Source organism: Ctenocephalides felis, unplaced genomic scaffold (genome assembly GCF_003426905.1).
Source record: "Ctenocephalides felis isolate EL2017-DRISC unplaced genomic scaffold, ASM342690v1 CF-g0.4_SCAFFOLD_03571, whole genome shotgun sequence".
Lineage (NCBI taxonomy): Eukaryota > Metazoa > Arthropoda > Insecta > Siphonaptera > Pulicidae > Ctenocephalides > Ctenocephalides felis.
Window position 1 is genome coordinate 45,578,913 of NW_020539725.1, and position 72,089 is coordinate 45,651,001.

The window sequence follows — 72,089 nt, forward strand, 5'->3', positions numbered from 1 at the left end:
TACATTTAAGATCCATATGGGTGGATGTATATACATTTCGGTATATACTGTAGTGTAAAAAAACATAATAATTTTTAACTAATTGATAAATATCAGTACAGGTTATTAAAAAAAATTGAAACTTTTGAATTGTAAACGTAAAGCCGGCCACAGACGTAACTGTATACTTGCGCAACTGAATGAACGCGCAACCAGGCGTATTTTCACAGCGCCCACAGACGGTTCAAGTTTATGTTCAAGTACTTGCGCAAGCATATCACAAATGTCAAATAATAAATGTCAAAACATAACCTAAAAATATATTTTTTTTATTAATTTATGCATTTACAGGATCAGAAGAGAATTCAAAGTGTTCAGAGGGCTAATTTAATAACTTTTAATTATCGATAACTTCATAAACTTGTATTATGAATTCGCTACAAAGTAAAATTTAAAACGGGACATGTGCTGCCACACGCGGCCAACGAATGAACTTGCCGACTTGAATGATTGCGCAATTAAAATAATGAAAAAGTGCTCATGCCTACTCGCTTGCACCAGTCTGTCAAGTTGCGCAAAAAACACTCCACAGACGCTACAGAATACATGCGCAAGTCGCAGGTTGCGCAAGTATACAGTTACGTCTGTGGCCGGCTTAAGTACAGGACAAAATCTGTTGGGTCATCTAGTAGGATATAAAAATAAAATAGATTGTCTAGTGAGACTAATATAAAATATTAATGAGTTAAGTTCGATATAAAATTATATTTTATAATCCATGCCTGTTATTATTATTATTATTGATGCTGTATGAAAAACCTTAATAGTTTTTTATCCCTTGAGAATATACCATTCATATAGTTCAGTTCAAAAATTGATTTTCAAAATAATTAAATGATACAGGTTATATTTACATAACTATTGTACATGTATCATTAATTATTCATTTAAATAGAATATTGATGTTGCTAACATGATATAAAGTATGAAATTCAAATTAAATTCTGTTTATATATTTATATTAATTAATATCAGTTCTATTTACATAATTATAATTACCGATCATGTTTATATACTTGTTCGAACTGTAATATTTGTAAATTGTTTTTTCATTATAGAGTCTATTTAATTTCTTAAGAATAGTCAAATTGTAGATGAAGTAAACTATTAGCTTTCCGTAGGGTATATCATAGTAATAGGACCAAAAATCGAAAATATTTTTTTGCATATTTTCATGTTTCAGAGATTTCTGAACATTTTGGCATACCTCGAATATTTTATTACAGTACGGGCAGTTCCAGCAATTTGCTTTAAGGCAAGATGCCATACGCTTAATGCTTAATGTTTGCAATATGTTTTGAGATGACTCCAAGATTCAATGTTCCAACTAAAAAAATATTTAAATTTATTGAAATGTAATCCTATTGAATTGTCTCATTTACTATTTCTATTTCTTGTGTCCCAGAGTTATTTTCGTTTGGAAATATATTTTTTACATATGGTAGATGAATTGCCATAATTATGGTAAGCAATAGGTAACTACTGTAGGCCAAGTAAGTAGTGTAGATTATTTGTGTTTAATACGTTAGTACTATAATAAAAAAAATTGATCATCTACCAAATAAATTATTCTACTAATAGCAATATTTCAGTTATTTATAAAATTGAAATTGTCGCACGTTGACAAATATATAACAGTGTACCCAGAGGTACGTAAACGCATTTATCTTTCCAAGATTCAGATCTATATTTATATAGAAGACTATATGACGTCAAACTGTGTGAGGGATTCTTAAATTATTACCAACTTATATATAAACGACCATCTCTATGTTTACTCTGTTTTATCAGTCCGTTGTCCTAGTAGGAGAGCTGGCAATGTCACAAATTAAATAATTTATTGACTAACTTAAAATAAGAATCAACCTTCCATATAAAGGACATAGTAAAGTAGATTCTAACCGGAGAATGCTATTAAAATATAATTGTATTCTTCATAATATTTTACGAAATATCTGATATTCTGGAAAAGCAGACTAAACCAGGCAATATTTGCCTGTTGACAAATTTTTTTTTATTACCAATAATACTGGCTCTTTTGGAAAAAAATTATATTTGCTATTGTTATAAGCATTCTCTATTATTGTTTTTATTAGAGGCCGTCCATTAATCACGTGATCGACTTTTTAAGAATTTTAGGACCCTCTCCCTTGGTGATACGTGGAATTTAAAAAATTTCCCCCTCCCCTACCAAATATCAATTGTATTTTTAGTTACGTGAAGAAATTGCATAATTTTTGAATTTTTTTAAAAAATGTTTCGATTTTTAAAAAAATTCAAGTAAAAATAAAATACACGTGATATCTTACCCCTCCCTCCCCACATGATATTCTGTCAAATCCCCCTTCCCCTAAAACGTGATTAATGGACGCCCGCTTAACTTGAATAACAATATTCTACCATTCATAGCAAGATGTTTTAATTTTTTAATAAATATTAGTATTTTGTTATTGTTTTAGAATTTATTTGTTAGTTTACTATAAAATATAATAAATATTTTAGAGTCAAGTAGGATATAAAAATAATTCCCCAAACTCTAAAATATATATAATATATAGAGTTAAGTATTTACCCAATTTATCATAATAATAGTGCAGAACTATTTACTTTTCTCTTGGCGTAGATACCAAAATTCTCTAGCTTAATTTTGCGGATAGAACAATATAATATATTCTATTAAAACTTATATGATCTTAATATCTCAAATAAAAAATTAATCTGTTTACCCATCGGTTTACCAATCTGAGAAGAAAACAATATGCAGAACAGTTTGTTAAAAAATCAAAGTCTCAATATGAATTACATTAGTCGTTTTACTATTCGTGCGTAATTATAAATATAGAAAACATGACATAGAGATTATTTAATTAAATAAAAAAGCTAGTTATGAAGCTTATATTGATTTAGTCGCGTGCTGACTGATAATAGAGACAAAAAGAATCAGATAAATATATGCTGAATTGTTGGGTAAATAGTTGTTATTTATTCAACTTAAATGATTTTTATTATTTATAATAAATAAGCACATACATAATTATTTCAATTTATATTTGTTTAATTGATCTATAAATAAATATAGATAATATTTGCGATCGAAATATATATAATATTAGTACAAAAAAGTATTAATTTTTTTTCTATCACAGAAAAGTTCTTATATTACCAAGAATGAAGAATATTTGATTAAACTTTAGTACTAATGCTTTCTCATCGAAGACAGACAACTTTTCCATGAACTTTTTGCAATGAATCAATTCTAATTATTTTGTAAACGAGTTAAGACTTCATGAGCCTTTTTGTTTGTCTGGCGTCTACTAATTTCTAACTGAAATTATTAGAATTATAACAGAAAGGCGAAATTAGAAAAAGGCTAATTTTAGCGAAAATCTCTAGTGAATTTAATTTAAGTTTAAAACATAGTTATAAATTATTAGCTTTTTTGGCGATATAGAATATAGATGGCTTGAAATATTTTAATAATGTACCAAAATAAAATTAGTAGTCTATTGATTAGTGCTAAAAATAATAGGAAATACTAAAAGATTCAGATTTATAAATGAATACCAAATCAAAATTAAATTTGTTAAAAAAACTTCAATTGCATATGCAAGAAATTTCAATCGAAATTGGACGTTGTTGAACTAATTTTCTTCTGAAATATCAAGCAATCGTCTTTGGAAATACGAAAGTAATTGAACGTTTAAAATCAGACGTAAAAAAGCTAAACATTCAAACAAAATTTCGTCAATTCATTGATGATATATTGCAATGACAATTCTAAATTCCAAAATTTATTTTCTTACAAACAACATATTATTAAAGAGTCGTAAAATATTTTAACATTTTTCCAAACAGAAGTCAAAATGCTTGTAAATATGCAAAAAATGCAAAATACCATTTACATATTGATGGCCATAATTTGTAATTGAACTTATTACCAATTCAAATCAGTGGATTAGGGAAAACGTGCAAAGAGCTTTCACGACAATTAAAAAAATTATAAAATAGTTTTTAGTAATAGTTACAGATAATTGAGTAAAGCACTTACTCATAAATAGTACAAAATCATTTGTGAAATTTAAATGATGCAAATGTAAACTTTGTTTAATAATTTTGCAGTTGTTTGTAATTTTTTTGTCAAGATATTGTTTATTTTAATAATATCAGATAGTGATATCACTTTGATTTTGTCTGTACATTTCTATAAAAAAAAATAATATACTTAAGTGTTGATATTGAATCTTCAACAAAGTTAAGTTACCTTCGGGTTATTTTTCATATTCCTGTTGGCTTAAAAAAAACCTTAAAACATATAAAAACATAAAATTTTACCTCCAAATATTAAATACATTAGATATTCACAAAACAGAATAATTTCCATGCATGATCAAATAAATTGTAGAAAAATTAGTATAATTCCACGCAAGAGAAAATGTGAATGAAGAAAAATAACTTTTCAATGAAAGTACACACGGATATTAAATCTTTTTTCAAATAAAATTATTACCATATTGTTAACGGTACAGTTTACGTTATTACTAATTCAAATCACGAACGTAAAATATATTCATAAAGCAAAAAATATTTTAATTCATAGCAACTTTCTCGTGAAACATTTGCGCACGCAAAACAATAGAGAACATTTGCGTCAAGCCTAAATATCTTCAATTGTAGAGATAGACAACTTTTTCCGCAGCTGGAACTCTCTAGAATTTTAATGAAATTTCAAAGATAATTTATTTACTGTATTAAAATTATGAGTTAAGGATGAATTATTTAGAATATAGTATTAATTATAAAAAATAACAAAGAGCAATTTTAATCGCTATGTTTTTTTTGTTATAATTAACTTTTGTTAATCGAGACTTTCATATCTTTTTTACAAAATTGATATGTTCAAAAAAAGAAATATTACAAAAAAAAATACAAAAAATTGAATAAAAAATGAAAAAAAGTTAAAATGAAATGAGATACAAAACGTTATGCTTATGATACATTTAGTCTCATTTCTCTATTTATTTCTTACAAATGGGTAGAAAGACAATGCTCTTAATATAGTGAAAAGTAAGGAAAAATATTTTTTTTGGATCTAGTAACTAACATGAGAAGTATAGAAATCAAGTTCTTGTGATGGTTATTAGGTTCTTGGATCAAACCAACTCTCCACATAAAATCTACACAAACATCAACACATACAAAATAACTTAAAAAAATAATTATTTGTCCATTTACTAATGGTATTATGATATAGATCTTTAAAACTTCGCATTCACAAAAAAACGTGTTCAAACTTTATTTAACTATTTATTTCAGTTTTACGCGAAGATGAATGTTTTAATCTTATGTAAATAAACTGCTCCAAACTATTGCTAAAAAAATGTAGTGCTCCAAGAGATAATTATATACCGACAAAAATTATTTTGAAATATATATTTTTTTGTCTAGGTACACAATTTAATTACTTTTTTGCATCCAATAATCCAATAAAATAGATAAAATAAATAATATAGATAAGTCTGTTCATGTAAAAGTTAAATTGATTCTATAATGCTATGGTTGTGGGTTAGTGATTTTTTTTGGAGCACAATAAGTAGTATTCTCGTTCTTGTGATATTTTAGATAAATACTATGAAAATTTAATATTTAAGTTAACTACATTTTTTTTTATAAAACTTTCTATTGTCAGAATTTAAATTATATCTAAATAGCAATGTTGATGCACCAAATTTTCGAAATGTCATTTTTAGGTGATGAAAATATTAGTTGTTGTAAACATCCGAAGGTAAAATTTCGATAACGATGAAGGAGTATAAAATTATTAAATGCAACTGTTTATGACCACTTGGATAAACGTTGGTTAAACCATTTTGGACTGAAAAAATAATATTTTGGAAAAAACTTAATGCCATTGTAGATGTCTTTCAAATCTAATTCATAACTATCACAGCATATCTTCATTAACAGCAATCATAACTTAATCGCGGTTTTATCTCAACAACATAGCTTTGTTCTAGAAGCAACCCAACGATTGTCTTATTTTTATTTAATCACAAGAAATTCTCGAACACTGATATTGGACCCTATATTGGATGAAAAACGCCAGAGAAGAGCTATATAAACTCGGAAATATTTTACTATATTTTCAAGTAGACATAATTCAAGATATACATGAACACTACACTAGACAACACGAGAGAAAATTTTTACAATGAACATAATAGAAAAAGAAAATAAGAGAAAATTTCATGTGGAGAGCAAGATGATCAGTTATGATTTATAAAAAAATTGAAGATGAAAGGGAGTGGAAAGATGTTTAAAGATATGTAAATATAAGACTGATAAATATATAATGAAATAAATAATGTTATGTATATATGAAAATTGTTTCAAAATCTTTTATATCAGGCACAACTGGTTGACTGAGATATGAAAATATTACGTCAATAAAGGGGGGAACAAAGTGAAAACCTATTTTATTACAGCTTGACATTGCGGTCACCTATCACTAACCATGAAAAAGCCATCACACAGTAAATGAAATACAAAAATGTGAATTCTTTGATAGATATATCCCAAATTCCATGCAAAAAAAATTCGAACAACATAAGAATATTTTTGTGAAAACAAATTAGCGCATGAAAATTTTAAATTTAATATGTTTATATCATGACTGGTGGCCATATACCACATGGTAATTTCAGATGTCCATTACCGCACCCATGACATGAGGTTGCCAATCACTGTCCCATTGAATCCTGAACAATATCCAATCGGGTGCCAATGGAACGCGTGAACGGCGATAATCGACGCTAAACTCATTTCCAAACAGAATCGACAATATTGACAAGGCATTTCAACAGATGTATCGCACGTTTCCGAAGATTCCAAAATGGAAATTTCCTATTGCATATTGAGAAAATTTCAGAAAAAAACGTGCGTTTGAAAGATACGAAATTTCTCGCAAATAACGGTAAAAGAAATATGTAATTTGAAATATTTTGCATGTAGTTATAGTAACTTTACTATTGGCGATAATACATACCATTAGATTTTTTTATTGTTATGTCTTTTATTTACAACTGTCCAGTTCAGGACTTTTAATAAATTCAAGGAATTTTATATAATTTTAACTATTTACTTATAAAATAATTTCTTATAAATAATGGTTAAGTTATTTCCATTTTTTATCAGGAAAGCTGACGGCTTAAATCCAGTCGCGCTTTTCTTTTCAATCTTCTTGGATAGTACTGTTTTAGAGCTCCTAAGGCAATTTTCAAAAATTTGTTCTGAAATTTCTGTATTTGTCTTATGAGCACTGCCCCACAATTGTTTACCATAGCACCAAATTGGTTTGAATAAAGATTTATATTGTGGCGATATCAAGCAGGCTGGTTTTGATTTGTAAAAAACAATCGGACATGTCATGTATATTTTTGATATCGAAATATTTTTACAGTTAATAAATTTATATTTTTTTATTTATGTTGGGAGTTTCTAATTTTAATATATTGTCATAATCATCACTACTCCCACATTGGTGACTCACGACGATGGAGATGAAGATAAAAGAGTTTTATTTTTCGAAGATTTAAGAAAAATTGATTTTGACGCAGCACCATAATCACTGGTCTTCAGTGACGACCTATAAGGTATGTCCAGTCCAATCCATCATAGTTAACGCACTTACTATCTGGATCAGACTTCCGAGGTTACTCATTTGGTATACCCAGACCTCAGTGTTTATTGCTGACAGAAAAAATAATTTGGAGCCTGAACTTTTCATTGGAATGCAATTCAACCTCTCTTTCTCTGTTAACTCAACAAATCGTCTTATAATGCTACCTCCCATTATCGGTGACAACGACGAATCAAAACAAAATTTGACATAATTTATTGGATTCCACAATTCTGGACTCTTATGTCAAAGAAACCAATGATCCTGATTTGGATAAGAGCCAACTTCTTTCTCTGATCGGAACTCATCAGATACGAATGCAACGCTTGCAGAAATGGAAACTGTACCCATAAATTATGCATTCTAAACATTAAGTTATTCTGATATAACTAATACCCATTAGATCGAGAACATTATGCAGAATATGGAGTTGATGGCAGGTCAAATCACCACATACGGTGGATCTGCTGACGAAACATGGAAATTTGTAATTGACCAGTATTACAACACTGGTCTGCTATAATCTGCTTTCCCACCACATTTTTATAACGTGTTTCCCTGTATTTTTTTTTAAACTGTGAGATCAACACTGGGCAGGGAGTGTGTGGCGATATCAAGCAGGCTGGTTTTGATTTGTAAAAAACAATCGGACATGTCATGTATATTTTTGATATCGAAATATTTTTACAGTTAATAAATTTATATTTTTTTATTTATGTTGGGAGTTTCTAATTTTATATATTATCATAATCATTACTACTCCCACAATATAAACGTAGCTTATTGTATGAGCTTAGTTTGGATTTAGTCCCTAGTAACCAGTAAAACTTTTTGGTTTTATCTCAAGACCATTAGATAACAGACAAATAATTATTCTTTCACGTTTTCCAGAGTTATGATGTGGGAAAACAATATGCTTGCTTTTAAGTTAATAACTTTCTGAAGAAGTTAATGTTTTCATAAAAAAATCCAATTAGCTAATTTGATGTTGTCTCGACGTTTCTAAGCATTCTGAATCGAATGATACCAAATTTGGAAAAAGGTGGTGTGTGTGTGAGTGTGTGCGAACAGATTTGTTTGTATATTTTGTTGTTTGAAACTTATGTGATGAGTTGGTTTAATTCAGGAACCTATTAACCATCACTGTATACAATTAAATACTTGATTTCTATACTTCTTATATTAGTTATTAGATAGAAACAAAAATATTTTTCCATACTTTTCATTTTAGTATGTTAACGATTTTAGGGTTTGAATATAAATGATTAATATTTAAAGTAAACATTTTTTTTTAAATAAATTTGAATTTTTTTTCCTAATTAACTCTGTCAAGTTAGGTTGTGGAATAAACAGGGTGTGTATAATGAAAGTACGAAAAATGATTTACACTTACTTAACCCCAACCTTGTACTATTCTCCAAATTGTACTATTATCCCACATATTTCCTCTTTCATTTTTAATTCCAGTTTAATTCATAAACCCATTTTTGAAATTTCATATCTATCTACTTTTGTATATTTTCATCCGTGTGCTAGAAATGCAGAAAATATTTTCTATATGTAAATATAGATCGTGAAAGTATCTATTTTAGACACGTTATAATGAATCATGTGTCAAAAATAGGTCATGATCATTTCTTCTCGTTCAATTTATAATAAACGTGATCGATATTGGATTGTGCAATTCAATCAAGTACATTCTATTTATGGACTGATTTTAAAAGCGGAATGTCATAGTAATTACTTAGTGTAAAGTTTGTACCATTCAAGCTAATCAACTAATTAAAAAAATGATGCTGATGCTTTATCAGCAGAAAGTACAATATTAAAGCAGATATTTGTGCAAAATTTTCAATGTACTAGAATTGCATTTTGTATCATTTTTACAGCAGAGTAAACTACATATAATTTTTTTTATCTATAAAGAAAGCTCTTGGAGAAAAAATCATGTGTGCAGTATATATGTGTGCCATATTTCACGTGGAACACAAAAAAAGTAAATACAGAAGATGCAAGGAAAAAATGGACATCAAAAATTCAGATTAAATATGACAATATGCATAATTGTTTATGGTTTGGTTTTCTACTAAAGCTTCGAAATCAATTTTTTGCTCCAAACAATTTTACAAAACATACGTTTAAAAATATAACTAGCAAAAAGAAGAGTTTCTAAATGAAATACCTGAGTGCTAAAGGATTTTTATTTCTAATTTTTAGAACTAATCTGATATTTATAAAACGATGTATGGGGGTTACATTTGATTTTACCCAGGTTGCATTGCTTATTGAACAAATAATTTATTTGTTCTCGTGATTATTTTGTCAGACTGTTATATATTGAATTATTAAGACTTCTTTCGATAATTGAGTATGAATATAACCGTGTTAAGAAAGGCAATTGGTGGCCGAATAATGAGATGTTTTTTGCACAGTCAATGAGATGTGACGTACGTAAATGTTGGTCAAACTCTTGGGTATTTTATGGACTCATGCTCATATAACAAATACTTTTCTATGAGCTCAATTATGTATTACATTCATGAATATAAATGTCTAACTCATTTCCACAATATCATGAATGGATCGGAAAAAACAATAATTAAATTAGCAAATAGTAAAGTTATTTTTAATATTCAAAAACTCAACAAAAACCACAATGATGGAACAAATTAACGGCGTTTCAATGTATTTATATGAAAAAAGGGCTTCAAGATACGTGTGATTCGACATACGAGCGTGGTTACGAAGTGAATTAAACTCGTATGTCGAGGTACCACTATATTTCTAATATTAAATTTTTTTCATAACTTGCTACATTGTGCAATGTATGAAGACGAATTGCGTCTATTAAATAAATAAATCAGTTAGTTTAATCTTGTTTATTACAAGTCATACTTGTAAAAGTGTACTAGTTCGGCTATATTCTCCAAATTATATCTTGATGTTGCTTAAGTTGCACTAATAATAATTCCTAACTAATATCGAAATGCTCTAGAGTTTCTGCTCTCACGGCATATTTCATTACAAAGGCGACCTCATATGTAATTGATTGCAAACTCCCGAAGGAAACAATGCACTCCGTATAAGGTCAACGAGATAAAACCACTACATTGAGTTTCTTCTTTGAAATATTATATTATATATCCACCTTATACCATGTGGCCGAGCAAGTTGCAGAGAAACATGTGCATATGAAAGTCGCATATTGTAGTTGCATTATGAATATAACACGAAGATTTATGCTGGCAGATAAGTCTAAGTTTAGATCACAAATAATAGAAGCAACCTGGCGAATTGTATGTGTTGAGAATTGAGGTTTTTAGCATCTTCCGAACTAGTTAATTGTTTGTAGTATAATTTCCACTCCGAGGAATAGAAAATTAAGAATATCAAATTTAGTCCATTCACTACAGTAAATTCACCTCGGAATTCGAGATACCCGGCTGTAAGTCTGTAAATATTTGTAAATTGACACCCTTAAGTTGTCTCAAAGCCTACATATGGTATTGACACCCTACCATATGTAGGTTTTGAGACAACTTTAGGGTGTCAATATACAAGTATTTACAGACTTACAGTTGGGTATCTCGAATTCCGACATTCTTACCTAATTTATGCTTAAATGACTGTACTAATTTATAAAAATAAAAGAAATACGAAGAGTTGATAATTTAGCATGTGCGATTTACAAGAACTATACTTGGGACGTCTGTCCTAATTACTTTGAAGTCATTTAAATTAACAAAATAACCTTTAAGACTTGAGATCCTAAGGATCCATAATTTAATATACACTCCGAATAGTATTATACGTACATGTTTCCAGTGGATATAAATTAAATAAAATCTGATACATTTACTTGTTCTTACCTCTCAGGCTGTATGGATGCCAGCATTTCTTCCAAAATTGCAGAGAGTCAACTTTTTCTTTCACACACACTTTGTTTTACGCGAAATTATGCAAAATTGATTTAATTAACACTTTTGTTTTAAAAATTAATTTATTTACGCGAATTTTTATTAACCACTACACTCACTTCTATTTAAAACAGTCTTTTTTTATTTGGCTGAAAGAAATTTGTCGATTAGTAAAGGGTACGGTCACAATTTTCCGCACTAAAAACCTACTATTTTCCTAACCTAGTTTACGGAAAAATAATCATGAAGATCGAAAATATCTTAGAAAATCTATAAAATTCGATAAAAATCTATTTTTGTGAATCCGCAACGAGATGTGTGACCGTACCCTTAGAAATCATGCCTAGGAATGAAAATGCACTGACCTTTGTTTAAAATCACCGATTCTTCTGGAACATCCCGATTACCAATTTGTTGTCTGAAAAATAGAGAAACAAATATAATGTTTAAATATATTATGAAATATATTTTTGACTTGTGCTGAAAAAACGTGCATTACCTCGTGATTTCCAGAAGAGAGCTGACCAGGAACCAGGAACCAGGAACCGAGAACAAAACACTATGACCGCATTTGTACACTATAAAGGCCTTTATAAAACACTGCTCAAACACTAAAAAACGGTAAACAGAATCGGTTTGAAAAATCGAGGAAAACGATCACTACGAATCGGCACCAGGCTAATTATTTGACCACCAGCGAATTTTTATTTTTTTAAAAATACTGTTCTGGATTTTAATCATGATGTTCTTCTGATCAAAAAAATCATCACCACTAACGATAATATATACATAGAGAATTGTTTTTTCTTCGCCATCTCCACTTTTATGGTTGATCCTAATAAATCCTGGTATCTCTTAATTGGTTTAATTGATAAAGTCCAGTCTGGTATGAAATTTATCCAGCCGACACTTGGTAACTTACTAGGAACAATGTGGCCTAGTAATTCTTGTTTTGATGTGTTTTTAAGGACCAATGTTCTCAGAATTGGAGTTCTGCTGAAAGTAATAAATAAATTGAATATGTGAATCTGCAAATTACAATATCTAAAGAATTATTTCCAAAATACTTTTAAAACTTTTGTACCTTAGAAACATATTTGTCTTTTCAAATATCAACTCTCACTTCAAATCAGTGAGAAGTTAATATTTGAGTTCACACATATTCAAACAAATTGTATACTTATGGGAAAAAGTTAATATCGAACTCAATTTATTGATGTAATATTTGTGTTTCTACTTCTTCGATCTAAAATCTTTATACACACGTAACAAAAATGATTTTCTCATATTTCTTTGATTTACTTATTGGCAAAGTGTACTACACTTTTATTACGAAAATAAGGTGAAAAGTCTAATCCTGGAAGTCTAAGTAATCTTGGAAGCGTATTATATGAATTAGTTCATTTGAATACAGTAGAAACTTGATTAACCGGACTAATTTTCTCTATAGGCATTCGGATAATCAAAAATCCGAATAATCGAATGTATGAAGAATGAAATTGTGTATTTATTAAAACATAACAAATACATAGATCAACGAAAATCAATGTTTATTAAGAAATTAACACTTCCTTATGTATGCACAGACATAATTTCTTGGATTACATTATATACCGGTAGTCCGGATAATCGCAAATCCTTATAACCGAGGGCCGGATGAACGAGGCTCCACTGTAATTATTTTTTGCAGCCGAGTATATAAGAAGTAAGTAGGCGAAATGTATTATGAATGCAACAAAATAATATAAATAAGTCATCAAAACAGCCCAATTACATAATGCCTACGCATATCTCCGACAATAGTCCTTTGCCGCAAAGACAATTGCAAGAATCATTGCAGAGACTCGCGGTTCGCCGCTTTGACGCGCATCATTGCCTCTTGACGCAAGCAAAGTATAATTGTCATAGTCGAAAATTACCGTGCAAATTTTAATGTTTGCACAAGACTCTTTGAAATATGAAATTAAATTTATTCAAGCGAGCTATGATTGATCATCATATGAACAAATCAAATACACATTGTAAGAAAGGCGCAATTGTGCAAACAGTCTGCTTGCGGATGAAAGATTCGCCGTTTCGCGAATTAGGTAATTTAGATAAATCGGTTTTCAAATTATGAATAAATTAGAATTGAAGCTCTTTGAATGTTTGAACAAAAGATTAATTTATACGGATTTTGAATTTGCATATGAATAAGGAGTGTTATATTTCAATATGAAGCCGCACAGAACAAATACTCGAGAAAAAAAGAAATATTTTTGATGAAATGTAAATGTAAAAAATATGAAAGAAGATCTCATATTTTTCAGCATATTCTAAATGGATATATGTTCAAATTTTGAAAATTTATAAAATATTATAGTTTTACATAAATGCATATTCTTATGTTTCACATCATATGTGTGCAAAGATTCTTGCACTTGAATATTTTAACTTCCTGATATTATGAATTTACCAGAAAATCCGAGATGTCATTTATAGGTGTTCGCGACGTTTCAAGTCATTTTGAATTTTCAAACAATTTCTCGTAGGGCAAGTTATGGTAATCATCCAAAAATCGAAATGTTTCATATTTCTTTACGTTTCAAAGGTTTCTGGCATACCTCATTATTAGAAAATATGGATGTATGTGAGAGTATATGAGAGTGTATATGTGTGTGTGAATGCGTATGTATGGATACAAATATTCATTCACGTTTTCGGGACCACTGATCAACTGATTTGAATTATTCAAAAAGCATACGATTCATATTGATGGGGAGACCTGCCGATTAGTTTTTGACAAAAACAGGTCTAGCCGTTTTGGAGCAAAAAGTGAAGAAAATGGCAATTAAGAGAACGCAGCATCCGATTTGAATGATTCACATGTATTAACGTAATGAATAAATGATTACATTTTTGTAAAGGCAGGTTCAGAGGTTTCGGAGATCCAGAAAAAATAGTTTTAAACAATGTTATTTGTGAGTCAAAAATCAGTTATTTTCGATAGTACCAGATCAACCAACATGAATAGGAATTAAAAACTAATAAGATTCAAAATCGAAAAAAAAAATCAAAAATTATCAAAAAATGTTTCTTTTAAAAAAAGTTATAGGATATATAATTTAATATTTGTCCATGAAAAGCATTTCTACGTAGAGTATTAACGCAATTACTTACAATGCAAAGGCAAAGCTCTGATAAGGTTTTCTAATTAACTCTATGCAAATAATAGCTTTTCATAGAAGTTATAGCTCAGCAATATATTTTTGCATCAATCAAGTGTACCTACAATCATTTTATCTTGACGCAAGTCACATTATTATGTCTTTTATAGCATATTCAGTGAAATGTTTTATGCATAGATTTTCCTCGGGGGCTCTATACTTAGCATGTTTCTATTTCTATAAATAAAATCGTTGGACTGGTGGAGTTGATACTAGAATATGTACAATGGCAATACCATTAGAGGACTCTAAAAATCTCTGACGTAATTACAATACTAATCTAGGTAGGTAAATAATAGCCGCAAGTTGTTAGATGCATGTACGTTTGTGTGGGACCGTTTGATATGGAAATTTGTTTCAAGGTCATTTTTGGAGAACTAAATATAGTTTATAAAAATATTCTTGGAACAATAAACATTTACTTTTTATAATGTTTTGGTTGTCTAGAACTATATAAAGTAGACAGTAATGCGAGCGAATTCTACAGTCAATATTGAAGAGAGTAATAGAAAGATATTGGATATCAGTTATTGATTACAGGATTAACTAAAATACATTTAAAAAAACTAGATTTTAATATTCTATATTTTTAAGAAGCTATAGTATGGGGGTATTCTGGCCTAGAAACATGAATTTTATTCAATTTTTGAATGGACGTAAAAAGGCAAATAATATTTTTGCTTCATTTGTTTTTACAGGTTATTAAGTTTAAGTTTTGAGAATCTAGAAAAAAAAATAAAAATCATAAATAGTCATGAAAGATCATTTCTAGGAGGTGTTGAAGTGGTATGTCTCAAAAAATTGGCATCTGACCATACACATATTTCAGCCCTCCAAATAATCTGTAGAAATATACCAATGTTAACTATGTTCTAAATATATATGAATTTAGAAATATGAACAAACAACGCTCTTTTTTGCACTAATTTATTAAATAATAATTTTACAAACGTTTCGAGACTAGGTTTGTCTCATCATTAGTGTGTTATAATTTAAAATCTATGGAAAATTATTTAAAAATATGAAAACCTAAATTATTATTATGTGTTATCCGTTACAAGTCGTTCATTATATTGCCCCACCAACAATCTCCGGAGTCTGAATTTTCTTTGTTGAATGAACGACTTGTAACGGATAACACATAATGCTAATTTAGGTTTCCATATTTTAGATTTTAAATTATAACACACTGATGATGAGACAAACCTAGTCTCGAAACGTTTGAAAATTTATTATTTAATAAATTAGTGCAAAAAAGAGTGTTTGTTCATATTTCTAAATTAATATCTATCTATTCACTCAGATTACATATATATATATATATATATATATATATATATATATATATATACATATGATGTATGAACTACGGACAAGTTGAAAAAATGTTTTTGTTACAAAATGGCTACTCTTTGCTAATAATTTTTTGTTACAATTTAATTGGATATTCTCGATTTTTTTAAATAGAATAGAAAAATGCGTGTCGCAGAGGAAGGAAACAGAGGAGGATTTTCGTGTTCAAAAAGCTATCTCTAAAAGCAAACTAAATTTTGAATAAACTTTGCTAATATCAAAAAAAAAATAGTTTTATCAAAAATTCCTGACCAGAATACTTCCTGAAAGAACATCATATACAATATACACCAAAAAAATTCGTAAAATTTTCAATAATTTTGAAAATCATTGTTATTCTAACTACCTAAACTCATATATAGGTTTATGATATTTGTATAAATTATTCGAAATTACTTTTCTCGCAACTTAACTTATGCGATGACTATTCTAATGATATGTTTAGAAAACTTTTTCGTCTGTGTATGTTTACTCTTAAATAATTTGGCTAGCACATCAATGGATCGTGTTCATTGCAAAAAGAAGCTTTATTACGAAGTGAGATTGCTCATAAATTTTTGCAAAGCTCATATACAAACTTTGATGAGTCTTGATTGATATTTATTGCTCGGGCAACTTTTTGTTCCTGATTACCTACATGCACTGTTCATGATAAATTTGGAAGATATATAATATTAGAATTACTGCGTAGGCGTTAACGTGCAATTTATGCCAAGAGAGTAATTAGAAGTGTAATATATTTCTGACTGGCGAATTAGATGATTTAAATGGTTTTTGATGTTTGCATATAATAAGAAAATTTCAACAATTTAGAATAAGTTGAACTTCAATTACAACGTTTGAATTTCAGTAAATGGTATACTGATAACAAAAGATTATCCGTAACATAAGAAATTTTGAAACAATTGGTTTCATGGTTATGGTGGTTATTTTTCAAAACGGAGCAAAACTGAAAGTCGCAAAATATTAACAAATAACCTAATGCATTACTATGTACCATTTATTTTAATCAATTGAATTTATTTTTAAAATGTATTTTAAAAGATTTTATTGATCCATTACAGATGCCTAAAAATCATACCTCATGTGTCACGTCCTATTGAATAATTTATATTTTATTCAAGATATTTACTTCTCGATTTTTCTTCTTTTTTTTCAAGGAATGTGACAAAGAATTCCCAATAAGCATTTCAGTTGCCTCAAGATACTGCAAAAATAAGCAATAAATGTCTTTCACAAAACATATATTTTCTTACAATAAATATTTCATACTGCCTGTCTTTCTGATAACATTTCCTGAAAGCATCTGGGACGCGAACATAATGGGATTCTAGTAATAAGATATTTATAAGAATTGGGCGTAAAATACGGAATATAAGAATCGACATCGATACACTGGATAATCGAAATATATTGAATTGGAAATCTTGGAACATTTTTTTCACTTTGCTCCAAAACAAATAAGGTTACCTCCAAATTAGTTCACTGCAGTTGTTATAAATTGCGGATTGTGTATTTGTGGCTTCATTTATTTTAATGGAGCAATCAAATATGACAACTAGTCATAATGAAGGAACTAACATGTGTCACTTTGCAATTTTGCAGATGTTTTACAAACATCTACGCTCGTGTTTCGGTTGCCAAATGAAAAGTTAACCACCGACCGCGGTTCGTACTAAAAATACCGCAAGCTGTGTTTATTATATTGAGAGAACTATGGTGAATTGATACAATGATGTTTAATAAAATAAACTATGCCAAATGGACAATATTATGCTTTTTTATTTTTAGTTATTTAAGTGTTTATAGCAAATTGTTATAAAGTTTCTCCGTTGGCAACCCCGCAGGGGCATTGGAATGCTTTGGTCACAAGATATTGGTAACTTTAGCATCATGACTTTTTGATAAAATATTTTAATGACTTCAGTTTATGAGAAAATACAAGTAGAAAATTACCATTAGAAAAATGGTTCAATAGAAACTGAGAAAACTGAGCGATTCCACAGTCATTATTACCCAAGTGTATCATGATCTGTATAATCATGAGTACCTACATTCCCACATTTATTGAATATATCATAATCCGATTAAATACATGTATGTATATTTATTTGTATTTGTCTTATGAATACCTCCAATAATTTTCCTCAAACGTTCCATGTCCATCAAAAGAATAATGTTTTTTCATTATTTCTAGGTCATGGAAACGAAAAATATGATCTACATAGTGTCTGAATACGCAAGCCAAGGTGAAATATTCGGTAAGAAAAAAAATACTTTAAGTCATTAAATATAAAAATTTGAGATCATAATTTTTTTCAAACATATAGTAAAATATGCAACAGTATGAAAAGCAATGTGAATAAAAAGAAAGGTTCTAGAATCATTGCCTCATAAATTGTTTTTATTGACGTTTTTGTTCCTTCAACACGTAGAAGACAAAATTTGTTAAATTTAAAATAATAAAGAAAATTAAAACATATCGTTCCCATACTATATTCTACATTTTTATACTATATGGTTTCAACAAAATTTTATTTTGCATTGTATTTCAACACAATATTTCTTCAAGATATAATGTGTTATTGCTATTTATCAAAAAGTATTATAAATCACTGCATTTTGCTTGACATTATTATAATAGAAGTCATTAAAATCCACAATAGATCCAATAAATATAAAAGAAAATCCATAACTTGCCGTGAATATTTAACCTCTGTTTTACGGTCAATAAAATATTTAACCAGAAAATCATATGATTAATTCTTAGTCACGTTTTAGCAATATATAGTTTTTTAAATTTTGTAATGGATGTATATTATAATTAGAAAAAAATACTTATAATGCACAATATATAAAAGTTTTTGGCTCCACAAACTGAATCAAATTAAAAAGATCTACTCTATTCTATATCATACTCAATTAATAAATAAATATAATTAAAAAAAATGAAATACAGAGGTAAAAAAATAAAGAATACCTTTTTTATTAAAAATGCAACAATAATTTCATAATTTGACTACTGATTTTGTAAAATAATAATGCCATTGATTTCATTCCAAAAAGCTTGATCACAATGATAATCAGTGCAATATCTTTAATTGTAACAAATCTTGCATTTTGCATTAAATATTGAATTTTTTTATACATCAATCATAACGTTAGACAATTTCTGATCCTGACTTATGCCTCATAATCATAAAATATTCATTCATTTATTTTGATATCTTAAAGCTCAGCTTTTTATTATGATTTAACGATGACATTCAAGAATTTATCCTTTAACATAATGTAGAAATTGCTCAGTGTCATACTAACCGGATATTAAATTTTGTCCTTTTATGCATAATTCAGACGTTTTACTTTTGAAAATCGAAATATGAAGTACTTTCGATTAATAACATCCCAAGAATAAAATATTTATTTAAAACCAAAAATCATAAGAGAAAGTGGAATATTTTATGTATATCACATTTGTTAATATTTTGCATTTTAACACTTGAGATATTAAATGAACTTCAGTATTAACTATAAATGTTAATACACGTAATTTTGTTTAAATATACAAAATTTAATTATAAAAATGATGTTTAAAAAATACTACAATATATAGTAACATTAATCCTAGATTTTTATCTCTATTTTTCAATATTGATTTTGTTAATAAAACTTTAGCAATTATGAGTACTTTTAGAAATATATTTTGGCAATATTATTGTTATTGGTGCTTTGCTAGAAAGCAAGCCCATGGTAAAATCAGCTATTGGATATGATCAAATAATGTTAATCTTCATGTAATTTAAAAAAAAAAATATTGTAAAGTTGTTTCATACCTTATGAGTATCCACTCATACATTGGAATGGCACTAGGTAGATATTTAATGCATAAAAAATTAAAATCTATATTATAAAAATTAAGATGTTATTAATCAAGATTACCAAAAATAAATGAAGAAAAAAAGTTTATATATTTGCTTAGAATTATATAATATTCCACTCTCTACAATTCTAATAATTTAGAGTGATGAATTCCATTTATTATCAAATACGTCATAAGCGATGGAATTATTTTAACATTATTTGTCCGGAATTTTATTACTGTAGATGTAAAATTTTAATTCTACGATGACGTTATAAACTTATGCCAAATGTGCAAATTCTAATAAAATTTTAAAATTTGTGACCTCACAGATTACATCGCTCGTTATGGTCGAATGCCCGAGCACACGGCGAGGAGTAAATTTCTGCAAATTCTGTCAGCTGTCGAATACTGCCACGCCAGGAGAGTCGTCCACAGAGATCTGAAGGTGACCTAATTCAATTATTTTATAACATTCTAGACTAGAAATTAATTTCATAGATATAATAACTGAAATACTTCAAAACATTGAACTTTTGCTCTCACATCGCCCCTATTCGACATCCCCTCGACATTAAAAAAAAAAGAAGTTTTGTATTTATTGAAGCGATTGTTTTTAAAAAAGTTCCATTCGACTTTATTAAGTATGCTATGCTAATACTAGACATTAATCATTTAAAATATTTTATATACAATATAATATTTTATATACTATGTTCAGACGCATTTTCGTTTTATTATATTGGCCATGAATGTGACAATCTTCATGGCATTAAGCTTTTACACGGGATGGTTGCTACCCCTGGTAGCCTGGTAACTGGGGGTAGCGGAGAGTTTTGATGGAACTAATTGGACACTTCTAAAAGTAAAGTCCGCGAAACAACATGTATAGTAAGTGTTTATTACAGTCCACAGCTACAAGAGTTAAATTATAACCCAACAACCTGAGTTATCGAAGAAGAGTTTTAATAAATTTTATAACTACGTGTACAAACACTATCCTTAAATTTTTAGCAGTAGTTCAACGTATATTGCATGTATGCTACTACTAATTTTATTTATTGCTTATATTTTTTTATGTTTTTGAATCTTAGATAGAGTGGTATCCCGCCTTAGGAGCTTAATTCGCTCGCATGTCGAATTGTTCGTATCTCGAAGAAATTTTTTTCATACAAATACATTGAAATGCTGGTAATTCGTTCCAGCACAGTAATAAAACTAAATGAAACATTTATTGCTAAAATCAAATACATATTCTGCAAAAACATAGCAAATTACTAAATAGAAAATGACTAAATATTCATTATACTATTTTTTGAGTTTAAAAAAACTATCCAATGCTATTTTTTTCTTCAACTCGTTATTGTATTTCAAAAGTGAATTAGATCTTTGACGGCTCGTATCTCGAAGAAGACGCATAACGAGTCGCTCGTAAGGCGGGATACCACTGTACATCAAAATGCACATATAATTTCAAATTGGATTAACAATTTAAATAATTTTTAAATCGATACACTTATTAATGTGATTGTCTTCTAAAAATTTATTTGTGAATTCGAAAAAAATTTTAAGGCAAAAAAATTTAGGTTCATGATGCACAACCTCAGGAAGTATTAGGAACTACTCTAAATTAGTTTTTTTTTATTAATTTATTTCTACAAAATATTAATCTCCTTTTCTGATTTTTTTCTAAATTTACAAGGTCCAATGAACAACTGAAATAATTAAAAGATAATTTGGTTTTTTACTAGTAGTAGAATAATTGCAGAGCATTAATAATTATTTTCAAGTTTTGATTTGAACGATTTTCTGTATCCGAACAAAATTTTCATTGTTTTTCTAAGATTTGTTTGAAAATTAGTTAATATGTTAAAAAGCAATAATCCTAATTTGCAATTAAAATTAATTATTAATAATATAATTAATAGTCGATTTGGTTTTTTACTATTAGTAAAGTATCCATAATTGCAGAGCATCAATGATGATTTTTGAATTCTGATTTTAATGATTTTCAGTATTACAACAAGGTTTTTTTGTTTTTTTTTTAATTATAAGATTTATTTGGAAATTAAGTAATAAGTTAGTGTCAATAATCCTAATTTGCAATTAAAACTGGTTAATAATCGTGAATTAAAAGTTGATCTGAATTTTACTATTAGTAGAATATATATAATTGCAGATCCTCAATGTTGATTTCTCAATTTTCATTTTAACGATTTTCAGTATTACAACAAAGTGTTTTAATATTTTTTTAATTATAAAATTTGAAAATTAAGTAATAAGTTAGCGCCAATAATCGTAACTTCTAATTAAAACTTGAATTTTTCGACATTCTAGAAGAAACAAAAATTGATGTTCAAAACTTACAAAAAGTAAAGGATTTAAAAAAATATGATAAAGAGAAGGAAATATAATAAATATTCTAGAGAGTCAACGTTAATAATGTGTAATAAAGTTTGTTTTTAAATGTGAATACAAAATAGTTTGAAATATTGCATTATTGATAAAAAAACAGCAGTTCTTGCTTCGGCAGAACATATACTAAAATTGGAACGATATAGAAAAGATTAGCATAAAAAACAGCAGCTGTAAACTAAAGAAAAGTCTATATTCTGTAAGTCTATATATATAATTCTCAAAGTCTATAGGTGTATTTCTCATTTCTAAATTAGTTTCAATTATTCTAAAAATATAATTATCGTTGAATCTGAGGTAATATTCGATTTCAAAATTTACTAGATAATAAAACGTATATTTTTACTTTTTTAATCAAAATTCGCAGTTGTAGTGTGCTTTTTGAGCCCATATGTTTCACCTTAAAATATTTCAAATTAATAGATAAGGTCTTAGAAGATCAATATATCAATAAAGTGCCGCAATTTAAAAAGCGAAAATTATAAAAAATAGTTAATTATTAAAATTGTTAATCCAATTTGAAAGTGAGTATTAAAATCTAATTACAGTCCACAAATGATAAGGAATATAAGCAAAAACTGAATTAAGTAGTGGTAGTCTTGCACCATTTTGTAATGATTCATTTATCCCAAACTTAAATTATCACGAATAAAATAATGGAAAGATCAAGTTGACAATAAATGTGTTAATTCCTAAAGGCTGAGAATCTGCTACTGGATGCCAACATGAACATCAAGATAGCCGACTTCGGCTTTTCCAATTACTACACCCAAGGCGAACTCTTGGCAACGTGGTGCGGCAGTCCGCCTTATGCCGCCCCAGAGGTTTTCGAAGGAAAGAAGTACACGGGCCCAGAAATCGATATCTGGGTGAGTCAAACATCGATTATTGTAATCTATTCTTTTATATTCCATACAGTCGGAAACATAAAATCTGAAATATGTATTAATATTTCCATAAAAGTATTGTGTTCGGAGCAGGTGCTATAGTTATATCACGAGGAGATGGAAATCTGACATTTAGAGGGAAAAGTTCTAGTATTCTTGCCAATTTATATCGTTATTATGAGTAATGAAATTTCTCTATTCTAAATTAATATTAATTAGTGTTAAATAATTCTAAATGAAGTTATTTTAATTTTTCATTGCTTTAAGGGGATATTCTAGTTTAGAGCGATGAATTTTAGGTCATTTTTAAAGTGTCGTAAAAGAAAGCAATGAATGTTTCTTCTATCCATTTGTTTACCACTTGTTTATTAATATTATTAAAATACAAAACAAAAATTAAAAAATAAAAAAGTTGAAAATTGTAAAAACTGGCAGCTGATGAAGTGGGTGTTCTCAAAAAATTGGCACCTCAGTCTTGACATGATTTCAGCCCTCCTAGCCATCGGATATGCAAAAACTAAAAATATTATTAATATACAATGATGTCAATGAATTAGAGATTAGTAAAAAAATTTTTTTTTACAAATTGGCGACTGTTTTAAAAAAAGTGTTTTTTTACTGTTCTTTGAGTTTCTCGAATTTTTTAAAAATAGTGAAAATTGGAATTTGGGGATAATCCCAATTCGGGCTATAGATAGGTTCATAAACAAGACTCTCTGAACATTTCAAGTGAATCGGTCTATTAAAACTCGAGGAATCGTGTCAACAGTACTGAAAAAGCCTGTTCTGAGGAAAACGCATTTAAAGTTTTGCGTGAAGCCAAACCAGTATGGAGTCCGAGTCAGTAAAATGCCTATATCTCCGAAAATAATTCAAATTTTCAAAAACCTTCACGTACCCATATTTTTAGATAGTTAAACTTTGAAAATATAAAATAAAAAAATCGATTTTTTTCAATTTCTACTAGAATACCCGCTTAATAACTTTTTAATAAGTAATAATACTCATAGGGGACATCCATTAATCGCGTGATCGATTTTAAAGATTTTTGGACTCTTTCGCCTCTCTTGGTGAAACGTAGTGATATTTAAAATTGCCCCCTCTCCCCCACCAACATCTCGTTTTATTTCAGCATCTATGACAAACAGTACATTATTTCGATGTTTTTTTAAAGAAAATTATATTATTTCATCCAAATCCAGGTGAAAAAAATTAACTAGTGATAACTTACTGAACCCTACACGCTCTTACGTAATAATTTTTAATAATTTGTTAAACCACATTTTAGGCCTAACGGAATTAATGGCCTCATACACACACACTCATACACTTTTTTCAATTCTATTGTCAAACGATTCAGAATGACTTGAAACGTCGAGAAAGTATAAATTTAACAGATTGGATTTTCTGGCGAAAACAATCTTTTCTGAAAGTTAATTATATATATTTTATAAATCTTAAAAAAATTAAAAATAAAATTATAATTATGTCCATCATTTGAACCTTAGAAAATACAAGTATTGAATTTTCCACTCGAAAATTGCGGAATTAATGCGTATTTTACTGCCGGCGGCATCCGAGTGGAAAGGGTTAAACTAGAAATGTCCCACTTGGTGTAAAACTTCATACCAATTCAATTGCCCTTATTGTTTGTTCAGTGTATGTTGGTGCACTATGTCCTGAAATTAATTACAAATAAAATTAGTGGGGTGTATGGCATCGTGCCTTAAGGCAAATTGCTGGAACTTTCCGTACCCTAACGAAAGAATACTGAATGTTTTCAAATATGTAGATTATTATAAATATTGTAACATTGTTTAATATTTATAAGAATTATATAAACTGAATTGCAAAGTAGAAATTATTTGTTTAAAGTATATTAGAACTATAGTCAGAATTAAAAATAAAATCTGAATTATTTTCGATATACAAAAATTTTTTTTTTGAAAAAAAAAAGTTAAAACAAAAAAAAAATTTATTTCCAAAATCAATTATATTGTTAAGACAAGCAGAAAGTTTTTTGAATCATTTAAATCGGACGCTTAGTTCTCTCAAAAACTGCCATTTTTTATACATTTCGCTCCGTATCTTCGAAATGACTGGGCCTGCCTTTGCCAAAAACTAATAAACACTTCTCCCAATCATTACTAATTGAATGTTTTTTTAGATCATTTAAACCGGATGCTCAGTTCTCTCAAAACCTCAATTTCTATTTTCTGCACTCTTTGCTTCGTATCTCCATAACGGCTAGACCTGCCTTTGCCAAAAACTAATCAGCACATCTCTCTATCAATAGGAATCGAATGTTTTTTGAACCATTTAAATCGGTTGCTCCGTGCGCCCGAAAGCGTGACCGAAAAATTGTATCCATACATACACACACATCCATTTTTTCTGAGGTATGCCAAAATGTTCAGAAACCTTCAAAACATAGAGAAATGTAAAAAATTTCAATTTCGATTTTCGGCCCCTTACAATAACTTACCCTACAGGAAGTTAAAAATGATTTATTACATTATAGATAGATAGATAATTTGTGACGTGCGAATAACAGCGACCCATAGTACTTATTTCTATAAAGTTGGCGAGTCATCAATATTGTTGTGATGAATAAAGATGTAGTATTTGATAAAATGACGCTAACCCAATACCCATTTAACAGCGGTTTCTACAATTCAACAATAAAATGATGATCTATTTATATTTTTTTCTATATTTCCAGAGTCTCGGCGTTGTTCTGTACGTGCTGGTATGTGGAGCCCTCCCGTTCGACGGCTCCACATTGCAAACATTGAGGGATCGGGTACTGAGCGGAAGGTTTCGCATACCTTACTTCATGTCTTCAGGTAAGACATTATTATTATTAGAACGAGATATTTCTCGAAATATTATTTTAATCGAATGTAAACAACGGCAATGAAACTTGGGGAAGAATGTGAAGGATATCGACAAATTCTTATGCTTTTTATACGAAATAAAGGAGCCAATACTCCGGTAAAATACAAACGTTAAGGTAAAGCTGTCTTATTGGTCCATCTTTGTATAAATTGGTAGTAGGAACAGTCAAAATGCTATGAGTATGCTGTGCGATCTTAGGCGTTTTACACATAAACCCTAACTTCACGTAACTGTTATCAATGGGACATCAGAAAGATGCACTTATGATAAAACTGTTATGTAATATTTGTGCGTTTCGTAGATTAGATTTTATGTGTGACCCATATCATAGTGTTACCATTGCATTTCAATTTTATTGGAGAATTGGCTCCAACTTCTTCGGAGTTAGGAGTGTTATGGTAACGCTATGATATGACTCACACATAAAATCTAACCTACAAAATGCAACGTTGTATTCATTCGTCTATGGGGCTGAGTCGGCTTTTAGATAAATTTGCAAGCGAAAAGTATAAATGTGAAATATATTTTATCTATAGTAAATCATACCATAAGAAGTCCAACTTAGTGTTGTGTAATAAAATCAATGAATATTTTATAAATTACAAAATATTATTTTATTATTTTGTTGAATAAATATTTATGCTTTATGATTTTATGATTTACTAATTAACCGTCAGCTAACTTGAAAATACGTCAAAGTGTAATCTGAAATAATTTTGTTTACTCATCGACTCAATTTCCATCATCAGGCTCTTATGCATTTACTCAATTTAATCAATCATTTAATATCAACTGCCAAAACTCATCTTCGATTTCCGAATCTAAACTTTGCAACTTTTGATAGGTCTCTATATTTAATTGTTATTTCGTGTTTTCATAATAAAACAGTAATTTATGGCTGATGTGAAGTATTTTATTCTCCATATTTGAATTTATGCTTTTCAAGTTTTGAAATATGTAATAATTAGGCGAAGTAAATGGGTATAAAAGAACTATTGCCCACGGAAATGATATAACCTTTTAGTATCAACAAAATTATTTCTAGAAACGATCTTGATGTATTTTAGATTCTTTAACAATGAATTCTACGAAGGGGACGACCATTAATCACATGAACGATTTTTTAAGGATTTTTGAACTACCCCTTCCCCCCACCAAACATAAAGTGCATTTTTAGTTACGAGAAACAATTGTAAATTTTTTGATATTTTTTGAAAATGTTTGGAATTTTAACAAAAATCAGGTAAAAAATAAGTACACGTGATATCTTACTATACCGCTCCCTCCCCCATGTGATATTTTGTGATTTTTTGTCAACCCTTTCCCTCTCCCTAAAAACCTTACGTGATTAATGGACGCCCTCTAATAGCAATTATTAGAGTTTAATTCGTAAAGCACAAATGCAATTTGAGTACCATATCCCATATAATTACAAAATACAGTTTTTCTTCTAATTACTATAGCATATTCCAAATTACTCCAAATTAAGGATGGTCCATGGTACAACGGTTAAGTGTACTGCTTTGTGCGGACATGGTCGTGAATTCTAACTTGATATTATGCAGCAGTGATGTAAATTTTTACTTAAAAATATGTTACCAATTGAAATTAGCCCATTTTGGCCACTTTTCTGAATAGTGTTGGAGTTTACAGTACTACCCATTATTTTATTTTTATACTCCAAATTACTAAAGTATAAAAATACTCTAAATCTGACATGTCTCAACAAACTGTGTTATTTCCAGCAATGCTAAAAAACTCCTACCTCCTATCTCCTACATTGACTTTAAAAAAATTTCTATCGAACGAAAATGTAATCCGATTTAAGTTTACCAAAAGGTATAGAAAAAAGTAATATCTCTGCACAAATCGGCATGGTATAGCCTTGCGCCAGTTTCGCTGATAAGGCGATCGCCATATCGTCACGTCCCTGTGCAATGTAAATAAACAAACATTAATCCCAGAACTGAAATCAAACTGAATGCAAGCATCATATAGGGGAGATCGGGGTTCATCGTCTTAAAGAATTATGCCTATTCTTCTTACTAGACAAATGCAAAGTCTGAATCCGTAAAGTATCTTGGAATTCATCTAGATAGGCGATTGACTTGGAGAACACATATGAAATATAAAATTCAACAAATTAGATTGAAATCCCAAGAGCTTAACTGGCTTATTGGGAGAAAGTCAAAATTGTCTATGGAAAACAAAATACTTATTTATAAGACAATACTCAAACCGATCTGGACATATGGAGCCGAAATATGGGGCAGCGCTTTGAAATCTAACATTGCAATGATTCAAAGAATTTAGTCAAAAACAATTAGGACAATAACAGACGCTCCTTGGTATGTCTCAAATTATATAATTCATAATGATTTCCAAGTTCTATTTGTTCAAGATGTTATTAATAACAGAAAAAACACTTGTTAAAATTAGAGTTTTACTCGAACCATTTAGTTACATCTTTGCTCAATGCACCGCCAATGAGAAGACTCAAACGAAAATCGCCCACTAATATAACTTAGCACTTATTTGTAAATCTCTCGATGGAAAAACTATTCCACATAATTTTTCATATTGTATATTTGTTTTGTATTTGTATAGATGCATATGTGTATGTAATTTTATGTAGTGTATGTTTTTTTGTAAAACTTAGCACAATAGCTTATAGAAATTTATAATTTTTGATTGCTATTAATGAATATATATATAAAAAATGCCTATTCTTCGGGCTCCTTTGGATAGCTTTTTTAATAAAACTAATTAGATGTCAACCTAAGATAATTGCTATGCAATATTTTTGTGGGTCATTAATCCAACCTGCAAAACATGTGACTTCCTACTTTAAGAAACTATTGATTGTTCGATTATGAACAAACATTGAATGAAGGCAATAAAATCTTTGGGATATTTTTGAAATTTGAGAAATTTGAATTTTTCTTGTATGATATCTGTCTTCTTGGACATGGCTCCGAGGTAAAAACCCCTGTGCTTAGCAATCAGTGGTTTCGGATTATATACCCACTTTGGTCAGCTTGATATCAATGCACAAAGGCTGACTCTGAAAATAAAAAATAAATGTGTCATTTATCCCCCGTCTCCCCTTTTCCGCGAATATCAATAAACGTCGTTTTCTTTGGCATCGGCGTCATGGAGAGTTATCGAATTCTCACTGCGACGTTATTTTAAATTATTAGACGACAATTGCCGAGTTTGAGAATTCTTTAGAATCAAGTCATTGTTTTTTGAAGAGCAAGTACCTACTTGCTGATATGCCACGAGTAAATAGAGACGGTCTATGTATTATTTTATGTGAGGTGATCTATTGTTCTCAAAGTAGGTCAATTTCGTTAAATATCAATAGAGTAGAAATTTTTTTCACACTATTTGTTTTAATGATGCTAGTAAAATTGTAATGACGTCTGTATAAATGATTGGTAGATTTCCATTAGGGTCTGATCTTTGCAGATGATTCTACTTTGTTGGTTGCAAGTTGGTTGCTAGCTAAATTGAAAAAATAGATACATTTCGTGAATATGGATTTAAAACAGTCATATTGGGCTCGGTAGTCCAGGGAGTGAAATAGAAAAAAAAATTGAAAGGTTCCATTTGTTTTCAAGAGAAAAGGATATAACTGATGCTTGATATCTGGATGTATCTATCGCAGGAATTGAACCCACAATCTTGTGGTTGTAAGGTTGTATGTTGCAGGCTATATTAACCATTTGAGCCACGCATTCACCAATTGTAACACAAATATCAAAACATGAAATTCTAGTGGAATCGTTTGATGTTTTTATCATTGACGAATTAGGTATCGATTGTATTTTCACAGTATATTTATAACTCTATAAATTTATGTCATATATATACAATATAGATCGGAGTTCAATATTGATTTATTGACACAAAGCAAAATTGTGATTCCTAGAAGCATATCAAATTAATAGAACATCGACAAGACAACTTGTTTTCATCATCAGATAAATAAAATATCATCAGTTTCAATACGTTTCTTGACCTAAAGTAAATCTTATACCTTTCGAAAGATATTGAAAATGTAGGCGTATTCTTATTCTGGTATTTCAAAGCTAAATTCATAAAAAAATATCATATGAGCATGTGCTTTCGGATACAGCTATATCCTATAATAATTGCTAATAATTGCAAAAACATAAAAAGTATGAAAAATGGACATTTGAGTCTACATGCATAAAAGGGAAGAATTCTATCAAGGTTAAAATAAGAATTTTCTGCAATTAATTAACAGCAATGATAATGATAATTTTACTAACAATTTCTTTAATTTAAAATTTTTAAAAATAATTAGATACACAAAGTAATTTTTTTTGCAGAGATGATATCAATTATGAGAATGAGAAGTATTATGGAAATTGGGGTTGTGGGGTACCATATCGATCAAGAGCCAAATCAGGAAATTTTGTTCTATCTGGCAATATTCACTACACAATTTTACATATAACCTAGTACAATATTAAATCTATTTTATCCACTATTGTTTTTTTTATGACATGGACGTTGACCATGTCGTTTTCGGTTATTCGTTATTCATTGTCAATCATTAATAGTTTTTTTGCCTATTTGCGTTGCTACGTAATAAAATGATTTGCGCGTTTAATAATGAATATGATTGTTATCTTTTTTCTATTCATATTGCACACTTATACAGTGATAGGAAAGTTTTTCATTAAGTATCTAATAAATTTCCATGATATCACAACTGGACGGACTTAGGAGTACTCCTAAGTAGATTCAAGATCGTATTTTATATAAATTAATGGCAAATTAATTTAAATTAAACAATTAAATAATTATTACAGACTATTTGATTTCTACTCATAAAAACAAAATGATAATTAAAATATCATGTTTGAAATTATTTTATCATGATTGAAAGTTTATCTTAAATATAAAATTTATATTTATACCGAGTTTGAAGAAAAATGATTAAATTTAATGAATGAAACTTATTGGTCATATCATTCATCTTTATAAAAACCAAACGTATCATAATTTCTGATGTACGAAGATAATCATTTTCAAAAGCAAAGTTGCTGGCATAGACTAATTCTAAACGTTCACGGTTAATTAGGTTCGCTTAAATATACAAAATAATGCTTGTAAAATTAGATCCCTTGTATAGGTTCCAAAACATTCGTAAAATTATTCAGTTATGTAAGTGAATTCTAGTAAAAAATCCAATTAAAAAAATAGGTTAAAACTGGTAAAATCTGTAGAGAAGTCATCAGAACATCTAGTTCTGATAATTGATATCATCGCATTTTTTGATTGCATTTCACATATTTGCCCCAGAATGAATACAACTCAAAACAAATAATAGATTATTTTTCAATTATATAAGATTCAAAAAAATACCTGATATATATTTTTTTTTTATTTTATTAATTATAACAATCAGAGTCAGAATGACTCTATGAGTTACAGAGCTGATATACAAAAATAATATATAATAAATTAAAATAAAAAGTAAACAAAAAATAATAATAATTAAAACTCATAACATAATTAAAACTAAAGGTAAAATTATAATATAAACTAAATAATCCGTGAAACTGTTCCAATGAGCAGCTCAATATGTTATGTTAAGTCCCATGGAATTTTTCGCTTCAACCTTCTACTAGACGGAGTCATAAGTAGAGGTGCTATAAGTTGATTTGGATGGTTTTCTAGCTTGGAGTGATGGAATGAAAACTTCTGCTGCTAATTACATCCTTAATAAGAGGAACATTGAGGTCGTCGTGGATGATTTTATTGCTTACATACCAAGGTGCGTTGGTGATCTGCCTTAAGATTTTGGATTGCATCCGTTGCATTAAAACAATATTGGACATGCTGGCGCAACCCCAAAGCTCCATACCATATGTCCAGATGGGCTTTATTACAGATTTATAAATCAAAAGCTTGTTGTCAAGCGATAGGATTGATTTGCGCCTCATTAGCCAATTCAGGTCTGCAATCTTCTGTTTGATTTGTTTTAATTTTTGCCATAATGTGGGTTTCCATTAGTTTTCGATCGATCTAAGTATATTCCCAGATATTTACATTTTCAGCTGGTGGAATTTTCTGGCAATTAAAGTAAACTTCAGGACAGGTTAGTTTGTTTAAAGAAAATGTAATATGGCAGATTTGCTCTCATTAATAACAATGCGCCATTTTTTCGTCCATCGCTCGACAGCATATAATGTAACTGGAGCTTGATAGATGCAACCATTGGTTTGATATCTGAGGAAAGTATTGCAATGTCATCAGCAAATGTAGCAATTGATGTAGTTGGCAATGAAGGAAAATCGCTAGTAAATAGTAAATAAAGGAACGGACCCAGCACACTTCCTTGTGGAACGCCGGCACTTATCGGAAAAGAAGTAGAAGTTTCACAGTTAACCCTGACTTTGAATGTTCTGTCTGTTAGGTATGACTTAGAATTTCATAGTAGGATGACGGAAGGTTATATTTTATTTTTAAAAGTAATCCCTCATGCCAAACTTTGTCAAATGCCTGCCTTACATCCAGAAACACGGCTGAACAGTATTCCTTGGCTTCGAAAGAGTTATTAATAATATTAACAAGTCTGTGACACTGTTGTGTTGTCGAATGTTGCTTGCGGAAGCCAAATTGATGGTCTGGAATATTATTTGATTCTAATAATATATCTTGAAGTAAAGTTTTTCAAAATTTTGAGGTAATAGGTAGAAGGCTTATGGGCCTATAGATGAAACCAAATAGGATCCTTTCCAGTCTTTGGAATCATTTTAACTATAGAGGTTTTAAAGGATTTAGGCCAAAATTCCAGTCTTAATATAGCATTATATATATATGTTAAAAATAATACCCTTTTTAGGCAATTCTTTCAACATTCTCGACGAAATTAAGTCGATTCCTGGAGATTTTTGTTTTTAAGTTTAGAAATTTCCCCGACAACCCTTCTCAGAGAGAAGAATTTTTTATTATTTCTAACAGGAATCGTTCGATAAACCATGTCACAATCAGAAATTTGATTATCAGAAGGTAAATTAGGCTGAAACACAGAGGATAAATACTTGGCAAAAACTTCAGTTTTATCCTTATCACTTCGTGACCAAGTCGAGTCGTTGTCGGCATCCCACGAATTGGCGGGTTTCGCACACATGGTTTGAGTCGGTTTTTCACTGGTTTCCAAATCGAATTATCGAAGCGGTTAAGGCTCGCTACATAGTTAGTGAAATTAATATTGCTCATTTCTTTCAATCTATTCTTCAGCTTATTACTGATGATTGTTAAAGTAGGTTTTTATCTGAAGGTAAATGGCTGTTATGCCATTTTCTTCTTGCTCTCCGTTTTTCAGCGATAAGCTTTTTGATTTCTAAGGAAGTAGATTGTCGATTGGATTGCACAGGTTTAGGCGTAGAGGATGAAGCGCTTCAGTCAAAATGTTGTTGAAGTTTTCGATAGCTGTATTAACGTCAGTTTGCGTTTTCAATCTCATTTGCAAATTGATTTGTCCTCAACTTTTTTGCGATACATATCCCAATTTGTTTTCGCAGTGTGAGGCATGGTGCTCGAGAAATATTTATTATAGATGAGCAGATGCTGGCAATTACAGGAGTATGATCGGATGAAAGGTCAAAATTAGTTTCAATTTCAGTGTAATTTGTATTGATGCCATGAGAAATAAAGAAATCCAGTAGATCTGGTTTCTTTTTGGGATCTGAGGCCCGTAAGTTGGAGTACCCGTCGACAGCGTTACATAGTTATATTGGGAAATTACACTGTATAATTGTCTGCCCTTGGGATTAGTCAATCTTGAGCCCCAGAGAGGGTGCTTGCTATTGAAATCACCTCCCACTATGAACCTGGGTCCTAAAGAAGAGAAAAATCATAGAATTGAAAGCTGGTAATCGCATGGCGTGGAGGGCAATATACCGCAGATAGTATGATGTTACATGTAGCGAGTTTGACTTGGATTGATGTAGCTTGTAAGAAATCCTTGCTATATTTGGGAACCTCATGGTGAGTTAAGTTGTATTTAATAAGTATAGCTGAACCTCCATGAGCAGAGCCATCTGGATGCGGAGTGTGGTAGATGTTGTAGTAGGGTATGTACATATTGGAGTAATTAGTAAAGTGGGTTTCACTTACTAACAACACGTCAATTTGTTTTCTTCCAGAAAAATAATTAGTTCGTTCCTATGTTGTAGAAGGCCATTTGCATTCCAAGCACATATTCTAATGAATCTAGCCATTGATACTAGTTTCTTTTATTGATTAGTGTTGATAGCATGTTAATTATCATACTATTCTGTTGCATTAGTTGGTTGAACATTGCTTTAAATTCCACTAAAAATTGAGAGATAGCTGAATTTTGATTTTCTGAATTATTAACTGGGTTATGTGATTTTATAGCTTGCGCATACGATAATTGCTCGGTGTTGGTGAGTCTGCAAAGCGAGACCTGCTGCGTAGCTTTGCGAAGCGGTAGGCTTGTTTTGATTGACAGAAAATTCACTGTTAATTCTATTTTTAGAATTAACTATCTGTTGATAAATGACACAACCTTTGTAATTAGCTGGATGGATTGAAAACAGTTTGCACAGACTGCTGGAGATTCGCGCGACTTGGAACAAATTGAAGTGGGATGATCATCACCGCATTTTACACAAAATAAACGGTCTATTACAGTAGGATTTTGTATGGCCGAATAATTGGCAGCGACTACATTGGGAAATTCCTGAATTATTAATCGGTGGATGAAAATGAATTATTTGATTCAATATCTTGTTTTTTTGAAAATTTCAGTATTATTTTTATCGGGTTCCAGGTCAACGTAAAACATATCAAGTGGTTTTTATTTCTGTGATGCAACACGTTAAGATATTTCTAACTCTATGACCCTTGGATTCAATTTCCTGCTTTAATTCGTTGATATCGGTTTTGTAGTGGATGTACTTTAGTACAACACGATATGCTCTTTCCGATTTGATTTGGTATGTATGAAATACATATCTCGAGTTCGAAGAAATTTAACAAAATTACGGTAATCTTCAACAGATTGAACGTTAAATTTGGTAACTTTATCTGGTAAAGTTTTAATCGTAAAATTATTATTTGTTAACAACAGATTTCAGATCGTCTAACATTCCTTTAAAATCGTCAACTCCGTAAATAAAAACGGGAGGCGGCAATGCTTTTTTAACTGAAGCAGAGGTTTCAGTAACAGGTACTGGTTCTTTATTAGTAAGGACACTAAATCGATTACCTAATGCTATCGAATTATCAGTTTGAATATTCAAACGTCTTCTTTTAATGCCGGCAATCGGGACAATTTGCCATTTGTTTTTATTAGAATTGTTAGTATCCGTTTCAACTTCCATAACGCTAGTTGACGGTATGGGAGCATTAGTTGTTATGTTTGTTGAAGGTATGGGAGCATTAGATATTATGTTTGTTGACGGTATCGGAGCATTAGTTATTATGTCTGTTGATGAACAAGTTGAATTAGCAGACTGATTACGTAGATGTTCTGTAATAAATTCTGAACTGGTATGAGAATCGTCGGCAATTACATTTGCCGACTCCACAATTAAGTTATTCATTGCGAACCCCAAAGGGGTCCACAAATAAATTGTTATACAATGTGACACTCTTTGTATTAAACACTATTTAGTATTTGTTCAATAAATATTACAATCACTTTATTATAAAAGTCCGTATGAACAATGTGTTTACATTAGTTTTAATACACTGAAATGTACCCTTGCGGGTACATTCGATTGTTTTGATTTATAACACTTGGGTATTATGATTCAACTGATAACAATACCTTTTACAATAACGCACGGATTATACCTGAACCTGATAAGGTACGAAGTGCACTGCACGGTAGCTCGAAGCGAACTGGAAATGGATTTGACATATAATTTTTAGTGCAAAAATGAAAGTACCAAAGTACTAAAGATTATGCCAATTGTAAATCAATAAGACCTTGTATTTACATAGGTTGATTTGTATACACTTTGAAAGTTCTAAAACTTTAAAAACGGTTATGAAAATACCAAAACCTCACCAAACAATAAATTTGCCACGTGTTAGGCTTTCCTAGTAGACTCATTTGCATTTGAAACCGCACGTGCCAAAATATACGAAATCTTAAATTTTCTTTTGGGGGTAGGTATATGTTGCATATTTAAAACTTCAATATGCAATGTTACCGAAGAAAAAGGTATGGAATTAAGTTCTTTAGGAACCGGTATACTTATACATAATATTTTTGTGTTTAGCAGTGACGGTACTAGAACCGTTGATTAAAATATTGATAGAGTAAAAATATACTCCAAATACACATAGTTCTATAAAATCCACTTTGATGCAGTGTGTGGAACATATAATTTATTTAATACATCAGCACTCAGTTTAGGAAGTTGGCATATAATTAAGTACATGTGCTTGTTGAAACAGCATTTTCTTTGGTATACAAAATAATAATATATACAAACCACATGCTTCTAAGTGAAAATAACCTTTACCCGGGATTGCTGCATCAATAAATTATGTATCACTTATACAGAAATTGTAACAATAAAATACATCACATGAAAGAAGTAGAAAAACTGTTTAGGCCGCCATCTATGAAACCTGTTTAGTTAGTTAAGGCCAATCATCATCACTACTTATAGGACCCTTAAGTTCTGAATATAAAAAAATTAAGATATTAGAATATAGATCCCTCAAATGCGATTGTTTGATACATGCTAAAATAAAATATATTTATGGGAAAACACAACGAAGCATCAGCCCTTACAAGTACCTTCTCGTAATAAGGACATGGAAAGCGATGCCTACTCCTTAAAGATAATTATTCATTTTATATGCAATTTGTTCATTTGATGAGATTTCAAATCGAAACGTAATCAAATAAAAATATTTAATTAAGGTTAAGGTGTTTAATTATTCTCCAACAAGGCGCTTAAAATCATTGAGCTTTTGAGACATAATAAGAAACACTGCAATACGTGTACGTATTGTGCGTGGACTATTATTCAAAATTTTAATTAATATTTATAATTCAACCACTTGTATCTTCATATTGTATCATAGGCCTATAAGATTACAAGGTGTTCAGCCTGATCGCAACTCTATCATCGTACGATTATTCATGAAAATCCCAAAAGAGTAAACCCTAGGTACTTTTTGTAAGAATGAAAATAATTCATAACTAAGTATTTTTATTACGATTACCCATGTGGCCCGTATTCGAAGTAGTACATATATAAATGCATATATAAAAGTACATATATAAAAGTATACATATATCAGTGTATATATATTATGACGTCCTTCGTATAAATGGCGCTTGGCGTCGCGAGGATTTTCAAGGTTCGCACGTGCCCCACGTGTTTGCCTTTCATTCCTCAATAATTCATGATTTTGTCTTAAAAGCTTTGTTTTTTTCGTTCTCATTTGGTGGCGTATGTGACCACTTGGGTAAAAGCTCAGTGCGCCAAGAAAAGTAGTATTCATAGTATATTTTATTTGAAGAGGATAGCAATGTTTGAGAAATTTGGGCTTATTGTAATTCATGATGACGAAAGTAGAGTAAAATGTAAACGTTGATCTGTTATATTAGTATAATATCATTAGTATAATTTGAAGATAATACAGAAATGATTTCCATAAGAAGAGCATTTCCATAGCAGAAAAGATGTTTTATAACTTTTGTAGTCGATTTCCCTTATGTGTTGTATATCCATCCATATTGATACTATCAAAATAAAAACAAAGCTAGTTTGATCCAAAATCAATTTAGTAATTTTTTAATTTTTAAATAATTTTATCAAATTGTCACCAAACCTGGTAGAGAACGTTTTTTATTAATGTATGTTACATTACATAGTATATTAGATCCAAGTGAAGTTTGATCCAAAATCGATTCAGTAATTTTTTAATTTTTAAATAATTTTATCAAATTGTCACCAAACCTGGTAGAGAACGTTTTTTTATTAATGTATGTTACATTACATAGTATATTAGATCCAAGTGAAGTTTGATCCAAAATCGATTCAGTAATTTTTTAATTTTTAAATAATTTTATCAAATTGTCACCAAACCTGGCAGAGAACGTTTTTTTATTAATGTATGTTACATTACATAGTATGTTATATACATAAAGTTATTGAAAAATCAAATGGTGTTTCGATATTAGTATCAGAAGCTTTATTATAATTTGTGGATTTTAATAAGCGACCTTAAATCGAGAAGTAACATATTATCAAAGTATCCTTTTAGCTTGTTCATGCACATAAAAATGGAAGAACATTTAAAACGACTTGGTATAGATATGAGCCTAATATTTACTTCCTCACTTGAAAAAAAATTATATTTTTTTATATTTATTTTATATTTTATTTCATTCACAAAGAACGAACTTACGATAATAATGCGACTTAAATAAAAATGATCCTTTATTCAGAAAATCATCACTGGTGATAATAAATAGGTCCAGTATTACAGTTCGAAAACGATGAAAGACCACTTCACAAACCTGTGAAGTATGAATTAACCAGCACAAACCACATTGAAAGCTTTGTATGCAAAATTGATTATTCCGTCAATTATTATTTTGCCATATTGGCAGTCAGTTTGGTGGACCACAAAGATTCATTCAGCTGCTTTCAAAGCACCAAACGATAAATTCTGATGTTTACCATCAACAATTACTAAAACTGAAAGCAATCAAATTTTTTGCTAAATTTGTCAAATCAAACCGGTGCACCAGCCTCGGACACCTTTGGCAACATGTTCGAAACTATTGGTGTTTGTTTGGGAAGTCATATTCCTCATACAGCCCTGATCTGGCACCACCTAATTACAGTAAATTTTAAAGGTTGCCAAATTTTTAGTATAGTGAAACAAATGAGGATCACCTTAACTCTCACTGAGTTCAGTTTTTTGCTGAGACGAATCTGACTTTGCATTGGCTCGAAATCATGCAGCTTCAAGGAGGTTAACAGAGGGTCTTGTATTTATTTTATAAATGATGTATTATAAAAAATGTATTTTATTTTATAAAACCAAATCTAAATTACTTAGTTGTCAATTGACAAAATAGGTAACAACATATTAAAGTAACATACAATATGAATTACAGAGCTCTTGCTAACCATTAAATTTTGGCTACGGCATCCCAAATGCCTACTCTTTCTGAAAGTCTGTTTGCAACTACACCATTACTTTAACCTAGATTTATTGAGAAAATGGATCATAAAAATTGCAATTCGCTCCTTTGATCATCGGATACACCGCTACATTGTATCTATAGGTAAATATAAACAGAAAGAAATTGATAGAGTCCCAAAACCGCATCAAGCACCACACACAAAAAGCCTAAACAATCCTATTACGTCAGCGTCTGGTCTGCGGATGACGTCAGAGCTTTTTCATGGACTGCGCGCGCAATTTGAAATTCGGCGATAGATTTTCCGAGTCGAAATTATTAATAAACTCCTTATAAATGCGAAAGAGCCGATAGAGATCGTACTTGCCAAATTATTTGCATACTCGATTACGTATACGCACTTCGTGGAGTCGAAGACTTCGCAAATAGAATGATTCATGATAATTTAATTCCATTGAAATATTTTTAGATTTGACATTCATCCATTGCAATATTTCATTGCGCTAAAGCTCGTACGCCAGTTTAATTTCATCAATATTTACTGAAATCAACGTAGAATATTATTCAGCGCACTTGATTTACAAAACAATATGTAGAGTTCAGTTATTTCTGATGCATGGTTCAAATGACTATGATATATTGAAGTATCAATTTCCAATTGTCAATGGTGGGAAATAGATTGATTCTTTATTACTAGTTGTTTTTCAAGCAAGTATTTGTAACACTGCAACTTTACAATGGCTTCTGAATAAAAAGAACAAAAACAGGAGAAACTTTAGGTTATTAAATTTGAACAGATTTTCGCTCATTTTCTAATCATTTTTCCAATGGCTCCTCGATAAAAAGAACAGAAACAGAAAAAACTTTAAGTTATCAAATTTGAACAGAATTTTGCTCATTTTCTAACCAGAGGCACTGGTAGAACATAGGCACTGGTTTGTTAAACGACCAATTTGAAGCATATTATTGACTTGAAAATGTATAAAAACTAAAGCAAAATTAAAAAATTCTTTCAAGAAAAAGAAACTAGATAAAGAACTGCTCTCTAATTAAATTTCATTAAGAAACTATTTGTCACGTTCTTTAGTAAATACCACGATAGGTACCTTCAGCAAAGTTAATACAAAGTATTTTTTATAGAAAATGCATTAGTGTTCTGAAATCTAGTAGATTGAAGGTCTTTTCATACATACATGGTCTGTTCAAAAAGTTTTCGTAATTTTCGTTTTTTCAAAAAAATATTTATTTATTCGTCTACATTAATGTGGTCCCCTTCAAAGTAGTCCCCCCCAGATATAATACACTTATGCCAGCGTTTTTTCCAATTTTCGAAGCACCCTTGATATTCACTTTTTGATATGTCCTTGAGCACTCTCAGCGATTTTCTTCAATCGAGGAAAACCGCCGTCCTTTCATGGGTCTCTTCAACTTTGGGAATAGGAAAAAGTCACACGGAGCCATATCTGGTGAATTTTTGCACTTTGCAACACTTTATTTCATTTTTTACGCAAAATTTAATACAAATTCTTTGACTTTTCAATTCTTCCATTGTAAAAATCGCCGAGCTCAGAAAAACACGTCCAACCTTTAGCGACTACCACAGACAAAGTAAACAGTGAATATAGCTGAAAATTTATCATACTTTGGGGCATGTATACCAACACAATAAAAAAAAAATTTTGACAATCAGACACTCCAGACCCGCGAAATTTAATTATTAGTAATTCCGGGTACTTTTTGAACAGACCTCGTATAATGCGTAGATAACATTAATGTATAGATAACTTATTTTAATTTTTATGTTTCGAAGTAAAGTAATTACTCTCTTCTTACACTTCTCCTTCAATAGAAATATTAATAGAAATTAGTTGATTGATGATGGTTTTAAGTAAATCACATCATTGTTTGTGAAAATCGATTTTATTTTAGTTATTACGACTTCGTTAATTACTTTTTTTGACTTTCTATTATAAATGAATGACTGATGAGTTGCGTTATTTTTTGCTGTAGAAGTCGCTCCGATTTTAGTAGAATGATTAAGACAAAGAACTAATTTAGATTCAATTAAAGTTGCTGAATAGAACAATTATTAGAATCAAAAATACTAGTCATATGTCCAAAAGCATTACAGACGTATCATTTTTATTAATTGTATATTACTTTATTGTTAGGTACCTTTAAAGTAGAATCAGTTTTAACAGTTAATATAAAACAGGACAACGTTTTCATAGAAAATCTTGAACAATATTTGCAATTTGTAAAACTGATGAAAATACATAGGTTCGCGGTTTTCTGTTAAATCCAAAACGACTTCAATTCTTGTGTATCAACTCTATTATTTTCAAGTTTTTAAGGTAACTAAGGAAATCCTCCAAGGAAAATGCCACTTACGCCTTATTATAATTCTTCTTCAATTACTCATATGGATATTTTGTGTAAAGTAACAAGCTGCATAAGTATCAATATTGATTTCACCTAATATTTGCAACTATTGCAAAACTACAATTCACCCAATGATTACACAAATAGATCGATTATTCATTGAAGTGTTGTGAATGACTCATCGGTGTATAAAAATATAGACAGCTTAAATAAATAGAAGAATAGATCTAAAAACACAAGTCATTCGAAACGTGTACATGGTTGAGGGAGTATTGACGTAAATATAGAAAATCGTGTTAGATGTTACGTGCAAACTTTGACGTCAAACGTTAAAACAGCTACTTAGCTCGATGTATGTGACTGAAAATGCCCATACTCTATATAAATATATTTATATTTAGACTTAAATATAGTGCACACGACAAATTTTTGCTAATATGATACCTGCGCTCTAAAATAGCTACGCCATTGATTGGATTATACTAAAAAAAATTATAAAAAAACGATGCAACATGCATTTTTGTTAATTTTTTTCTAGTTAAGTAGAGATCAGAATTTTATCCTCTCTGAGCCGAAGCTTGACTACACGATTTTTTGTAGAGCCCAACGATTAGTCTATCTCTATTTGATAAAGTTTAGTTATTAGAATTTCTCTAATACTGAGGAGTGATTTCTCTAATGATTTGTTAATTTGATACAGTAGAACCTGGAAAGGCGATTTTGACTTGGAAATATATTGCCATCTAAGTCTTTAAGACAAAAAAAATTGAAGTCACAATAATGAAATACTGTATTTACTTCTACAATATGAGAGTTTAGAATGCAAAGGATGCAGAAGATATAGTAAACGTTCATTTTATTATTCGAATAAAAAGGTGATTTGAAATATTAATTCAATATATTTAAAAAATACATTTTTTTCTATTCATTTTTCTAACATTAAAAAGTTATTGAAAACTTTATTGATGATGTATACTATATTGATTGGTAAATGTAATTTTGGATATACCCTGATGCACTTTATAGTCCTCAATATAGATATTTTCGAATTTCTTTGCTCACAAGGTCTCAAATGCTTCCAAATTGATAAAAAAATCTCTGAAAGTTTTAGCTATTTGATTTGATATTATTATTGACTTTAAGATAGTTCACAATTCAATCAAAGTTTATTATGGAAATAATATGGCATAAAAATGCATTTGTTTTTTAATATTTTATAACTTAGCGACAAGTGAATCAAAATTTCAAGACTAGCATTGTATTTGCTTATCTTGATCATAAATAAAAAAATTACAACAAAAAATGATATATTTCATGAAACAAGTATTTACATAGGAAGAAAAACCAAGAGACTTTGGTTGGAGTGCGGACTATCCTAGAGTTAATATTAAGAGCTAAAACTTTCAAAGAATTTTCTTTTAACAATTTGGAAGTATTTGAGCCCCTGGAGCAAGAAAACTTTAAAACATCCATATTAAGGACCACCATAATATATATATATATATATATATATTATTTTAATATACAATAATTAAATTATAAATTATTCATATAATGTGCTTTTGTTACCTATGAACTTTGATTTCCATTAAGAGCTTTTTCAGTGCGTAGCATTCGAAAGTCGTAAAATATATAACATCTCATAAAACAGTAAAGTATATTAAAAAAAACTGAACTTAACATGCATATATTTTATTATGTGTATATAAAAATCATGAGGATTGTTATATTCATTATATTAATACTAAAGAATATAAAGACATAAAAACGTGTGCGGTTCAGAAAATTTTCTGTTAATGGAAACGAAATTATACTCTGATAAATAAATATAAATAATGTGATGATTTTTATAAAATACTAGCAAACCGGGCGAACTCCGTTTCACCACCAGATGGTTTCATATTAAGTAACATTTCGTTTAGTGATTAAAAGATGAAGAAAAAATTGCCTGCTGTTGAAATTGAATAAAAATTTGCACAATACACGTGATTGATTTGATGGTTTTCAATTGAAATGTTAGAAAACAAAGAACTTATTTTTTTTACATTTTTTGCACGATTTCACAGTGAACACAATGTCGGTTTGTCACATGAAATTAACTGAGCAGAGAACAATGAGTAGCTGTCAAACAAATGAGTATCAGTCGAACAAAAAATATTAGTTTGTAGTACATGCTAAGTATCAGAGATGATGCTTTTTTCGCTTTTCTATTGATATTTTTCTTTAATTTTCTTTGCTATAAACCTCACGGAGCCCGAGACCTTTCCAACGAATGCAAAATCGTCGAAATCGGTTCGTGCGTTCTGGAGTTATATCGTCAGGAAGAAAACCCCGACTTATTTTTATATAATAGATGACATTTATGGCTGGTTTTATTGCTTTTAAAAATATTATGAAATATTAGGTAATGCTTCACGTTTTTAAAAATTCTCTAAAGTACAAATCTTTCAATATGCTGCATATGTCTAATTTGTTCAAGCAATAGAATAAATAGTGTGAATAATCAAATAAGTATCCCAACTACTCTGGTGTACCCTATCATCCCCAATAGGTTGATATTTACGTAGTCGTCTCGTGTGTCTATGACGTTCGTTTGTTGATGATCGCATAATTAGATTGCTGCCACTGTTTTAGCATTCCGTGTTATTTTCAGAAGTGCTGCTTTTTTTAATAGATATCGACTCAAAACATCATGAACTTTAACACGATTAGAGTATCTATTTCGGATGTATACTATGTTGAATTATTATCTGAAATATAAATTTCAGATAATAATTACATTTCTTGTACTCTACATCAGTAGAGTAAGAAAAAAGAGAAGTATCCATATAGAGTTTCAGAGTAAGGAGAAATTGTTGATGATGATGAACGTTTTTGGTAATTGTTCAATAAAATTAAGTGAAATTTAACTTTTGCAATTTATTTATATTCGATCAGCAGTAAGTTACTGGGATTACTGGGAACATACTCTATTTGTTTATATAAAAAAAAATGACGAAAAAATACAAAATACCATTATATCCTTGGTAGTATTTATATTTATATTGTGTCTATCGATAATATAAATTTCTATTTTTATTTACATTTCGTTTTCATGAACTAAACGCGTCGTAGTCACAACATGGTGCTACTTGAAATTGATTTTATGGCGTTACAAATAAACTCACATTTTACAATCTCGTCCTGGACCTGAACTCAAGAATTTCCTGGTTATGTATCGCCGCAGTTCAAATCATGTGCGTTTCAGAGCTATTTATGAAGAACATATTTATTTACCAGGGCTAGGGAAAGCTAACTTGATATGTTAGTTAAGAAATACGTTTTATAATTGCATTATTTAATTAGAAAATACATTTTCAATTTATAGTAATTTTTATTTAATTATATTTGCGTATTATCTTTACTAGACTTCTAATGCAGAAACCGCAGTTCTTAAAGTGGGCCGAAAATCATGATTCGAAACATTCAAAAATTATATCAATTTTCAGCAGGAAATACATACCGCAATTTTTATCGTGAATTGAAATTTTGATTGCTACATTTGTAGTGTAAATAAATTCTGTAAAATGTTTTTGGCGTACTATTTATATCACAAGGTATTTTGATAACCTAATATCTCTTAATTTTAGAAGCATTTTATTATTTGCTTTACTGTTTAGATATTTTCCCATTCTTTGCAGAAATATATATTAGAAGATATCAAATTTTGTCGGTTTTTGAAATCGGTTTTCATGGCATTTGTACAAACTCAACAGTGATGGTCAAGAAACGAAGGGTTTGCTATATAACCAAATTATGAAAATTTTAGTAAATGCCATTTTGTCAGATTCAAGACTCAATTTTTTGATAAAAACGAGTACATACTGATAGATAAAAAGTCAAAATTAAGGATACGACGAGTACTAATAAATAAATAAGTCAAACTTAAGATGAAACTATGGTAGTTCTCTAGTACTCTAGTAACTAGACCTTTTGGTAGCTTCAAAACTAACAAACATTCAATGTCATTTCGAATTTTATACTACTCAACAACTTTTCAGAATGATAAGTCGTTGATAGGTTTTTTATTTAGTATATGAACTTATTTGACAAAGATTTTTTTTTGTATAATATTTAAATAGGAAGTTTTGTAACATTATAATCTAAAATTTGGGTTTGTAGGGTTGCCTGGGTACAACAGTGCGACTTCTTTGATTCAGCACGAATTTTTTTAATATATTAGTTATCTGGTAGAAAAGAAAATTAAATCACAATTTGAATATTAGTCTATGTGATAATTCTGAAATACTGTCCCTAAATGCGACAGATTAGTTATGAAATCCAGCTGACTCAATGCAATAATGGAAACTTATTCGAACAAACATACTTCAACTTTTGGGCCCCATTTCAAAATCAGTAAAGTTTAGATGTTATGGCGACTGTCACTGTCTAATTATAAGGGGGCGTCTATTAATCACATGAGCCAAAAAGGGGAGGAGGGTTCAATAAAAAACCACGAAATATCACATATCACGTGTATTTATTTTTTACCTTAAAAAAATCTAAAATTTTTCAAAAAAAAATTTGATTTTTATGGGTATTAAAAATACACGTGATGTTGTGCGGGGGAGGGAGGGGGTATTTTCAAATATCACCACGTATCAGCAATGGGGAGGGGGGGTCTAAAAATACTTAGAAAGCGCTCATGTGATTAATGAACGCCCCCTAAGGAAAAACATGTGCTAAACAACTTTATTTATTGTTATTGTTGAATAAATTTGGATTTTGTCTGATTTTTTAAAATGAGTGTTTCTTTGCCGAGTCTGTTTTGTGTATCACGAAGAACGAAGTAGTGTTTTCTTTAAATTTTCTTGAGGTTAACCACTTAACTTAAAATGACTATAAAACACAAAATTATTTTTATTATTGTGATAAACCGTACACTATGAGGGAAAATAGTCACAAAAGCCGCGCCAACTTGAACAACTTTGGCCCGACATTTTCGGATCTAAATTGTAAGTTAAGGGGTTAATCATTTTCTTCCTCACAAATCTTAGTTAATATTACAACTAAATTTCATATTACCAGCCCTAGTGGATGATCGTATTAATTCGCGTGACCTCGGAGCTCCAAGTCTAGGATAAGATTATTTCGAGGCATCGCGCCGTGAAGGTATAGGACGCTCCGTAGGCGCAGCGAGAGGCGCTTTCAATGCCAACTGTCGTTCGCGTTCTCGGCCGATTTACGTTTGCGTATGGCGTAGCCTCGGCGGGCGGTCGGATCGAACAGAGTTCATTGTCACACGCACAAAAGGAAAACTGATCCGATAATGAAAATACATACCGATGCTGAGCCAAGGAAAATATACATTTTATTCAACACAAAAGGTCGGGATTTAAACGCCGTGGGCGATGACTTGGGATGTCAAAGAAGGAAGATGACGTAGCGGGGAGTATTGTAGCGTGTCATTGGAAAAGTGTACTAAATGTATTTTACTTCTATAGGTTTCATTGGGTTGTACTGTATCAGGTTCACGAGAATGTAATTTCTGGTTATTCTAACTTGGTAGGAGCTTAGAAAAGGATTAACCATTGGTCATTAAACTCTGAACGAATCTGAGAACAAGGTCCTCAGAAAAATACTGGAGGCTCCCAGATATGTACCTAATTGACTTGTACATCAAGACTGCAACATATACACAAAAGCGTAAGAAATTAGTAGATTCGCAGCAAAATATAAGTCAAGATTGGAGAACCTTTTAAATGAACTCGCAAAGAACCTACTCTCTGCTAACACTATCAGGAGACTAAGAATATTAGATTCATTAGAACTAGTATAGTAATATATTTAGTATATTACATGTAATTATTTTCTGTACATCTTATGAAATACTACCAATGGGTAGTATTTTAAAATTTTATCTATTATTTTAGTCACAACAATTACTGCCTTTTAGGCAGTTGTAGATTGATGAAAAAAAAAACTCAACGATGTGGTGAGAAAGCTCAGTTAGTAGCAAGCCCGACTTACACCTCGGATCGACCCTTAGCAATAACATAGAATTTGAAATATTGAGTTAAGATTTAATATAATTTGAATTGTTGATTTGAAATTGCATAGAAATAGAAGTAAGTGGTAGAATTTCAAACTGATAATTTGAAATGGAATAGAATTTGTATTGTTGAGTTGAATTTGAATATAATTGGAAGTAAAAAGAAAAGCAAGATTAGAATTGGGAAAGGTCAGATTTAAAAGAAGAATGAAGGAATCAGTTGTAAAGGGGAAAAAAGTACATGCACATAAAATAAGAATGAATAGAATAGGTTTTAAATAAAAGTATAGAATATAATATAAAAAATATAGAATATAGAATATTATATAAATAAATTAGAAGTAAAAAAAGCTAGATTATAATTGAGGAAGATCAGATTTAAAAGAAGAATGCAGGAATCAGTTGTATATGGGGAACAAAAGATCATGGATATAAATGAAGAAAAAGAGCAGAATGAATATAGAATAGGTTATAAATAAAAGTATAGAATATAATATATTAAATGTAGAATATAGAATATAATATAATTGAATTAGAAGTGCAAAGAAAAGCTAGATTAGAATTGGGGAAGATCAAATTTAAAAAAAGAATGAAGGAATCAGTTGTAAAGGGGAAAAAAGAACATGGATATAAAAGAAAAATGAATAGAATGTTATAAATAAAAGTATAAAATATAATATAAATATACAATATAGAATATAATATAATTAAATAAGAAGTAAAAGATTAGATTAGAATTGGGAAAGATCAGATTTAAAAGAAGAATGAAGGAATCAGTTGTAAAGGGGGAACAAAAGAACATGGATATAAATGAAGAAAAAGAGCAGAATGAATATAAAATAGGTTATAAATAAAAGTATAGAATATAATATAATAAATATAGAATATAGAATATAATATAATTAAATTAGAAGTGAAAAGAAAAGCTAGATTAGAATTGGGGAAGATCAGATTTGAATGAAGAATGAAGGAATCAGTTGTAAAGGGAAAAAAGTACATGGATATAAAAGAAGAATGAATAGCATAGGTTATACATAAAAGTATAGAATATAATATAATAAATATAGAATATATTATATAATATAAATAAATTAGAAGTAAAAAGAAAAGCTAGATTATAATTGGAGAAGATCAGATTTAAAAGAAGAATGAAGGAATCAGTTGTGAAGGGGAAAAAAGAACATGGATATAAATGAAGAAAAAAAGAAGAATGGATAGAATAGGTTATAAATAAAAAGATAGTATATAATATAATATAATGAATAAATAGTAAGATGAAAAGCAAGATTACAATTGGGGAAGATCAGATTCAAGTGATAATCAGTTATGAAGAAATCAGTTGTATTAAGCAAAAAAAGAGCACGGGGTATAATAGGATAAAAATGAAAAGATAGTATAGAACATAAAAATGAAACATTCAAGCTCAAGAAAACTCAACAATCTTGCGCATTGTCATTCGACAATTAGGCGTACCAACTTATTCTTTTATTGTAACTTTAACTTCTGTTCGTGCAACTCTGGTGTAGCTTTTATATAAAAATTTTTGTCCTTATATTCTAGAAATTAGTTTTGGCATCGAAGTACTCAGTACAATCTTCAACGTCTTTCTTCTTTTTTCTTATACAGTAAAATGCTGTTAATCATGAAAAATTATAAAACTATTGCTAAAAACGTATAAACTTTTGCACATACTTGAAACATCAGCTTTGAAGGTTTATAGAAATATAAAAAGTTGCTTGATTATGAAAAACTAATTGATTTTACATTTTATTTATTGGTTCTAGTACTAATATACTGCTTGGTAGGGTTCATGATATATTTCTAATTGCATTTTATTGGTTACTTTGAAGAAATTATATCAAATATTGTAATATTCAATTCCAACCTATTTATTTCAGAATAGAACAATATCAAACTTAATTTTGTCTAGAATGAAAGCTTCGACTTCATCCAGCTTTTATAAGCCAATATAAAAATGTATAAAAAAATATTGATGCAAAACTTGAATATTGTAATATTCAATTCCAAACTATTTAATTCAGAATAGAATTTTATCAAACTTAATTTTGTCTAGAATGAAAGCTTTGACTTCATCATGCTTTTATATCCAACATAAAAATTTATAAAAAAAACTATTGATTTAAAAGATGATTTAATCATCTTAAGCACAAAAGTTCATGATGCAAATGTCTAAATTCGTAATTGATCGAATATATACATTAAACCATTCAACGCTTACAATTAGACGACGCTTAATGTGCTTTCAAGGTGTTTCATTAGTAAATAAATGAAAATGTAACAAAAACAAGGCAGTAATTGAGGTATAAAATTAAAACGATGGAATACATTCGAAGCAATCAAATTGTAATGTGAACATACATTTTTAATTGAGGAACATCAAATTGTATCAAGTAGATTTTTTTGGCATTTTGCAAATGAGTCTAACTACCTAACAAAAACTAACTCTTCCACTCATTGTTAGTTGAACAGTTATTTTTACGACAACCCATTAAAGTACAATACAATTTTTATTTTTCAGTTTGTTTCTATATAATTGCTAAATCCTTTCATTTATGCGTTATTAAATAACATAATTGAGTTACAATTAAAGCAACTACTATACAAACTGCTAACGGGATTCATTAACATCCTTCATAACTTTCCTATCGTTACCAACTAATATTGAATTACCAGCAAAATAATTATTATTTGATACTCGAGGGCATAATTTAATTTAGAAAATTATGATGAAATACAGTTATTATACTACAAGTTGGTAATATTAAGATGAAGTAATAAATATATATATATATATATATATATATATATATATATATATTAGATCCTAAGCATGATCCTGGTCATAAGATGTTAAACTTTTCCATATGGTTTAACTTTTTTTTTATTAACTTTTAGTATTTTAAAAATATGTATATAATATGTAATTTGCAAACTAGAAAATTTATAGATAAGCGAAAAATTCTGAAACTATGGCTCAAAATCCTATCTGTGAAAAGATTCGAAGCCCTATATGTAATACAGCTTAATGAATATTTTTAACAATAAATGCGACTAATGTGTTCTTTATAAATATTTCATTTAATTTTTTTTGAATGTAGAACTGATTTCAACGCAGTTTGTATAGAAACTCGAGCAGTTCGTATCTTCCTCTACTCTAGACATTTTATATCTATTTCCGAACACTATGAAAACAAACTTACTAGTTTTTCGAACATGATCAAACTATATGGTCATGAACTACGGAGAAACTGACTGAAACAAAGTCCGGTCCAAAAAGAAAAGAATCAAGTTTGGTCATTGCAAAAGTACTAAAAACTCTTTTAGAAAACTTTAAGGAAAATCCTTTCGTCTGGGAAAATGTTGGATATGACCGCTTACTCGTACGAGGATCGGTAAAACATACATTTTAGAAGTTGTTTTGTGTACAAAATAATCTGACTTAGTTCAGAAAAAAAGTCTGTTTTTAATATAAGTCCTGCATAAAAATATTAGTTGTGATGAGACGGAAACAAAATTCTGAGTTTCATATTGTTAACTTAAACAGTATTAATAATGTTAACTTCGTTCGTCTCTAATTGCTCGTTTATTGTCTCTAACTACACTCTCTACAATATTCATCTCTAGTTGAGGAAAAATACCAAAGTGTGGACAAATAGACAATGAATAACAAGAATAAAATAGTAGATTATTTTATGCAAAATTTTGAAATCATTATCGTTTCTGTTCTATTAATGTTTTTCTAATATAAAGTAATTTGTCCGATAAATCCTATGGATAAAGCCTAAGCATCTTTACATGAAACTTAATACGAAATAATTTTCTTTTTGCAAAATTAGGTTGTTGTAGATAATGATGAAAATCTCAGACTTCACAACAACGTAATTTTGCTTGAAACAAATCATTAGAGAAAAATATTACTGCGTAATTGAAAATTGAAACTAAGATGATGCTCAAGCATCCAAGACTTTTATAAAAAAAAATAATGATGGAAAAAGAAAAATACATTTAGTGTCTTAATTGAATTAATTGAATGAAAGCTTAATAATATTTTTAATGAAAAGTTTTACAATAAAACTATTAATTATATTAAATCGTAGTTTTTAGTGATACTATGGAATTATATCAATTAGTGTTTGTCGGTTTTCAAAAACCGGTTTTTTGACGAAAATTATGGAATTCGAAAACCGTTTTTTTAGTGGAAAAAGCCGGTTTTCACTGTATAAATGGAACATAACAAATATAGCCAAATATAAAAGATAGTAGCAAGCTAGCAAGCGTTTTGATTCGTGGAATCATATCGGTTCAATAGTATTTTGAATCGGTTTTCGGGTAAAATTTAATTTCGAAAACCGGTTTTTGTATAAACCATATAATATTGTCAAACGTGATCTTTAATGTAGCATCATAATTATTTGCCAGTAGAATCGCACTAATACGACACTATTAAAAACCAGAGGGTGTCGGATTAGTGAAAAGTTCGGATTACTAGATTATAGTTTAAAAACCATCAGATATTTGAAATAAAGGAAAAATTTCTAGCTGATTTCCACAAAGTTGTGGAGCGCTTTGATGGCGGGGGTATCGGATTATTGGAGTTATCGGACTGTCAAAGTTTCGGATTAGCAAAATTATACTGTCCACAAAGTTTAGAGCTGAATATAACCTTGATTATGCACTCATTGTCAGCACTCAAGTAACACAATTTTTGATGACATATATAAAATAGTCAAAGATAACTACGACTAGTGGTGTATGGCATCGTGCCTCAAGGCAAATTGCTGTAACTTCCTGTACCAAAAATATTTATTTTCTTAAAAAAAAGGATTAAATTTTTTTCAAACTTTGAAAAAATTAGATTCTTGAGAAATTTTTAATATTTGAAAAAAAAATTACTTTTTTTGGAAAAAAGACTTTTCGACGGACAAACCATGTTACGGAGTTCATATAAATATAAACAAAATTTATACATACGATTAAATTTACAATTATTCTTCATCTTGTCAATACAAGTAAAATGTTTTGGCACTTTTTGCCCCGTATCTTCGAAACGGCTAGACTTGCCTTTACCAAAAACTAATCCGCACGTCTTCTTATCAATAGAAATCCAATGTTTTTTGAAAAATTGAAATCGGTTGAACTGTGTTCCCGAAATCGTCGACAAAAATTTGTATCCGCACACACACAAACGCCCATACATCCATTTTTTTCTAAGGTATGCCAAAATGTTTAGAAAACTCTGAAACGTTTTTGCGATTACCATAACTTACCCTACGGGAAGTTGAAAATGCATTTTGTTGGTAGAAAATTATGATTCCATATATTGAAAATAAATTGCAAGAAAAAGTTCGAAGTTTTATAGTCATGTTTTCCCCAACTTCTCTTATTATTACCTCTTCCTTATCTCTTCCAAATTTGAATAATAAAAACTACTGTTAGCACATGGCCGATTTCGCATAACGGTCTAAAACTTTTAGGAAAGTTTCCCATTACGCACACCGACACGAATTTCATAGTCGCTAATGATCCAACTTCTTACGACACTTTGGAGGGAATATCATTCCAGAGGCCGTCTGCTCACAAACTTTGATAAAAAGAAAAATATTAAATTTTGGAAGTGCGAAAACACGAATTCAAGGTATTATTATATTTTAGCACGTTTTCTAGAGATTATAATGTGTTTTCAGATCGTGAAGAACCTAAAAGTTTCGAAAGTAATAAACTAGAAAATTATTTTCTTGTGAGGAAAGAATGGTGACATGATTTTAAAGTTGATTGTGTCTGTATAACTTAAAAAACTCATTATGTCTATATAACTCAGTTTTTTATATTTTTAATATTTTTTTATGTATCATTAGAATAAAGCAGATTTTAATTAAATCAAGATGAAATATCGTGATTAAAAATACCGCAGACGTAATAAGAAGCAATTGTACGCTTTTGAATGTTATCATATTCATTTTGTGACAACAAAAGATTTTATCTCATTTCTCGCCCGATAAGAGATGCGTTTAATGTTTAAAATTAGCATTTAGAAGATGTAGGAGTCGTTCGTGGGCGACTTCTAAATAGCTGGCAATGAGATGTTTAACACCTCGGATTATATTTTATATTGACTCTAATTCTGGTTTTATTGCCTTTTCAATATATTTATATATACATGATTATTTATTTATTTGAAATAAATAAATGTATTTACAACATTTAACATATACGCATAATTTAAAAAAATACTATTCAAGAACCTATTGGACCACTGTAATATTCAAAATACTAATTCAGTCAACTATTTTTAAGAATCAACACTTAGGAAATTAAATAATCAATAATAAGTTTTACGTTATAACGACCATGAAGGTGCAATTGAAATCACAACCGAGCATGAAGAATATGGCAATTAATTTCTTGTACTAATAGAAGTTACCAAAATTTTTTTTTTGACTATAAAAATTCTTCATCTCTTTGCAACAATTTCGGATGCAGAATGTAGATCAACTTTTGATAAAATTTCTTACTCATATTCTGTTCCATAGTATTTTAACAGTTAAGCGTTAATTAAAATATAGGATATAATAATTTTCGGTGACCATCAAAATCTTCTGGAGTTTGTGTAGGTTCATAATTTACTTGTTCTACAACATTTCTTTATATTAGCTAATTCATTCTTCATTGAGATTCTTTTCTCTTCTTTTCAGATTGTGAATCCCTCATCCGAAAAATGCTCGTATTAGAACCATCGCGTCGCTACACGGCCGAACAAATCAGGAAGCACAGATGGCTCCAGCAGCACCAGTACAATGATCCTCAGTATTCAAGTGCTGGTGATTTATCAGCAGCAGCTCAGGCCAACATCAGGCCCAATAGTCAGTGCGCAGAACCAAATGAACAAATTTTACGACTGATGCAAAGCTTAGGAATTGACCAAGCAAAAACCAAAGAGGTCAGTAGATGAATTTTAATTTAGTTTAATTTTAGTTCAATAACTTAATGTCTACATTGATTATTAAAAAACATCAAAATTATTATTTTCAGAGTCTGAAACTTAATAGTTATGATCATCACGCAGCAATATATTTATTACTTTTGGAAAGGCTTCGCCAGCAACGATCATTGTCATGTGATAGTCGGCCTCATAGTCCATTAGCTCAAGGAGGTGTGTTAATTATGATATTTGGTATTAATCAAAATCCAAGTGAAATTAGCTAAGGTATAAAAGTAATTTATTTTATAGGAGTGGGTAGTAGATCTCATTCGCCAACGCAGTCCTACGTACTTCAGCAACAATTTGGAAGCACATCCACTGAGCGTTCTAAATCGAATGACTCGGCCCACCAGCTTCAAATTATGTTAGGAACTAATGCTAATTTATCTGGAGATAATAAAACTGGTGAAACTAGAAGGCCGTCATCAGTTGCCGAACAAGCGATGAGAAGGACTCCTGCTGGAAGTGTTGATGCTTCACCTGTCAGGTACGGAATTTTAGAAGTTCTTAGTCCTAAGAATTCTATAAAATATTTTATAGCTTTGGTTTATGATAATACAACTTTGAATAATTTAAAATTCCAGGTTATCTTCTGAACATCAAAGTCCACGACATCAAGTTCATTCTCCCCATTTAAGTAGAGCTGCTCAGCACGCTAGTTTAGGGGATTATCACCTTCACCATCAACAAAATCAACAGTCATCAAATCAGCAACACCAGTCCGCAAATCAACAGTATAATACTAGGCCATCGCCAGTGCAGAATACTTCTGCTGATAGTTCTACAAGACTGCCTTTATTGACATCAAATAGCTTCGATTCCAAGACAAGAAGATTATGTAGCAGTGGCACTGATGGCAAAATAAGTTGTAATATGAACTCAGGTTATACAATGAGCGCGGAAGCTGCAAAATTATTGGTCACCCTAAGGCAAAGTCCTTTACCGCTCACAACACCGCCTTTTAGAGATTATATGAACCACATACAGGTAAAAATGATTTTTATTTACTTATTATTATAGAAAAAAAATGTTAAGGAATTTATTTGATAATGAGTCTGATCTGGTACTTTTTTCAGGCCTACGCATTTCTCCAGAACGCGGGTCAAGATTTGGTTAATCCAACTTCTTCACCGCAACATAGCAGTAGTCGCTCACACAAATCATCAGACTTTCATCAGCAATGTTCTTCATCAACTGATGAAGGCTGTGAAACTGATATGGAGGACCAAGAACGAGGCAATCAGGCAAATAATAATCATCACTCAAGTGGTTGCCATCAACAAGGACACCATGGTCACGGTAAGGATTGTAGTAAATCCTGTCGACTGTCGACTAAGTTGTTTAAATTATCAGTTTTGATTGTGTAAACTATGACATAACTAATAAGCCAATAATTTTAGGTTCCACTTGCGGCGTGCATAGGTTAAGTTCATATGCGAGTTCAAGTTCCAGTAGTGGAGTCGCCGTTGGCTATCATTCAAAATCTTTGAGCTGTGATTCTGCATCGTCGAGGAGTACATTATCAGCATTTGACAGTTTGGAAAGACGATTGTCTAGTGATTGTCCAGGTAAAATAAAAACATTTGGAGTTTAGATGAAGTTAGGTTTGTTATTCTTTTTGAAAAAAAGGGCGGTTATCATATTCCTCTCATGGTTAGTTCAGAAAACTCTTACCACAGATGTGGTTTGAAGTTTTATTTTTTTCTTATATAATTGTATAGCTGTGGTTGCTGCTCTTAAATAAATTGATTACTATTTTCATTATCCAGGTGATTGTCCCAGCGAATTAGCTGGTTCGCTGCCAAGTTGTGCGTCTAATCCGGCGATAAACGAAAGCGGCAGCAGTACGACAACCTGCGGTTCACCATGTCCGTCAGGCGCACGCAGCAAAATCCGTCCAATGAGTGCTGCCGGAGGTGCAAACACCGCATCAAGTCGAAATAGTTCATGTAATCGCTCTGGAATGGCCAGGAGAGCCACCACCAGAGTTGGCGGTTCTAGGGCATATCTATCAAGAAGTCCAGTAGATTTCAGAGAAGGCCGACGTGCTAGTGATGGACTGGTGAGATTCGGATGTAATGGTTACTTATTTTATTTTTATTTCTTTATGATTGTAATTTCAGATTTATTTGCATTCTTTGTACTTTAATTTTCATCCTTGTTTTTATCTTTTCTTTTGAAGATGCTTGGTTCTTCTATATATGCGATTTTATTGTCATCTTTTGAAATAATTTTCAATAAATTTATATTACTTAATTAAATACTTAGTTTACCTATTAATAATTTAACTTGAGTAAACAAGTATCATTTTTTCTTTAATTAGAGTCTTGTTAAATGAATTTTATAGGTGGCCCAAAAAGTGACTTCACAAACGGACCGCACGAATATCGCGTTCGATAGCAGACGCTTGAACGAAGCATGCAAAACACGAGGAGTATTTGAACTGCACTTGGTGCAAAGAGAAGCCAAAATGCTGAAAACCCAATACCAAACATCTGTAACTCTCGATGAAATGAACCAAAGACAAATGCAACATGATCAATTCGCTTCTCTTGGATGTAGCCCTGAGAGTAAGTCATAAACAATGATAGCTTTTTAATAGAATTATTCTTCTTAGTAATTTCATGCTTATGGATCGTAATAATTTATTATCAGGTTTTGCTTATGTGGGCTGCGGTAATTCTGGTCAAAGTACGAATCCACAAGAAGCTGGCAACCTTGACATCAAGTCACCTCTTCAACAACAGTTGATGCAACATCGTCTTCTGCAGCAAAAACGTCAAATTTTACAAAAGCAATGTGCACTATCCAATACTTCCGGAGAAATGATCATACCACCAGGTAATAAGCGCAGATAAAAGCTTCTGATACTTAGAAATATCTATATTATAACCGTTTATTGCCAATTACCTATTTATAAAAATTGTGCAAATTTTTAGATACTATTTTTTTACTAATCAGGATTACATCAAATGACGGCGCTAACTCGTAGACAAATGTTGCGTCAACAAAGCTATAAAATGGCCCAACAAACCCAAATACTTCCTCCGCTACCCTTGGCTGAACTTGGTGAAAGCTACATCGAAGAAACGGGTCCTTGTGCATCAAATAACGCCGAAATCCAGCACCAGGAAAGGCTTTTGGCGCAAGAAAAGTATCAAGAAAGACTTGCTGCACAGCAAGATCGATTGCACCCTTTGCAGCAATCTGACAGACACATGTCTAAAGAAAATTTTCTACCTCAGGATACAGAAAAGTATCTATCTCTGCAACAGAGTCCGCAAAGAAGTTGTAATTCTGCTGCCAGCCAATTGGCGAAGCAAGAATGGACAAACTTGACGAGCACTATGCAAAATGCTTGCCATATTAATGATTTAATGGGTAGTCAAGAGTGCGCTCATATTGCTGCAGGATCGGGTAGTGGAAGACTCCAAAGTCAGTGGTCCAGCAGTGGCCATCATCTACACCAGCCACAATGGCTTCAATCCGCGCCAATACATCAGCAATGTTATCAGGTATATGGTTTTCACGAGTGATTTACAATTTTATTTATGCTTGATCTGTAGATTTTTATCGCATTATTTCATGTTTATTATTATTTTGTGTATTTTTTATTTCCTAAATTTTAAGTTTTCAAAATGGTAAAACTAATCAACAAAGACTAGCTTAAATTTAGGAAATAAAAGATTATATTAAAACTGATCTAGATGAGAGAATAAAATATCAAGCTATATTTCTGGATCACACTTGTGGTCCAGACACAATTTTAATATTAAATTAAATTATTAAAAATTTTGATTAAAATATAATTTTTGATAAGTTTAATATTAATTACAAACAGCGCAACAATTTGATCGATCAAAATACCATGTGATTAAATGAATTTATTGTCATTTATTGGAATTTAATTTGCAGATTTAATTCACATATTTGGCCTATATAAATACGAAATTTGAAGTAAAATAATTTTTCAAAAATCTCATCTAAATTAAAGATAAAGTTATGAGTTTCTTTAGGTGTAACAAAATTTAGAGTCAATTTAAGTTCTATTAAAGTGCCTATTGTTTTTGTTTTATTTAAGTAATATTCTCATTTTGATTAAGAAATTTTGTGATTACATATATAGAATTAGAGTAAGTAATATGCAAAATTATTACAATTTTATAATTTATAGTTTTTCATTTCCCATAATATTAATGTAACTTTAATATATTGGTAACTAATTTAAAGTTACACAAAAAAAAATAAAAAGTTTATTGATTTAATGTTATGAGAAATAATGCCGTGTATTATTAATTATATTATAATGATCGCATCAGGTTTTACTTTTGCATGATCATTCTGCACTATGTTTTTAAATATTTATAGTTTATTTTATATATTTATGTAAAATCTCTATCATAATTTGTAAGTTAATGTGTTTATCATAGTTTAGCTGCAATTATTATTAAGAATCTGATGACGTATTATTTCTGTAGGATTATTGAATATGCTTATAGAATTAAAACTATTATTCGTTTATTATTTATTTTATGGCTTACATTATATTTGTGATAGTTTTAAATAATTGTGATGAAATATCAGATCAAACCAAATGTATTATATATTTGTGATAATAGTTTTTTTATCAAAATTTAATTGCTTGTTGTGAAAATGGATAAACTTTGATCCGATAACATTGCATTGTCAGAAAATCCGATTTGCGGATTTCATGTTTTCTCGACATTTCAAGTCATTCTGAATCGGTTGATACCGAAATTTGGGAATATTATGTATGCGATCCGATTTTGTATCGATTTCTATAATTTAAAAGCGATTCGATGGAATGATGATAAGGAATAATCTTAATTCGGTTTGTAAGACGATCGGCCGAGCCGTTTCTTTGGAATGAAAAAAGCGTAAGATTTTCTTCCAAGTTCACACAAAAAATTTTGAACCGATTTTAAACAATGAAAAACCGTTTGATGCATAACGTTAATTATTCTACAATAAGAAAATTAAAATTTTCTGATTTTGCAACTTGTTAGTGAATCTAAAGGAAAAAGAATTACATCCAATTGCAATGATTTACAAATAATTCGAAAAAAATCACTTTTATTTATTGACATTTATTTTGCGAAAATAATTCACAAAAATTTATAATTTTCTGGTTAATATGGGTTCTATAATAATAACAAATCTTATATTGCAATATTTTAAAGAATTTCATTTAAGTCACTAATATTTATGAAAATCAACTAGAATCTACTGAAATATTTTAAAATAAGAATAATTTACGCAGATCAAAATAGCTTTAAAATTTATATTTGGCAAATTTCATTTAGGTCACCACTATTTATGAAAATCTACTAGAATCTACTGGAATATTATTTAAAATAAGAATTAATCTACGCAGATAAAAATAGTTATAAAGTCGATTTGCTTTCAATGCAAAAAACATTTTACGACAACAATTATAATTTTGATAAAAATGCTTAAAATAGCCAAAAATAATAAGTCTAAGATTATTTTTTCATAATTTACATCACAACGATATTAAAGCCCGTACAGTACTTCGAACAATTAAAAACAAATAAAAATGGTGAATCCATTATAAATTTTGTTTTGTTAGTAATAAAGTTCTTTAGTTCGAGAGCACTGTATAATTAAAAAAAACACTGAATTAATTTGTGTTAATGTGTTAAACACATTAAAGAATTAATTAGTTAATTTTAATTGGAAAATCAATATATTAAGAATGTTTTATTTTGTTATGTTGTGTGTCTTGCTGTGCATTTGCTTATGTAGACAACTATGATTTTTATATAAAATTATATATTAAAAATGCTTGTTTTATTTGCACCACTTTACAATAAGATTTAGTAAATATTCACGAATGGCAGAATTTCACCCAAAAATGAAGAATTTCAATTTCAATTAAGTAGATAAACGTTGCGATTTGTATATCCAGTTTTGAACTGGAAAATTTAATAAAGCCGAGCGCTAATACAAATTTTACTCGAATTATAGACTAAAATTCTTAGAAACTTAATTAAATTTTCCATTAGTACTTTGCTATATGATTCAAATAAATCTTCGAGCACATGAACAAATTATAGTGCATTGTAGTCTTTGAAATATTTTTAAATGATATTTACCCAAAAAAATATTATTGAAAACGTAACTCAAAAATCTTAAAAATAAAACTAGTGTACCATTAGTTGTACTAAATAGCATAAATTTTAAATCTTGCACTATTGAATTTTAAACTTATTTGTTATAAATGCATAAAGATAAGCAAGTTAAATATTCTATGAGCCCAAAATTCATTTATAAAGGAAGTTAATTAAATCTTTATTTAATTTGATTACGAATTTTTAATTTCTGATCGAAAATGTATCTATAAAAAACTTGCATATTTGTATTATATAATATATTGTCTATAATCCACCTGGCAAAAATAAACCTCAAGTCAGAATACATGGATTTGCAGATTTATCTTTGGCTATAAATCTTTTTTATATTTTGCTAAAAAGTCACGAAATGAGTTTCAAAAAAACTCTGTCCTGGTCCTAATTATTTCTTGTAATATTGGAAATGTAATTCTTAATTCATTTATTTTGATTACATATCTCATTTGTGTTTATATGAAAAGCATGTGAAATTAAAATTCAATTTTTAACTTCCCGTAGGGTAAGTTATTGTAATGGGCCGAAAATCGGAATTGAAAATTTTTACATTTCTCGACGTTTTGAAGGTTTCTGAACGTTTTGGCATACCTCAGAAAAAAATGGATGTGTGTGTGTGTGTGTGTGTGTGTGTGTGTATGTATGTATGGATACAAATTTTCGTCCACGTTTTCGGGCGTACGGATCAACCGATTTGAATGGTTTAAAAAACATTCGATTCCTATTAATAAGGAGAAGAGCTGATTAGTTTTTGGCAAAGACAGGTCCAGCAGTTACGGAGATAAGGAGCAAAGAGTGCAGAAAATAGAAATCGAGTTTTTGAGAGAACGGAGCATCCGATTTGAATGATCTAAAAAACATTCCATTAGTAATGATTGGGAGAAAGGGTTATTAGTTTTTCGCAAAGGCAGGCCCAGCCATTTCGGAGATACAGAGCTAAATGTACAAAAAATGGCAGTTTTTGAGAGAACTAAGCGTCCGATTCAATTGATTCAAAGAACTTTCTGCTTGTCTTAACAAAATAATTGATTTTGAAAAAAAAAATTTTGTACCATTTTTTTTTTTTTTTTTTTTTTTTTTTTTTTTTTTAAATTTTTTGTATATCGAAAATAATTCAGATTTTATTTTTAATTCTGACTATAGTTCTAATATACTTTAAACAAATAATTTCAACTCTGCAATTCAGTTTATATAATTATTATAAATATTAGACAATAATACAATATTTATAATAATCTATTTGAAAACATTCAATATTCCTCGAACGTTTCGTTACGGTACGGGAAGTTCCAGCAATTTGCCTTAAGGCACGATGCCACCCACCCCACTAGTTTTATTTTTCGACAAAATGAAATATAACATGTATTCACATGTATTTTAGTTTATATATTTAAACATTTAATTAGGTAGTTACGCATATAAAGTTTATAATTATGCATATAAAGTTTTGTGATCATTTTCGTAATTTTCTAATTAATTTATTCAACATTTCGGGATATGAGATGTGCCTTCCTTCGGGAACTATTAATAAATAAATAAATAAATGAAAAAAACATTTATACACTTATTTAATTATTTTAAAATTTAACGAATTCACTTTTTACCTTTATAATTTTTCAAATCAAACATTTGATAGTACATTAAGAAAATTATTGCAATGTTTTTTTTGAACAAGTTTAGTTTTTTTTAATTTTTTATTTTTGGACTTTGTATACAAGTACATTAGTCATATACTTATACTTCTTTATATGTGGTCATGTATAATATATCAATCAACAATTTTATTTTATTGGATTGTATATAAATAAAGTAAGGTGTGAATCTGTTAAATTTTAAAATATTTAAGTAGGTGTATGATTGTATAATTTTTTTTCTATTTGGTTATCAAGAGTTGCTGAAGAAGTGGACATTCCATAAGCCCGAAACATTGGATAAATTAATCAGAAATTAAAAAATCATAAATAATGATAATTATCCAGAAAAAAATGAACTACCTTACTATATATATATATATATATATATATATATATATATACGTGTATTTTAAATAGTTGTCATCGACTTACCAAGATTCATCAATGGCGACTGTATGGCACCTTCATCAACACAACTTCATTTTATCGTTACACTTTTATTTCACTTCACATTACTAATCACAATTTTACTGCAATTGATTTAAACATTAATACGTATAAAATTCCATTATCACATAAAACCAATTACTTAGATTGCCGATTTGTCAAAAATTGTCACGATCTCGGCCGTCGTGCCGGTACCTTCTGGTGTTGCGCAAGAAGTTACCTTTGAGGTACTATTGTGTCCGGCGTTCGAGTAATACTGATCCTATTTGCTACTATTTGCAATCACATTTATTAAAAATTTAGATGTCGCATAGGTCGCACCTTTCTCATCTCACAAAAAATCACGAAATATCACGTGGGAGAGGGAAGGGTATCGTAAGATATCACGTGTATTTATTTATTACCTGATTTTTTTAAAAAAATCCAAACATTTTGAAAAAAAATCAAAAATTTTTCAATTTTCTCTCGGAACTAAAAATGCACGTGATGTTCTGTGGGGGGAGGGGTTAATTATGAATATCACCAAGGATTAGGGGTAGTCCAAAAATCCTCAAAAAAACGAGCACGTGATTAATGGACGCCCTTTAATTAAAAATTAGATAATAAAATCATAAATGAGTTCAATAAATTAAGGGGGTATTCTACTGTAGAGCGATGAATTTTAGGTCATTTTTAAAAAGTCGTAAAAGAAAGCAATGAATGTTTTTACTATCCATTTTTTATTTGTTAATATTATAACTTGTTTATTAATATTATTAAAATACAAAACAAAAATTAAAAAATTAAAAAAGTTGAAAATTGTTAAAACTGGCAGCTGATGAAGTGGGTGGTGTCAAAAAATTGGCACTTCAGTCTTGACATGATTTCAGTCCTCCTAACCATCGGAAATGCAAAAAATAAAGAGATTATTAATCTACAATGATGTAGCAATCGCCCGAACTAGCGATCAGTAAAAAAAATTTTTTTTACAAATTGGCGACTGTTTGAAACAAGGTGTCTTTTTACTGTTTGTTGAGTTTCTCGATTTTTTTAAAAATAGTAAAAATTGGAATTTGGGGATAATCCTAGTTCGAGCTATAGATAGGTCTATAAACAAGACTCTCTGAACATTTCAAGTGAATCGGTCGATTAAAACTCGAGAAATCATGTCAACAGTACTTAAAAAGCCTGTTCTGAGAAAAACGCATTTAAAGTTTTGCGTGAAGCCAAACCAGTATGGAGACCGAGTCAGTAAAATGCCTATCTCTCCGAAAATAATTCAAATTTTCAAAAACCTTCTCGTACCCATATTCTTAAACAGTTAAACTTTGAAAATATGAACTAAAAAAAAAGTTTTTTTAAATTTCTACACTAGAATACCCTCTTAATAAAAGAATAACATACCTAATATAGTTTGATATGTTTTTTATGGTTTTGTGCCAAGTAGAATCTGATGATGTGCATGGCAATTAAAAAAACAACAATTTTTCTTAGAGTTTCAGAAAATCCAATATTTAAATGTAATTTAAAATTTTATGTAAATGTAAAGACTATATAAGAGCGCATTTTACTATCTTAGAAAACTATCACCTTCAGAAACATCAAGGGGTCAATCCTGCTAATTTAGGAGCATAACTTTTAAATTGTTTTATATAGTGTTTCATATTTTTCTACCTCACTTCCTTACCTCATTGTGTAATAATAGTAAAATCTCGCTAATCCGACATTATTAACAACCAGAAGGTGTCGGATTAATGGAATGTTCGGATTACTGGATTATGGTAAAAAAGACATAAGTTATTGAAAATGACCAAAAAATTATACAGTTGGTTTCTAAAAAAATTTCGCTAGAGGTGTCGAATTATTAGAGGTATCGGTCGGATTGGCGAGATTTTACTGTACTATAGATAATTAGCATGAAAATCAAACTTATTTCTTCCTTTCAGATATTCCTTTCAACGTTAAATTATCTTTTATCTATCAAAAAAGAAAAATTTCCATCTTCCGTTCCAGATGCAACCAGGTTCAGCGTTGTTTTCAACAATGATGCAACCAGTCAGCGAAAGCCCAATTTTAGAACTATCAGAACAAATGGAGTCCATGTGAGAGGAAAATGTCTCGGATGATGAAAAAAATGAGCCTCCCATAAATCGTACAGAAAGCGAGCAATCTAAACATGTGAGAAGAAAATTGCCCAGGATACCAAAAACCCAATAAGTGGCAACGAATGTAAGTAGACCGATAAAAAAACTTTTTTTTTCAATTCATAACTATTATTACATTATTTATTCATTTTTAATTATATATCAGTAGTAATCATTGTAAGAATACATGATTTTCAGCATAATCATGTCTGTGTCTGACACGATATTTAAGAAATATATATAAAAAGCTGTATTGCATATTTTTAAAATAAAAGTTTATATTTTTTTCGCAGATTTTGCAAGACTTGTGAATTAGCCTGAAGAAAAATAAATGTAGCTTCATTATAAACTTTACCAAACTGCAGTAATTTTAATCTCAGCAGTTCGCCATATGAAGGGCTTCTTATAAAAAGTTGAGAATATAATGGCCTTATAGTGTGTGAATGAATTTATTAAATGAAGTTTAATGTAAAAATCAATTAACAAATTACATCTGTCAAATTAAAAACATCAGTTAGAACCCTTACTACTTACATAAAAAGCATTTATTAAGACCAAATAATTTGCAAAGCATATTGGTAAGTTTTACAATTAAAATTTGTGAGAAACTGCCTATAATAAATCGACTATTAAAAAAATGAAATATGGCATTAACAATTTCATCAAAACATGAAAGACATGATTTTCAATATATTAATCAATGAATTTGAAGCTAATGATATTATATAGTTGATTGATTATCATTGCAGCTTTCTTATTACTGGCAATAATCTTTCTAATTATAGGATTATTGACCATTTTATTAAACGTAAAATTTGTTACCAGTGAAATGTGTAATTTTTATATAAAAGAAATAACAAACGTGTGCCTAAACATTTCAACCTACTTGGCCTCATGAAAATCTTTTTTAAATATGTGAGCAAAATTTTTGTAACACATGTTAGTAGCAATTTTTTATAATGATTTCTCTGAGAGAAAAACATTTTGATAAGAAAAAAATAATAAATGATATGGCAATCGAAATGTTCTAATAAAGTACTTCAACAGTACTTTCAGTGTAATATTTAGTAGTGTTATGATGAAGAATTTTGGCAAACCTATAAAAGTCATAAAATAATGAGTCAGTTAAGGTATTAATGAATAGAAAAGAAAACTAGGATTCTAATCATATTGAGTAAGTGCCAAAGTTCTTTTTTGATAACGTTACTGGATTTTGTACTGTTCTTTGGTCAATTTGGGCAATGAATAAATTTTTGTAATGATACATACATATCGGTTGATCTTTGTGAACAAAGAGACGATTTTTAAAAAGATGTTGTACATAATAATCTTAATAAAACAGAGCTTTCGATGTATTTCAGGCTAGTCGTCTCGATTAAGGCATTAATACGAAGGTGTACTTTCGAAATTATTTCTGAAAAAATGAATTTTTTGATGCTAATGCTAATGACATTTTTTGTCACCAACGTATTTTGTCTTTTATAATTAGTATATTAATACCAGACAATAAATCATTTAATCATTGCACTAATCAATGAATAATTACGAATTAGTTAAGTTTATCCAGATACGTAGTATAGAATATTTTTTAAACTAAATAAACTAAGTTGAAGCATAAACAGACGTGTGATAATTCTTTGAGCATTGAAATAAGTATAGTTTTAAATATTTTATAAATTAAACATAAATTGTAGTGCAAATCAAGCCAAATATAGATTGAGCACAAAGTATAAATCCCACCATATTCATAAACACATAAAATATTAACTAGGATTTTTGTGAGTTAAGACTAATAATAATTCATTACTACTGAATATTATTAGGTAGTACCCAATTAACAGGTGCTTAATCCATGATAATCTACATAGTCGCTCTTAATAATTTCATTTCGTTTATCATTGGAAAATCACTCATTTAAAAGCACTATGTAACTAAAAAAATTACTAAATCACACACTACCTCGAACACGTCAAGCTACAAGACTGTTTTAGTCCTAAATCCTAAAATCATTTTTTATAATAATAGTCTAAATTCATTGAAGATTGATATTTCATCGCTGTGTAAAAAATAACCGTTCAATGGGATAGTAAACATACCGCAAAGTCTTTTGTAAAGCATATAAGACAAATGTTCATATAGAAGTTGATATCATTTTTGATATCTTTTTTTTTTTCAACTTGTAATCAAATGTTTTCGTCAACAGGGTAATGAAACCGCACTAAAATCTCATTCTTAACACATTGGATTCATACACATGAATAAAACAAATTGGAGAAAATCGGCAGTATTTTTATACTTATGAGCTTTTCAATAAGAAAATGAATTTATATTGTATCACAAATCGTTTCATTCTTTCTAATATCAATCCTCCCAAGAAAATCCATTTACCGATGTTAAAAACCACATAAAGAAATACAATTCATTTCAATTTAATCATAATAATCCAACAGTTAAATATATTTTTTCTTAAAAAGATCGACACGTGTAATATTAACTTGATCAGAACTTTCAAAAATCCAATTTGTTGGATTTAAATTAAAATCGTTTAAGAAAATGTCTATAAAGTAAATATTATACATAAGGCATTCGAAGCAATCAGAATTGGCTTTTTAGTATAAGGTAGAATATTGTTAACTTTGTATAACCTAATGAAATAGGAATTGCGTTAATGGCAACAGACAATTATAAAATAATTCGTAACAATTGCAATAAATTTCTTTGTTAATTTTTGCAATATTTGTTAGATATAGCATATTATATATAGAATAAGAAAAAAATTCAGAAAAAAAACAAATAAGTGTTAAAAGGAAATGTACATATCTAAGTTGTGCATGTTATACGATGGAGCTATAATAAATAACTAGATATTGAGAAAAATTCAATCACGGCTTGTTCTATTTTTTTTTCTTTTGATTGTACTATGAAATATTAGTTCAAGTTTATTATGTAGCTCTATGTATCATATCCTAATTATAAGACTATATTCAAACATTATAGATATTGTAATAATTTTGTATTTTGGTTGTGATATAGGCTATTTATGTAGTGATAAGATAAAATTTATGTTTGTAGTCGGTAACACCAATACACATGGAAAAGTTGAAAATAATAATGGAATTATGAAAATATTCAGTGTTTTAATACATGATAGTCGTAGTGAATTTCATTAATATTAGCCGATTTATATATGAACAACCCCCTTATAACGCGGTGAGGTATAACAGAATATATGCTCTATAAGATCTCGAATTGAAAGGTACAAAACCAAGCCAATTCTTAACATGTTATATGAAAACCAGAATTAAACCATAAATGCCAGTCGTATTTATCTGTATACATTTTGATACACTTATTTAAAAACGTTTCTACAATTCTTAAATTTTTCAACATAAAAGTCGCTGGGCTAACTAAGAAGCTTGAACAAGAAGTTGCAAAATCTTTTCAAACAAAATCTCAAAAACAATGAAAATATTTTAATTTTTTACACGTCTGCATGTTTTATATGAAATCAAAATTATAACATATAGTAATAAAAACTATTATATATGTAACCCCAAATCAGATTTATTTAAAATTAACATTTTCAAAAATAAAACTCTATCAACAACGTTCAAAACACATACAAACAATCTAAAACTAGAACTAAGTATGTACAATTATTTACAACTCATTAATAAAACTATGACCGCTTTTATGATTTTTGAATATTTAAATCAGTTTCCGTTTGTGGAACAATGACGTTAACTGCAGACGTATTTTCTGGAGGTGGTGTATCTACGGGATCAAGAGTTGGATGTTTTGCTTCTACATTTAAAATTCCCGGTGAATTTACAAGTTTTTCCGCTTGTCCCGGAAAATCCAAAATGGGAAGAATTGTAGAGCTAAGCTTAGCACGAGCGATTAGTCTTTCCAACTGTATTTCATTGCCAAATCTCCTAGCCTCCGCTTGTACTGTAGCCAATGTTTCTTCATTGGCCATTGACTGCATTGTAATTTTTTGACGAGTATGTCTACTTGCAGTGCTGTATATATGATATTTCTATACTCTGGTAGCTCAGTACATAAATAAAATCAATTTCGCATTTTTTTATAGACTTATTAGGTAAATATTCCATTGTAAAATGTAAATAAAAAAGTTCATTAGAACAAGTTTCCGTTCAATTAAAATATTTTACATTTGCAATCTTAAAAAATTTAAAACTGTTATAAAATCAGCGCGTAATGACGTACAGGTTCCAAAAATAAAACTAAAATAATTATATTACTTTAAAATCAAGCACTTTTCGACTTTGCCATATAGTAAACTTTATCAAATATGAAGCTCTGTATAGATAACTACATCTATACAAAAATTGAATTACACCTCAATTTGAAAAAAAAAAAAAAAAAACTGTTATTCAATTTTACCTGATCAGAAAAACTTCTGCTGCCAATGCTATACCAGCAGTAGTTAAGCACATGGCAACAATCCAGGCATTAGGCAACCTTTTTACCCCCGGAATTCCATAATAAGGTTTAGGTTTTTGGCTTGTTTTATTTTTTGAATTCCATATTGTGGAATCTGACCAAGTCCTGCAGGCCCAACACATTGTTCTAGTTCAAATGGTAGGAAAAGGAAAATGATAGGATCAAGGATTACCATGAAGGATGGATAGGTGTACAATTAGGAAAGGTTAAAATAAACCTAAAAAACTGGACAGCTTTTTATAAACTTTGTGGCTATGGCGGCATTTTAACCATATCCATGTTGTAATAATATGTTAATGATTATGATATGCATAAAAATCATATATTTTTAGCACCAATCATTTTTTCTTTATTTGAATCATAATATAAATTTTGTACATCTCAGACAGGCGGAAGTGTCTGGTATGAGATATCATAAAATTAATTATTATTCTGTCCAAAGGTTTAGGCTTGAAGTAAAGAATTGTCACTTAAAAAATTGTGAAGAGAAAGAAATAAGAAGATCAACATTCACTATTTTCAATATTTTATGTGCTTTTCTAAAAAAAAGCTATATTTTTTATACTATTCTTTTTAAAATTGTTCATAAAGCAATATTTACATCATCAAAAAACACAAGATAGCAGATTGGACACTTTAGACATATCATTGTTGTTTAGACATATATTGTTATATGTTAAATATGAATGATACAACACTCAGATTTTTAACACACACTTTATTTGATAATTAAAGACGTTTCGAGACTATGGTATGCATCATCTTCAGTGTAATTTCAAAACAGTTACTTAAATACTAACACATTCTGAAGATGAGGCATACCATGGTCTCGAAACGTCTGTAATTACCAAATTTATGTGTTAGAAATCTGAGTGTTGTATTGTTCATATTTAACACTTAATATTCGAATAACATTCCAGTCATATCACAAAATTCTATATTTTATACTGTTAAATTAAACTAATTTAAATATAGTCAGCAATGTTGATCATCTTTCTAAGACCCTCAAATATATTATACACTAAATATTGATTGGTGAATCAAAACTATACAGGAACTAACTGTTAATTATAAAGTAGAAATAATTACAATGTTTTTAAAAATAATTATATTCTAAAATCAGTTTTGATTCGCACCATCCAATATTGAATCGAAACAATAATTCATTAACTAATAACATTGATTATGAATAAAAATATCTTACTCAGGGTCCATATCTCTTCTAGGCCATGTTGTTTCTCGAAGCTTAATTGCCAGTTCAGCATCATATTTTCTTCGGGTAACAGGACGACTTAATATCTTATAAGCTTCAGATATTTGCAGAAAATCTATGTGGCTTCTTTTACCACTATTGACATCAGGATGAAACTGAAGATAGAAATAACTAAACTTAGATGGAAAAATGAAACAAAAGGTATTAGATTTTGGATTAATTTATTCTCCCAACTGTTATATTTCACATTCACAGAAAAATTATAATCTGGTATGGAAATTGTTAGGAGGTTTGAAGGATCTCCAAAATCAACTTACCTTTTTAGATAGTTCAATAAATGAAGCTTTTATTTCTCTAGTAGAACAATTTTTTCTTAATTTTAAAACGTCGTAATGACTTCTGTGCCTGCACCTGCAACTAAAACGTTAGTAATATTTTAAATAATATTTAATAGTGCTGTAGTTGATACAAAAACAAATAGTACGAAATTCGTACCTTAATCTTAGAATGTTGTGGACGCAAACAGATAGCATGTAGTTCACAGAACGTAAAGGCATATCGTTAACATTATTAAAAATTAATTTTACCTTTATTTAAAAGGATTTATTGAGTTAATTTGGAAAAAGTAATTAAACAATTGCCTAATGATGAGGGGTTATGAATTTTGATTTTGACTTGACAATGACCAAACGTCACATTGGCCAATATGTCAAATCCAAATGTCAAATGGCTGTCAATACTTGAAAAAGCACTATCTGTTTTATTTAGGTTGAATACTCATAATTATATCAAAAAGCATATAATTGTAATAAATTATTTCATATATTTTAATAATAAAAATGTCATTATATGAAGGTAAAAGTGTAATTCAAGAAAGACCTGCCCTAATTTTTGATATTGGATATGCATACACAAAGTACACTAATAGAATTATATGAATTCTCATTTAAAATCAGATAATAACTGTAATTTTCCATTTAGGTTTGGATTCGCAGCTGAATTTTGTCCAAGATGTATAATACCTTCAAAGATTACTTGTGAAAAAACAAAGAAAGTGAAATTTATTCATGAATATAGTGACAGCAAAGAATTATATGACAATTTAGTTGAGTTCATACAACAAATTTGCATTAGGTATATGTCCCTTTGTATTACAGTAATTTAATTGCAAAAGGTTGCTAAAA

The 72,089-nt window shown here is 29.6% G+C and overlaps 2 protein-coding genes and 1 pseudogene across 2 annotated transcripts; 2 read left to right on the plus strand and 1 right to left on the minus strand.

Annotated features, from left to right (window-relative positions):
* The first annotated feature begins 18,391 nt into the window (after window positions 1–18,391).
* Window positions 18,392–58,437, plus strand: LOC113385398 (serine/threonine-protein kinase par-1-like). The gene is made up of 14 exons (XM_026623245.1): window positions 18,392–18,451; window positions 20,382–20,497; window positions 23,163–23,333; window positions 26,074–26,197; window positions 54,568–54,812; window positions 54,905–55,025; window positions 55,104–55,341; window positions 55,439–55,841; window positions 55,931–56,153; window positions 56,255–56,422; window positions 56,624–56,916; window positions 57,202–57,424; window positions 57,510–57,695; window positions 57,816–58,437. Exons 1-14 carry the CDS (start codon window positions 18,406–18,408, stop codon window positions 58,388–58,390), a joined length of 3,132 nt encoding a protein of 1,043 aa, XP_026479030.1. The 5' UTR covers window positions 18,392–18,405; the 3' UTR covers window positions 58,391–58,437.
* A 10,463-nt stretch (window positions 58,438–68,900) lies between these two features.
* LOC113386795 (dnaJ-like protein 60) lies at window positions 68,901–71,522 on the minus strand. Its single transcript, XM_026624550.1, has 5 exons — window positions 71,401–71,522; window positions 71,223–71,322; window positions 70,897–71,060; window positions 69,633–69,797; window positions 68,901–69,247 (listed from the first exon to the last, which is right to left on the minus strand). The coding sequence occupies exons 1-5, from the start codon at window positions 71,460–71,462 to the stop codon at window positions 68,917–68,919; spliced, it is 822 nt and encodes a 273-aa protein (XP_026480335.1). The 5' UTR covers window positions 71,463–71,522; the 3' UTR covers window positions 68,901–68,916.
* Window positions 71,523–71,680: 158 nt separating this feature from the next.
* LOC113386133 overlaps window positions 71,681–72,089 on the plus strand; it is a 1,915-nt pseudogene continuing 1,506 nt past the window's right edge.

Coding starts and splice junctions, on each gene's coding strand:
- LOC113385398 (XM_026623245.1), top strand. CDS start 18,406: ATGATCTACATAGTGTCTGAATACGCAAGCCAAGGTGAAATATTCG. Junction 54,813..54,904: donor ACCAAGCAAAAACCAAAGAG/GTCAGTAGATGA, acceptor TATTATTTTCAG/AGTCTGAAACTTAATAGTTA. Junction 56,423..56,623: donor ATTGTCTAGTGATTGTCCAG/GTAAAATAAAAA, acceptor TTCATTATCCAG/GTGATTGTCCCAGCGAATTA.
- LOC113386795 (XM_026624550.1), bottom strand. CDS start 71,462: ATGCCTTTACGTTCTGTGAACTACATGCTATCTGTTTGCGTCCACAAC. Junction 71,061..71,222: donor TTATTGAACTATCTAAAAAG/GTAAGTTGATTT, acceptor TTCTATCTTCAG/TTTCATCCTGATGTCAATAG. Junction 69,798..70,896: donor AGAAGAGATATGGACCCTGA/GTAAGATATTTT, acceptor TTGGGCCTGCAG/GACTTGGTCAGATTCCACAA.